This window comes from Falco biarmicus, chromosome 1, assembly GCF_023638135.1.
Source record: "Falco biarmicus isolate bFalBia1 chromosome 1, bFalBia1.pri, whole genome shotgun sequence".
Taxonomy (NCBI): Eukaryota; Metazoa; Chordata; class Aves; order Falconiformes; family Falconidae; genus Falco; species Falco biarmicus.
Window position 1 is genome coordinate 57,697,440 of NC_079288.1, and position 72,089 is coordinate 57,769,528.

At 43.5% G+C, this 72,089-nt stretch overlaps 1 long non-coding RNA gene across 1 annotated transcript; it reads right to left on the reverse strand.

Annotated features, from left to right (window-relative positions):
- Positions 1 to 11,407: 11,407 nt before the first annotated feature.
- LOC130144337 (uncharacterized) lies at positions 11,408 to 49,633 on the reverse strand. Its single transcript, XR_008820086.1, has 3 exons — positions 49,245 to 49,633; positions 39,402 to 39,475; positions 11,408 to 11,512 (listed from the first exon to the last, which is right to left on the reverse strand). It is a non-coding gene; the product is annotated as an uncharacterized LOC130144337 (long non-coding RNA).
- Between the last annotated feature and the right edge of the window lie 22,456 nt (positions 49,634 to 72,089).

Below are 72,089 nucleotides of genomic sequence, written 5' to 3' on the forward strand. Positions count from 1 at the left end.
TAAACAGCTGCAGAGAGTTATCAGTTTAATTCTGCCATGTAAGCAGAAGATCAAAATATGCAGAATAATTACCTACTGTCCAGAATTTCCTGGTTCATATTTGCCTATGTCCCAACGCTGCAACCAAAAGCATGAGCTCACTTCAGACCTGCAAGCAGCACCCTGTCCACTGCCTTCACGGCAAGCATTCATATTTAACTGTGCAAGTTTGCAAAATCAGGGCCTTAATTTGGGAGCTTTTGATAATTTTTCACAGACAGGCCTCAAATTTGCCCTTCCTATCCTATTGGCTTCAGTGTGAATTATATATGAATTTCCAGGGGCAAGATAAGGGCCACAGTCATTTCTCTCTCTTCTCGGTTTCCAGTCATTTCTTTTCATTTATTCCACACCAGCAGTTACAAAAAGTGGTCTGGGGATTGGAGTGCCATTCTGGCAGTGAGTAATAGGGAGCCTGGGTTTGTTAATATGGATAGTCTTCAAAATAAACAGGTAAACTGAAAGATACTGGAGGAAAATGATTATAAGGGGAAAAGAGGGATTTATGTCTAGCTCTGACAAACTGCTAATACCAGCTCTCTCAACCAACAACTAGTCCACAGCACTTTGTTCCAAGTTCGTTTTCCAGGGAGACATTTCAAGGCAAGCCTCCCTGAGAGACAATCACTCTCCCAGAATAAGAGACACGAAGGATATTAGAAAACACGAAGGCTGATTGAGAAGAAATTCCTTCCTATGGCAAACTGGGACATAGCTGTCATCTGAGGTTGTTTTTTTTACTCTATCGGGCTCGTAGTTTAATACCTTATTTTAAAATTTTTTTTTGGTCTAATCAGAGAGTATGAGGTAAAGACACATTCATGTCCTTCAAAAAAGGTAGCAACGCAAAGAGTTTCCAATTACCCTTTAATTAAAATATTAATTAATTAACAAAGTGTATTTATGGAATAATTATATAATTTCACACACCATCGATCGTATTTTAAACAAATTCATTTAATTAAGTTGACATGTACACGGCATGCTCTCCGTAGAGTTATTCTTAGAAACCAGTGCATGTCTGCCTTTAAGGAGATTCAAACTGCACAGGGGATGTTTACAATGGCCCACAGTGGCATTCAGAACAGAAATTAAGCCACTTCATACTTTTAAGTAAATTTAATACCAGTGACTGTATCCCCGAAGGCTGAAGTCCCCTATCTGCATAAAAGGCAGTGGGAAGGCAAGAGCAGCGCGGGCTTTCTCACAACCAATATCACTCATCCTGACCTGGAGGGGCTGACTTTAATAAACGGTTAATCATTATCCTCTTCGCCAAGCCTGTTAAGCAGCTTAAGAAGCTTGGCATTTCTGTGGTGGGACTCAGCTAAGGCTACCAAATCATTTCACGCAGCCTGCTGAAAGCCATCACATGCAGATAGTGCAGTGTGCCAGGGCAGCCTTTAAAGAGAGCTCTGGGTATATTTTGGCAGATTTCCCCTTGGAGTCATCAGCTTTGCTCTGCCTCCTGCACTCCCATGGGCTTGTGATGGATTGCAGCCCCGATTCAGGGGATTGTCACCTTGGTTTTCCTTCCAGCACCTGCAGCCTTGTCTGCCTCTGCGCTGTCGCCTCTTGCATCCTTACTGGTTTTTAAGGTTAAATCAGGATCTTCTAACATTCCTGTTCACAGTTTGGGTCTCTGATGTCCATTACCATCTATATCGGAATGAAGGTTTCCAAATTATCCGTGCAACTGCTAAGTCTTAAACCTTGTAAGTGTTTCAGGTGTCCCCCTTTCTTTTGGCCTCTCATAGGAAACTAACACATGGTTCCAGAGTTTCATCCTTTCCAATTACAATATTCCTCACCTTTCTGCAATGGTTTGGTAACATTTTTTTACTTTCTTCACTTAGCTTATTAAACAATGTTAGCTTGCTGAACAAGCCATATTAATAAAGCTGCTTGTCTGTTGCTCATATTCCCTTGTGGAAGCTCCATTCAACTTAATAGAAAGGTATTTGCTGAACTGGTTTTGGACATTCAGCGCTTTTCTAGAGTACCTGCTCCCTGGGAGTCCTTAGCTGCTGTTCTGTGATGGACGCCACTCACAACCTTCCTTCCCACTCCTCCCCACACCGGACACCTCACAGAGTCCTTTGCCGCTTGGTCAAGAACTACTCTGCACTTTGCAGCCTTCTACCTGTGCAGCCAACAGATAGTACTTGCCACCAGCTTCCGACATATGTCCATTTGGTGACAGCAGCCACATCTGGTTGCCTGTATAATGCAAACCTCACAGAATTCATCAAGCAAGTTCAAATCCCTGTAGAGCTGTTGACTCAAACGGATGTTAGTGGAGTAACGGGAATTATACTCTTAGGGATCTTGTCCCAGTAACATCACTGAAATGGGCTATTCATGAACGTGAACATCAGAAGCTGAATCTACCTGAGAAAAGACAATATAATGTACCTCTGGATGTTTACAGTCACACATTTCAATTCTTTGTGTTTCCTTATGTCTTTAAAGTAATTTTTTAGGTCATCAGAGTCTGAAAACACAGCTGTCACTCTTTTACTCTTTTGTTCTTATTGAGAATTTATCCATAATTTAATGAAAGTTGCCATGAATTGAATAAGGGAAGAAAAGCAGCCCTCAAACTGCCCTAACCAGCCCCATTCACTTATCCACTTCCAATTTCTCATGGCATGGAAGTCAGAAGGAGCTAAAATTTTCAAGAACCTCTTAATGCTGCCTAGATTCTTCAGTTTCTGTTCAGTCACAGACAAATGCAATAAAACCCTGCATTAAAACTGGTATTTAACACCACTGGCAGTATAGAATTTGTGTGAAGTTTTACACTATACGTGTTTGAGGAAAGCTAGCCAAATCCAGAAATAAATTACGAGACTAACAAGACAATACAGGTAAGAATATTAGCAGTATACAAGTGCTTCTCGCAAATGGGCAACAGTTTTCAAATCATTCATTAGAAACCAAGATGAAGCTGATTCGTAAGTAAAAACATCCAGGCAGATTCTGCACTAGCATGAGTTGCAAGAGCTCCACCAACTTCTCTTTCCACTATCTCAGATTCTCCTGTTTCTAAGAATGAAAAACTGATTTGGCAACAATCTATTTTAATAGCAGTAATCTGCCTTCTGCCATCCAGGTAACTCTTCCAATTTCCATATATTTATACCAGCAAAGAAGGTATAACAAGCCCCCTGATCCACTTCTTTTTCTTTCACATGTGTGAAGTTGCACCCATAAATCCACATTTAGATAGTCAGATAGGTGGCCTGAGATTCAACTGTGCTAAGCATCCAGCAGTTTTTAATGAAATCACTGCCTTTTTTGTTAAAAATTACCACTACGTGAAGCTCTTCACACTGTCTCTTTGCAAAAGGTCTTTTCCATCTCTCCCTGTAGATTTCCAAGCATTTTGCCCACAACCAAAGAGACCTTCCCAGTGGAATGATTCTCAATCCCTCACAAAGCACAGCACATTTTCTTGCTCTCACAGCCAACCTCTTTCTTCCACCTCTCTGTTTTTCTCACAGCCTCTGCCTGCTGATTCCCAGCCAACTCTTGGACTTGCCACACAGGTTGCTTGTGACTGGCCCAGCTTTCCATCTTAATATATTACCCCAGGACTGCAATTACCCTTTTTCCTTTGCTCTCTGTTTCAGCCCCTTTGTCTTCAGCCTGGCCCTTGAATGTTGTTGTTTCACATCTCCCCAGTCTGTCCGCTATTTTCTCTCTCCGTTTTCCCACTCTGCCTTCTCTGGAAGCCCTTAATCACACCTCTGCGTCCTCCCTGCTTCACCTCTTTCCCTCTCTCTCTTTCTCTCTCTGGTTACAGCTCTGCAGGCAGGGTTTACGAGCAGGGATCTCTAGTGATGTCCTACAGGAATACGCCTTGGCACACTGTCTGGACTGTTCAAGCCCTACTGCACCCCTGAGTGCCACAAAAAGCTCTACGCAGAGAGGCAAAACAGAAAAGAAATGCTTTACAGCCACTTTCTCTGTATGCTATTTTTTCCTCTCAGCATCTAAAGGAGATTTAGGAGGGGGGCGGGGAGAAAAGAGCTGAGATTTACAAACAACAATCAGGCAGGTAAATATTCTGCAGTTTAATTGCAGTCAAGGGAATACAGAAAGAGTATATTCAAGGCAGAATAAGCTAAAGTCCCCTATGCTCATAACTGAGCTACGATTTCAGATTCTTCTGGTGTGTCACCCAGTTACCTTAATACTAGTAATATCATTCCTGGAACCCACTTAGCCCTCTTTAGAATTAACTAGTATCAAACAGCCTGGTCTGGGCTGGTGAGCTGAGTGCCTGCTGGGGGGTGCTCAGAGTTAGGGCACTTGATAGCATCAGGTCCCATCACTAAGACCACAGACACAAGAGAATGTAAAAATGAATAGTCACGCTGTACTCTCTGCTACATTTTCTTTCCTGGTTTATTTTAGGGGAACACTGGTGTTACTGAGAGCAAAACTTGGAACAAATTTTTCATACTGATCATTCCTACGTAAGAGGTAGGCATGGCTACTTATCAGCTCCTGCAGTGCATATCCCTTGGTGTACCCAGTACTGAACTGGTGCAGGCAGAGATGGACTGCTTCACTGAGCTGCAGGGTCAAGCCTAGTCCACAAGGCCCAGAATCATGCCCAGGATTTTCCTTCACTCACAGTGCTGGGTTCCAACAAGGCATGAGCACATTTTTCCTGATGCATCAAGATACCTGTATGACTCCCCAAAAGGCCTCCTATCATCTATCATCATGGTGGCAGGTTTACCCCTTCACAACTCCTTCTTAACTTTAATCTAGCAGCAGTGTGCTCAGTTTGTACTTTGAAAGGAAGCGAGCATTTATTTCTAAAGATTGAGATGTATCACTTATGCAGCTTCACAAAGCGGACAACAGCAGTGTCCGGCATTCAAGTGAAGCAGAAAATGTTGCAGTAATTTAGAAGCCAAAGTCATATAGAAATCAGGAAAATTTTGGCTCTTAACTAAACACAGTTAGAAAACAGAAACTCTATTTACTGCCTCCCGGACGGAGATTTTTAAGTGTGTTCTACATAAAATTATTTTGCTGCAAAGTACTTTGCACTGAACTGCAGAGACAGCTGATACAGGACAGCCACCCATAACTGAGCTACAAAATGCCCTTAACGATTCACTGAAGCATCCAAGCCTTCCTCCCCTTCTTAATCACACTCTTTGGAATTGTTAAAGATTCATGCAGAGTGCAAAGAGGAGAGTTGCTTTGTGTTGAAAGTACAAAGTCTATTGTTGCAACAGCCTGAAAATTACACCCCTTAGTCACGTACACCCGTGTAGCAAAAATAACCTGTGTGTTCCCACACAAAACTTGAGAGCCAGCAAGTTCTGGCTGGCACCGAGGGTGGCAGTGCTCTTCACGAAGCAGCTCCCCTGCCTGCCTGCATCCACCGTAACTGAACACCTATCCTAACAATTGATCACTGAGATGAAGATACTGAATCTAGTACTTCTCTCATAATGAATTCAACATTTCTTAGGACAATGAGCATTTAAATTATTGATCACATAAACGGTCCAAAACAGTCCATAAAATTAACATATGAAAAGAACAAAAAATATACCCCTCTATGTTTTTGTTGTTGGTTTGTTTTGGGTTTTTTTTTCCTGGTGACATACAAGGCACTGGAACAAAGCTCAGAAGGAAAAAAAATTCTATCTGTACACTTAAAGGATTTTATGCGTGGCTTTTTTCCTTAATAAGTCATGGTTAGCAAGAAAAAGAATGTGCCAAAACCTGGTATTTTAATTAAACAGTGTACATTTCTCACTGGTTTTGTTTGCTTTTCTGCATATGGATTCCTCTAAGGTCCTTAAAGTTAGCAAACACAAATGCTTTTAAAGATGTTTCCGTGCAATATGTAATTGAAATTCCTTAAAATATTTAGAGACTTCTAGGAGGGAATGTTCTGCAACAATAAATTACTGTAGTGTCATGGTAGCAACATCAATGGCACGGCTGAGAGGGCACAGTAGTTTTTAAACTCCTATTCTTTGCTACTTATAATTTTGTCTATATGCTGAAATTTTTTAGCATTAACTCCAAACTGTATCTTTGGAATGCTTTTTTCTCCCCTCTCCATTTCCTAATTTAGTTCTGCATCATAAGCCAAAAGCAGTTTTCTCCTAAAACTCCAAAATTGTCATGCCTAGAACTGAATGAAAAGAGTTGGGTTTGTCTTTTAAAAGGAACAGAAGTTTGAAATATCTCTATCGGGTAAGAGTATTTCTGTATAGCTTGAATGCGTTTGCTCCAGCCTGTGAGCTTTTCCTGGCTGAACCAGGATGCGTCTTGATCTATCAAGGGATGCTCACATGCCCACCTAACCAAGCATGGAGACAGTCCCACAGAGCTCCACACGTGCTTAGCACCAAACGCTTTACAGGATACAACCTCCATTTACAAGATACTTAATTCATATGGTAAGACCTCTATTATTTCTTCTCATTCTGTGTTTCCTAGAATAAACCAGTACACAGCCACACAGAATTTACATCTTCACTATTATTTCCTAGGCTTATGATTGATGAGATAAATCTTAAATACATGGAGTGGAATGTAACTGCTCATCCTGTATTTTCCGTATCCTGAAAGAGAAGATCACTTCCCTTCTCAGACAGCTTAAAATCTTAGCTATTTGGGGCCAGATTTTCAGGTATTTAGGTGCTCAATTCCCATGCAGCTGCTTAACTAGGTATTCAAACACAAGAGGCCTTCACAGCACTTGAGAGACCATTTCTGTGCTTTCCCCATTTTAATTGTTTTTCAAGGTTTATCTTTCCTTTAGCTCATTCTAGACTTTTCTTGCTTTTGTTTGTAGATCTTTCTAGGGCTTCCCAGTATGTCCCAGGGTAATTTTCTCTCTTCCCTGCAATCTGCTTTTACACATTTTAAAGAATTATTGGGCAGATCACTGACCTTTATAGGGGGCAACACCAACAGCACTGACATTGCAGTAGGGTGTAGACGCAAAGCCATAGCCTCTAGACCTTGGGTGGACCATTATCTATATTGCAAAGAGATTCTCTGTGTATTCACAGCAGAGAATGCCATTGCACTATCCTTTACTTTTCAATTAGGAGTAAAAATACAGGCCAGCAGGCCAAATTAAGAAATTGGGTGGGTTGGATTAAACGATATTAAAAAAATCTGGAGAGTTAAATTGCTGAGCAGGTAACAAATATGTTATTTTCTGCCAAATTTTTAATGGTATCTTTTAAAACAAACATGCCATAAAGTTTATACGTAGCTATGGCTAAAAGTGCCTGCAGAGCCAGGAGCCATACTTTAGTATGGGCAATAGCAGTTGAAGCTATAGCTAGGTAAATGGAATATGGACAAACCTGTCCCACTTCTTTTTATAAAATAAAAAATTAATTTATTTTCTTTTTAAAAACCAGTCCTCTCTAATCTGCTAGACCCTCTGAGGCTGTCAGCAAGAGCAGGCAGCGAAAACCCAGCTGACACAGACTGCTCGGACTTTTCAAGGAGCGTTGGCCAGACCCCCTCCGGCCAGCCATGAGGCAAGCGGAGGCGCCCGGCCCCGCCGGCAGCGGGCATTCCGGCTCCGCAAGCGGCACAGCCGGCGGGAGCGGGGCCGCCGGGCCGCAAGGGCCAGCTCCCTGCCGCAGGCCGCCTCCCCCAGCAGGCGGGGGCTCACGCTCGGCCGCGATCCAGTACGCCCCGCTCGGGGATGCCCGGAGGGGCCGCGCAGCCCTACGGGAGCGAGCGGCGGCCGGTGCCAGGGCTGCCCCGGGCGGGCAGCACAGCGCCCCTGCCGCGCCGGCCCGCTCAGCGGCTGCCCGCAGCCCCGCCGGCACCAGGCCCGGCCGCCCGAGCCCGCCGGGAGGGTAGCGAAGGCCAGGCCCGGGCTCCCCCGGCCGCCGGGGCTGTCGTGCCCACTGAGGCCGCTCCCCCGGAGGAGCGCGCTGAAGCAGCGCTGCGTATTCCAGCCAGGATGCGTTATCGGAATAAAACCGCATACCTGTACTTCACCTGCCTGCTTTAATGCCCCCCCAGGTCAAAACAAGGTCAAAAGACTAAACATAAGTATTTCTTCTTTCTCGGTAACCCATGACACGTCTCAGTATACTTAACGGTATCCATAACAACAACTATTCCTTGAGGAAATTTTAATTACAGCATTCTTCAGAACTGTTGATTGTTTATTGTGACAAGACAAAGCACATGGGAAGAGAAGACTCATTGAGAAACATGCTTTAAACCAGGCTGAGGAAAAGGTTGCTTTACACTTTTATTTCTGATGCATAAAAAGCCACATTAAGCATAGGATGAAAAAGATTAAAAAAAAAAAAAAAAAAAAGGTGCCTGTACCTAGTATTGCTCTTGGAGGAGTGATCACGCTGAACAAATTTCAAGGGAGTTGAGAAAGCTGGAAGATGCACTGATTGCAAATTAAAAAGAAGAGCAGAAGATATGCAACAATGCTAGAATTTTCTTGGTAATATTGAACTAGATTCTGGCACCCTTAACCACTACAGGCATTTTTTTTTGGGGGTGCAAATTCTGGGACAAGGTATTCTTAATGCAAATAGAAGTCAAGACTACACCACAACTTAAGAGGAGCAAACAACAGCGCAGACTGGGATGTGTATTTAAGGGAAAAAGAAACCAAGGAGGAAGGAATGAGAAACTGCTAATAAAAACATCAAAGGATAAGGTAAATCAATTAGAAAAACAGGAAAGATCTCCTCAGTTGAGAAGGATGGGTGGATGATTCTTCCTCCCCACCCCCACCACATTACTGGCATCTGGTACAGAGAATAAATCCAGCAACTGCTTTTGCAGTGCAAAGGTCTTCCTTTCCATTTTGTGAACAAGGGGTGTAGGTGGAAAACCACATTGACTTTAACGTGTTAATTCCATGTGTACTAACCTGAGTATTCTTCGTGAACCCTGTAAGGAACAAACCCAGCAGACTGACAACAGCACAGAGAGACTAGAGAATAATTCAAAGTCATACATGAAAATGATGAATGCTACCGAATCTCTTTTGAGGATCATCTACATTTTAAATAAATTCAGATTTTAGGTGACAAGTCAAGTTTACACCGGTCATGGGGTCACTATTTCACATAGTGACAACCAGAAAATCCAGCCATGCTTTAGGAACTTCGGGATCGTGTCCTCTAGCCACTGAGCCATTAAGCACAATCTGAAATTTTCAGGCTGTGACTGCATTAGCAAACTCTGACACCCGTCACAGCAGAGTACAAGTAGACAGGACTCAGGCATTAAAAAAAATCACAACCGCAAAAGAACTTCAGTCCAATATTCCCTCATGCCTCACTTTGTCTGTGTTAAAATCTCTTTAGGAGTATAATATACCATAGGATGCTTCACAATCAAGAAAGATGCCAGCTGGGGCTTTGAAGTCAAGAATATCAACTCCCCATGCAAGAGTCCAGAGTAAGAAATTTCAGAGGAGGAAGAGGCATGCTGCAGAAATCTCAGGAAAAGGCCTTTCAAAGTGAGGCGAGATCACAGCTTCCCATTCTCCAAGTTAATTACTTAACCTCCTAGAAAAAGCAGCAGAAAAAAATTGCTTACACATGACCTACAAAGAGCAGGCAACATAGGAGTGGAAAAGCAAATCAGAACCAAGAGTGTGCTTTTGCTTAGAAGCTGGGCAATGGTGGTGGGGGACACAGAGTTACAGTATTGTGGTTAGCACAGTGGGACCCCGATTTCTCAACTGGGCCTCTGGACATCAATACAAGAAAGGTAAAGAACAGACAGGTGACGAGTTTCCATTTCAAAACAGTTCAGCCACTTTAATTTACCTGCACCACGTTGGAAATACGTAGTTTAGCTCCTCTCTGCATGCTCCTTTGCATTCAGTTTATTTCGTCTTTCACACTCCAAATTTTCAGTTACTTACTCAACTACCAAATCTTCTTTGCCTGCTTGTGAGCAGACACAGCACTATATTTAAATTTCTGTTCTCATTTGGTTTAGTATTTCAACAAAGTACACCTCTTGTTTCCAGGCTAACAAGTGCGCTGAGGAGTGGCCAGCACGGTGTTGGCCGTGAACTCAGTGATTTAAGGTAATCTGAAGAGAGAAAGCTATTTAAGGAGCAGGGAAGGGGGGTGGGAGGTGGTTAGAAAGACACTTTTCTTATGTTTCCCCTCTCTGTCAAGACTGGAAAACAAGTGTCAAAAGCCTTGCCTTGTGTTTTGTGTCAGCACTAATTACATCCCTGCTGCCGGCCAGTTCTGAGCGCTGCATCCCACCGAGGGGGAAGGCCTCCCACCCCAGCAGCCCGCAGACCCCTCTCCCCATGCCGGGAATGCCTCCAAGGGGGAGTGCGCTGCTGTTTTGACAATCCCTTTGTTTGCTGCCTGGCAGAGCTCCATCTCATTTCGTCAAAGGCAGTGTTTCCACGTCCTGCCCTATATTCTGCCCCAGCTTCGCAGCACCCCACATTCAGATACCCTTTCTCATTTTCAGTAATCTCTCATTTTCAGTCCATCTCACTGGAACAATGGAAATGTTAGACCCTAAAAACATTACCATGTTAGACCCTAAAAACATTACCAAGCATGGACACGGCATCTTTACTTCCTCGCATCTCACTGAAAACGAAGAGAAAATAAGTGGAATGAGGTTCTCCTCCACGTAAGTGAGAGTGGCAGATTCCGGCCCTTTGATAGCTGTCGATTTTGAGTAATCCTGGTGGGTACATTTAAATCCTTGTTAAGGGCTCCCACATTCATTAAAAATAAATCCAGTAGTTATTTGACTGTGTAATTATTAGGGATAATTTGCAATTAAGCAATTGGCCTCTGATGAAGGGACAGATAATTGATCAGCCTGGTTTGGCATTTTAGAATGGGGTGGGGGTAATTAAGTAAATCCAGTCAGCTAAATGTCTTCCTTCCCACTACATCTTTTCCCACCTTTAAATGCAAACCAGACCTCACGCAGCTGTGCAGGCCATGGGAGTCTAAGCCTATTAAAGAAATCTTTTAATGACTGTAAAACTACGACTAATTGAAATAAAAATATTTTCACACTATTTTCACATTGTGCAAATGGATCCAAAAATAATTCTTAATGCAATGCATGGTGCACAAACTCCTCTGCCTGACAAGTGCAGCATGTAATTTGCACTAATTAGTCCAAAGCGGGGGCAGTGTGAAATTAACATGATTCATTAATTCTGCGGCTTATGTTTTACATATTATGTGTTTACATCTCAAAACTATCAGGTTCTCTGCAACCCAACACACCACACTTCTGAAATTGTCACATTCAAGAAGTTATCCTCACATCTCTTTGGGTGCATTCAGATTTGATTTTTGAATTTGCAACTTGCCTATTTGTTTCAAAGCAACTGGTTGATTTTACGTTGCAAGGTTTCTTCCTTTGTCCAAATCTTGGCCTCAGCTCCTTTCTGACAAACTATTCTTTTGGGTGGCTCAGGTCACTGTGGGATAAGCATGAACAGAGCAGCAGGTGAAGAAGCAATTTTCAAGAAGCAATTTTCAAACTACTTTATGTTCTAAAAAAATTTAATAAATCCTTCGTATCGACTAAATCTGAAGTTTTCATGATGCTGTTCCAATATTTGCTCCTATAATGATATCAGGAGATGTTCATTAAAGATCTAATCCAGAGCCCCATGAAAGTCAACAGACAGACTTCCACTGGCTTCAGAAGGCATAAATATGCCAGCTTCTCTTTATGCTACAGAACACGGGCCTCCAGGAATTGTAGCATTAGCCAAGCTGTCTTATAAAATAAATTATCGAGTAAATGGTGCAGAAAAGCATTCTAAAATATATCAGACATAGCTAAATATTACATTTCTGCAAATTAAGGTGCAACAATTGTATTTACGTTGTTGGGACATACTCGCCATGTTGAACCTGATCCCCTGCTTCCCAATATACAGGCTACATTTCTACAGAGACTCAGTGCAATGTTACACCAAGAATTAGGTGTGATATTGAATATACCAACTTTGTTTACTTGTTATCGTACTGATTGGTAATGAAGTAATGATGATGTGTGTGCTTTTTATTCCATACAAGGCTTAAAGGCATGCCTGTCCCAGATAGCTCTCAAAACCTGGCTGACACTTTGTAAACATGTCTGCCTGTCACACAGAGGCAGAGGTTGGCCTACCCATACAAACATCTCTTCATTACTCTCAGAAATACAGCAAAAAGATCTGCTGAGATTCACCTGTCTCCCACAATCAAGAGAACTTGAGGCTGTTTTCTGTACCTGAAGGTACCTGGACAAGGTACCTTGAGGCATGAAAGAGCAGCTCCCGTAAGTGGTGGGAGAATGACAGGACAGTGTGGCAGAAACGATGCCTGGACTGGACTGTACAACACCCCAGTTGACAAGCAGGCATTCTGCACTAGACATCCAGTAAAGCCAAGAAGGCAGCACAGGCAGAAAACTGGCCACTCAAGGAGTTGGATGCACATCAGCAAAGGTAAGAGCTGAAGTGTCATGAACTGTGAGCTTGCTCAGCTGGGGCTCCAGGAGGAAATGGGTGGGAAGTGGTCATTTGAGACCCCTCCGAAAAAAAGGGGAAGTCAGGAGGAAGACTGTCCTTTGAGTGACATGCAAAGGACACACCGCAAATGAGAAAGGAGACTTTTTAACGATACAAGCCTGACAAAAACTAATGTCCTTCACACTATCTAAAGTAACCTGCTAATGTTTATAAGAACCACCTGAGGCAGAAAGCAGATAGGTTTTGGAAGGTTCATAGGTTCTGCAGTAAAAAAGAAGAAAATAACTCCATTAGAAACAGCCACTTTGAGGGCAGATTTCATCATCTGTTTAAGTCTTCTGGCTGTTGGTCTGGGGTTTTTCCCAGTATAAAAACATGTAGGTTTTTGGTTAGTAACCAAAGTCAAGAGCAGGAGTAACAGGCATATTTTCTTCCTCACAGAGACAAACTAACCTCAGGCTGGTCCCATCTTGCAGATCAGAATATGGCCACATCAGTTACCTTGTTGAGAACAACAGGGACAGACCAAATGTGTGTATGTAGCTTCACTGTTAGCAAATGCTTCGTTAAAACAAAGCCATTATTTAAAAAGATAGAAAACCGTTTATACACAAGTCCTCCATTTAGCAAGATTTCCTGATTGGCTGTGCATCATTAAATGACTTATTTGTGTCAGTCTGTTTCAGGATACAGCTGGAGCACGCAATGTCATCAAGAAGTGCTATTTGATTGCAGTGCAGTACTTTGGGTGGCTTTTAGAAAGCAATAGATTATAGCATTACCATGTACCACGCATAACATCTCTATGCCACTTAGCAAGTATGAGGCCAAAATGAACACTCTAACCTTGAAAATACATTACTAAAGTGCTGCCTCGTGGATTGATACACAAAATGGCTAAGTTTAGTGATCCTTCAAATCCTGGTTCCCTGGTGAGCACAAAGGGTTCTGATGTGCAAGGCTCTGTCAGCCATTGCATGGGGCGTAAAGAATGTGATACCTTCAGGAGTACTTGGGCTACCTGGAGTAGGAAAGGCACTTAGAAGAAAAATTGTATCCTTTGGTAAGGAGCAGACAACATTCCAGCATAAATTTAGACCTGTTCTTAAAACATGTAGTCAGGCAAATGTCCCTACAGGTAAACAGCATGGTACTGAAATATCCCAAATCAAAGCTGGGCAAATATGAAAACAAGTGCTATTGGTTTAGAAGTTAGGCAACTTCACTGCTATGATCAACTACATTAATTTCTGCTCTCTTCAGAAAAGAAAGCTGGCTCATTTAAAACAGAGTTTCTGTGCACCTTGAAATAAATAACATGAAGATTTTTCTAGCACTATTAGGAGATTGAGCTGACAATACCTTAATAAGTAAAGGAAGTACAAACTCTAAGCATTGTGTCATGTAAGAAAGCTACAACGCCAGCTGTTTAAACACCGAAAATGGAAGCAGCATTTTTTCTGATATACTTTTACTAAGACTTTTGCCAGAATAAGAAGCTGACTCATATTGTCTGTGTCCTAAAGTCCCTTTTAGTTTGAGTGACACAACAGTCACTGACTCCAATGTGCTGTTTCTATGGGTATCACAAACATGAATAGCCTGCAGCCAAAGAGTTTTGATAGATAACTAAATGAGCTACATGACCAAATGATATCTGGTTTATTTTCATGCAGGTAAACTCACATTTCTGCACTATTCTGATTCTATGTAAGTCTGTGAAGAACGGAAATCTCTCCTTGGTTTTTAAATACATGATATCTTGGTACTTGAGGTGCCCCTTTACCTTTTCAAGTGCATTTTTTAATCCAAAAAAAGCACCCGTTTAGAAATGGATCTTCTTTATCTGCATACGCAAGTGCACAATTTTAGGGGCAGTAGGCTATTATTGTTATATCTGCACATCGATTTATATTTGTGCCTATTTGACTACTACCAATGTAGAGGTGGTCTTGTGTCAGGACGTGCTTGAGATTCAAACGTGAGAAAAGGTGTATATTCAAATCTGGTGTTTGCAGGGGGTGGGGGGGAGGGTCAGGTCAGGGGGTGTTTGTAATTCCACACTATCTCTTCCTAATGGGAAACTTGTAAAATCTCACTTGCTGTCCTGGAAAGGATTTGCACAGCTCTAATAGAAATGCTCGACTAAGATGGATGGGTCTGGGAGTGTCACATGGCCTTCCTGAGCATAAGTTATGTTACTAAATCAGCATATTGATCTGGGAACACAGCGTCCTGGAATCCTGAAAATGTCAGGCACAGACTCAGTGCTTCACTTCTTTAAAATCAAATTAATTTAGCCAGCTTACTCTGGAGAAGAAATTACGATGTCAGATACAGGCAAACAGCAGGGCATCAAGCATTCCAAGTACCACTGCCTTTGACCGTTTTGAAAGGAGACACCAAAAGGAGATAGCTGGGTTGCCACCTAGTTCTCCCTTGGTGGAAAGAACAACCACCACAGGTAATATGTGTCTTTGCTTATGTGAACTCTGGCATCTCTGGGCCTCGCAACTCTCTGGATCTTTGGTGATTCCCAAAACAGAGGCAATCAAAGGGGTTGAGAAGTAAAATTATATGATTACATGTGATGATACTAGTTCATCTACCTTACCCATGGGCTACATTTGAGATTAAAGGCTCAGATATTCCATGCCCTTGTACTGCGATCCCCAGTTCTGCACACATGTTTAATCAAGTGTGCTAATCCACAAATGGGTGGTCAGGGTTGAAGCATCTGGTGTGAACAGAACACTTTCAGCAAGCAGGGCCCATCAGCATGAATAAGTTTGTAGGCGTTAGCCATGTATATTTAGTTGGTAGAGTAGTTAGATATTGGCACAAATTGCTTCTGGGGAAAAAGGGAAAGCCTGCCAAAACCTATTACAAAGTGGACATTCTCTTCTTACCTGACTCGACAAAACATATAAGGCAAGTGTACACTGCATGTAAGGAAAAGGAGTAACAGGAAAGTTTCAAAGAACAAAGCTGATTTATGTTCTCGACTAGACATACCAATGCATCCTGTTGTGACACCGCAAGACAGCATACCTAGCTTCAATTCCTACACCACAAGGACCAGGTGCAGCATGGGAGCCCCCAAGAAACACAAACTCTAACTCTGCCATACACAAAGAGTGGGGCTGGAGAAGCTCTGCTGGTGATTAACCCTGGCAGCTCCAAGAGTTCAACTCCCTGGCAAAGGAGGGATGACTATGGCAAAGGCCAGATGCAGAGCAACCACCCCAATCTCCCACAGCTTCTCATGAAGGCTCCCACCTCCTCCCAACCTGCAGGCTTGTCTGGTCAATGCTATTACAGACATCTCCTTTTGGGCTTTACTATCCTCAAGCTGAACACACCTTTTCTGTGTTGAAAAGCTCACTAAAGCTAAAAGGTAGGCCTCCAACTAGTTCACTACATGCTGGTACAGAATATTTTAACTAGTCATTTTTTACTAGAAATCCTAGAGGCAATACAGGCATCACTACAGTGATCTGAGGGTCACGAAGACAGAGGCAGATGTATCAGGAAGCTGCAGCCAGAGAAAGAGACAACAGGACTTTGTCTGACCTGTACCCTTTGGGGATGAGATGGTCAGGCTGTTGTTATCCACTGCAAGCGAAAAATGCTCAGCCACAACTTGCTGATACTGCGGAGCTAGCAAAAGAGGGGGAAAAACAGCCTGAATATGTTATCAAGACGACTACAGTTTCTTCACTAGATTTCAGCAGAGAAAAGCTGTACAGAGACAGCCTGGCAGCCGCCCTGCCCTTCTTCTCTAAGGCAATGATGAAATATAACCAACCAAATTTTCTTGCTAGCATAAACTGGAGGATTCATATTGTTCATATTTGAAATAGGATTATGCAAAAGAGAGCTGGATTGTAGGCTGTTTGATAGGGAAGGGGGGAAAACAGTTCTAGGTCCCAGCAGGCCAAAACCTCCTTCAAAATAATATAACAAAAGGTGATGATGTTTTCTCTGGAAAACATTATACATGGCAAAATTCTATTTAGCATTTACAGAAACTGAGCAAAAGGGAATACAGATCCTAGGAACTTATTAGGTTCAGTGAAGAGAGTGGGAAGCAGGCAATAAAGAGCTGCATAACATGCAGCACAAATACCTGTGCTCATCGCAGCTAACATGAACAGCTCCCTCATACACCAGACATTGCTTTTGATTTGTCCCTCTTGCCCCTCAGAACCTCCCCTTGGCTTTGCTAAATATAGACAAGCCCTGATGTGCATCAATAGCTAGCCTTAGTTTCAGCTCACCGCTTCCCATTTCTCACAGAAGTGGGAGCGGTACAGGACATCATCCAAGACCCTGATATTTATTTCCCCTGTTGTCCTGCATGAGGAATGACCCACAGCCCCACTGCCTCTGCTGTACTTTGTGAGGTTTCTCCACATCTCCCCTCAGTTAAGGGGAAAGCAATTCCCCAGGAGAGGCTTCGTCTCCACTGTCAGGAATGTTCTCAGTTCTGGCTGCTGAGGCACACAAAGATGTTCAAGAATATCATTAAATCAAAGCTAATCAGATGGCTCCCTGTTTGTCTCAAGACACTGTTCAGACTTCTTCATTTAAAACCATGCATAGATTTGGCTTAATCTGCTTCACAATTCTTTCCTTTCCAATTCCCCCACTTATCTAATACTGCTTTTTCTTTGTCATTTTCCATGCCCTTCCGACACAGCCTTCCTGTAAGTTTTCACCTCATTTCACCATTGATTTTCAAGCCCTGTCTGAGGATGCATTCCTTTTCTCCTCTGTGTCTTAATTTCTCTCCTTGAAAAGCAAGATCTATTTCAGCTGTGCTGCCTCTATGAAGACAGGGAACAACGCAAGCATGCTACAGTCACACTTGTGTCCTAGCCAACGAGGGCATTGCTTACAGGATAAATTGAGATGCCACAACACAGTCTTTCTCCTCTGAAGCTTTATATGCTCCTCGGGTGGTCTTGTGCTGGACCCTCTGCACAGGCCAGGATTTCGCAAATTGCAAGTAGGTTGCTTTTGATGCTACATTGCTTAGATCTCACGTTGAATATGATAAATCATTCCCACTCTTTACTCCTGATTATTTTCCTTCCTATGTTGCATAAAATAAGCTGGTATTACCATAAAATATGAAATCCCCAGGACTGTATTAAGTATTGCTTATTTTTCATGCCCTTCCCCCCCACACACTCGCACACTGAGCCTCCTTTGTAGGCAGTCATGGATTTCTATCATCTGAGGATCAGAGCACTATGCATCCATCAAGAAGTGTAAAATATTCACAGGAAGAGACTGCAAGATGAGGAAGAGGTCCAGAATGCATAATATGTGTCAGAGGAACAGATGTACACAGAAAATAAAAGTTCTGCAGACCGCAATAAAAATTTACTCCATGACAAGAACTGTGCATTTTTCCATGGCTGTCATAGATTTCATGGAACCAGTGAAATCCAGACATTTTCAGAAATCCCATGAAATTTACCTTTTCACCTGAATCCACATGAAATCAGAATTTTTCCATAAGAGCCCCCATAAAATTGTCATATTTCTTTAGAAGACCCCATGAAATTATATAGAATATTGCAGTTTCTTTTAGCCTAGTCTTTCATTGCACATCTTAAAATGACAACCTTGTCTATTCAGTTTTTGCATTTCTTCCTTTCAGAAAAAAAGATTACGCAAAAACATAATAGGAATGAAAATACTCTTCTGTAGGAGAGAAACTAAAAGCCATCATATATGTATTATAGTTAGCACAGAAAGTTTTGGTTTATATACAGTAAATTATTAATTCAAGAGTAATCTCAATCGAGCTTCTTTTTTTGACTATGGAAAAGCTGACATCACAGAAACTCTCATGAACTTTTGTTCATGTACACATTTCTAACGATGCTCCCTACTTCACTTCTTTTAGGGAAACACATAAAGGGTGAAGATACCATTCTAGTACCTGACTGACAGCAAAGAACTGCAAATGAGAAAGCGCCACCACAAACAAAAACTTCAGGAGGTAAACACAATGTGGTCAATTCATTCTCTAAACATACTATTTGTTAAAATAAATCCTCAGCTCTAACATAGAGGAGCAGACACTGTAGCACAAGTGTTCATTAAGCTCCCTGAGTGACAGTTGAGCTATTTGTTCAGCTGAAAATGAATCAATACACCAGCTCAAACCCTGCCTTCCGCAAGTTAGTCAGCAGGCATCCCAAATTGCAGCCTACCACAGGTGTCATTATTGCAGTTCTTAGTTTCATTCAGGGGTCCTGCACTTGAGTAAGACTACTGTCCCAGTAAGAACCAGAAATGCAAGTTCCTTCCATAGTCTCCAATTAAGCCTTGATCCAGAAGCAACACAATGATGATAGCAGGATTAAACTCTAGCAGTTGACCTAAACTCAAGAGGTCTCATGGAAGGCAAAAATAAAAAGTTTAGAAGAATTGGTTGTGCTGCTGAGAAACTTCTAAAGGACACAGAAGATGTAGCAGCAGGAAGACAATGGCCTAAAAAGAGCTGATTAAAATGCCCTTAAATAAATCAGAGGTCTTCAAACTGACTGGGCACTATGAATTTCAACTCGTGATTCTTAAGTAGCCATTTCTGCAATCTGAATCATTGGACAGTCACCTCTGAGAATGCAAGAGTAGAATATGAGGTGCCAAAACGCTGGGAAAGAGCAAACAATATCTAGCTCTACAAAGCAGGAAAAGCACAGCTAAGGAGTTACCAGCCAGTCAGTTTATCTTCAGTCCTCAGAAAAACACCAGAAGAAGTTAATCAAACTATTTGTAAGTGCCTAGAAGATACCATGGAAATGAATAGCAGCTAGTATGGATTTGTAGAGAATAAATCCTGTCAAATCAATTTAATTTTCTTCTGCCATATGGGAACAGGCCTCATGGCAAAAGCAAAGCAGGAGATGTCACATTTTGTGATTCAGTAAAGCCTTTGGTGCTGTCTCAAATGTCACTCTCACATGCACACTAACAAAACATGGTCTTAATGAAATGGTTGTGAGACAGGTACAAAAGTGGCTGGGCATGGTAAGTGGAGAAAGTTACCATTTGCCTAGTCAAAGCAAGCCATCTAGGGGGACAGCAGGATTGCAAAACTCTGCTGTGGGTATGATTCTGTTTAGTGCTTTTGTGAATCTGGCCATGAAACAGCACACTTACTTGCTTGCAGACTATACAAACGGTCTGCAAAGGACAACTGCAAGTATAGAGGCTCAGAGTTTGAAGAGATGTTGACAAATTACAGCAGTGTCAAGAAAAGGGCTGAATTTCAAAGGGTATGGAGAGGAGAAGAGTACAAGGCAGAGATGGACTAATTGGAGAGGCCCTGAAGAAACACAACGGAAATGACCAGAGGTCCAGAAAATGTGTCCAGGAGAAAATATTTGAAAACTTTGGGGTCTTCAGAGAAAAGAATTCTTGGGAAGGCAATTTTAAGACTTGGAATGTGTAAAAGCTTGTCACACACAGGGGTCTTGCATGTTAGAAAGTTCAAACAATAACAGGCTTAACTTGCAGCAAGATGGATGCAGGTCAGCCATTAGAGAAAAACATTTATGGTAATTAAGATAGTGAAGCACTGGGGTGGAGCCTGGGAAAGCTATGGAATCTGGAATCTCCATCACCAGATGTTTTTAAGAACAGCCTAGAAAACAAAATTCTGCCAGGAATGACATAAATATAACCAATTCTGCAGAAGAGGGACTTCTTCAGACTCCTTCCAGCCCTGTTTTTCTAAATGCCAAATGTCCTCCTATGTTTTAAGGCCTCAAACCAGCAGAGTATATAAACATATAAGTAATCCCATTGACTTCAAAGCAAGTACACATGGGATTTAAGCATATATTTAAGCAATTTGCCAGATCAGCGTAGCCAAAGGAAGTATCTTGCAGAAGTGACTGCATTTGTTTAAAGTGCCTTAGATATATACCAGCGTTATATTTAAAATGTGGTTTCCTGGATTTCAGTGGCTGTCTATAGAAGGAGAATATTATGGATTTGTGCTACAGCCTTCTAAATGATTGCTCATTAGCATGAGCCCTATAATACAGTGTCTGTATTCACTGAAGCTGGCTGGGGAAGGCAGGGTGGGAAAAGAAAGAAAAACAACAGGGAAGAAATGTCCAAGTGGGGAAATAACATGTTAAGAATGGCAGTATTTTCTACTCATATCAGCGCTTCTCCTTTTTTTTTTTTTTTTTGTAAGCCAGGTTGCGTACTTGCATACAGACAGTTTCAGTATGTAGTATCTATAATGTTGAGGACACTAGATTATAAACACGTACAGAAAAGTGGAAAAGCTTCTACTGTCTTCCACATCTCCTTCCATATGTTATCACCAAATGTTTTGTTGTATGCCAATTTTCAGCAGATATCATTGGAACCAACATGTATTTAGCATATAATTCAGTAAGATTTGCTACAGATTAATAACCAACCTCTTCCTGTCTCTACCATATTTCTGCCTTTTTTTTTTTGGGGGGGGGGGGGGGGGGGTGAGGGGAGGGGATGGTGGTGGTGGTTGGGGAAGTCTCACACATCAGGTCCAAAAAACATCAAGTACCATTTCACTGTGAAGGATAAATGTGGTTTTATGCTACTTCGTTTGACCATTGCATTGGCGTTGAGACTGACACATACATTACAGAAGACTGAAGGATGCTTTGGTATGCCAGTAGCCTTAAGAACTAGTTAGGCAGGAAAAACGCATTAGAGAGTGAGCCTTTCCCTTGCCCTGGCTGCATAGGAGCCATTACCGTTTATTTTGTCATCGATTTACACTATAAATCCTCCTATAAAGATAAGGTGTACATATTATAAGCACCTAAAATTATATATACCTGCCTTTTTCTCAGAGCTGAAGAGAAATCACATCCCCTAGCAACAACACGTCCTTTCCTAAGCAAACACCTGATTAAAGACAAGGCACTTTGCTGATCTCAGGAGCCCTGTGCAAACCAGCTCTCTTGGATGGGGAGAGAGATGGATTTCAGAGTATGGGATCCCATAAATACACATGCACAAGGAATACCTCCAACGCTGTCTCCCTCAGCAGGCTGAACCCCTGAGTACTGTTGGCACCAGGAACACCAATGTGCTGCTCCAGATTTGTAAGGATATCACACAGCCAAAAGCCACATCACCTAAGACTGCGAAAGGGAAACATAACATCTGGAAACAGGCAGGCAGCCACCAGGGTTGCTGAAATACTGTTCTCCTGCATAGAGAAAGCCCTGTAAAAACAGAAAAATCAATATGTTTCTGAAGTTTTCTTCAGGCACAGGTCAACACAAGTTTCCCAGGAAACCATGAATTCCCACAAAGGTGGGAAGAAGCTTGACTGCAAAGAACAACAAGCTGATCCAAGCACAAATGGAGAGCAAACGGAACAGGATGCACGGGGAAAACCTCTGCCTGCATCCAGCTCTGCCAGGTCCCATACTCTCCACCAGTTCCTTCTACCTGGTCTACCAGTAGCTTTGACTTGGCTTCTCAATCCCCAGCAAGGGAAAAAAAACCAAAACAAACAAAACCCACCCCAAAACCAGCCTTCAACGGGTTTTTGTCAGGTTTAACTGAAAATACTGCCTGTGAAACACACAGCCCCAAGTAGAATGCCTTCTGCCACTCAAGTCCTCCCTTTAAGAGAGCAAGCAAATGCTTGAAGACGATACCCTGCCTTGTGCTCGTGCCCTGACATAAGAATTTTTTGTTTGCTTCTAGAAATGACTAATTTCAAGGCATTTAAGGGTTTGCTATCCATTTTGGAGCAGTGTACTTTTAACATATTTTATTATTATGACTTACAGTCAAGATGCAGAAACAGAACAGCCCACAGAGCCATCATTTAAATCCACTGATACTTCACATTTCACACAGCTAACACAATCTTTTGACCCACCAATCCAAATAATGTTTAAAAGCTTGAATGGCAAGAGGCTGTCTGCTCAGGGCTGCTGATATAGAAAGTTCCTGTATAAATCACAATATCACAGAAGTCACAAAAACTGTGAATTTTGGTGTCAGCTGTGAAAATATTCCATCTGGTTTCTGTCTTGTAGAAAAATGTTTAAAATCTGTCTAAGTACAGGAAGTTTATTTTTGCTTCATCAATGCAGCAGAAGTAAGCAGTGTAAGACTGCTGAATCGTGCCTCAGAGCCCTGCTATTGCTCCAGGTGCTTGTGAGGTTTCCAAAACAACATTTCAGGTTTCATTCAGACATCCAACCACACTACTATTTAATTTCATGCCGTTATTACAGGCTGAGCAATGCACCAAGTGGATTTGTAATAGTTACTCTTGAAAATATAACAAAAGCAATAAGGGGCCCCATAACATCAGTTGGTTGAAGCTGACTTTGACAGTATATTTGCCGGGGGATGGAATACATCTACATCAATGTGCATTTGCTTCCCTCACGTGTTAGGTCCCTACTGCTAGTAAGCCACTAGTAAAGCCATTCAATCCATCTGAATACCTACTTGCAGATTTAGGAGTTTAGAAAGCCAATTTCAGCAGGCTGGGGCCCTGACTCTTTATGTAGCTCTTGACAGGGACTGATTTTATACTTTCACTTTATTTCTCTTTTTCATTTAGGTCATTTATCTACTTAATGGAAACTGTATAGAAAAATTATGATAAAAAATTACACAAGAGATATATTACTTTTTAAATCCCCATCATTATCATTACCCCATCCCAGCCAATGTGACATTCAGGAAAGAGCCCAATATTCATTTTATTTATACTATGTCACCTCCCTGAGATTCCTGACATCTGGAATCTCTACACTGTATCAGTTAGATCTAGTATAAAAAGGGAACAAGAAGCCAACATGTAAAGGAAAACACCAGTGCTGCCAGCAAAATCCAAGATTTCTAAGGCCTAAGCTTTTCAAAGGTGCTTATAATAGACTCAAAGCTATTTTCAAAGGAGAAAAAAAAAGACCAGTGCCCCACAGGATTTGGCTTGCTTACCCCCTTTCATTTCCCCTCCACCAACAGCCTACCTTCCTCTGACAACACCTTTAAGCATGTGGTGAAGTGGAGGGGCATTTCATAGCTCACGGGGGTAGCAGTTTGGATGGAAGAGGTTGATAGCCCCTTCTACACCAAACACCTGGGAAGGGACTGTTTGGGATGAACCGGAACTTTTGAATGATTTGATAATTTAATGAAAAATTGAATGACCTAGGTAAGCCTTACCAGTCCTGCGTTCCTGTATCATAGCAAGACCTTTAAAACAAAGTATAAACTCCCTCCTCTTCAATGGGAAAGGCCTCCCACAGGAAAAGCTCATTGTCACACGTATTTTAATACATGGGTAGAGGTGTTGCTATTGCAGCTGGCTACAACAGATAACTCTCCTGTTTCTGGTCCTCCATTACCTGGTTGGCTTTTTTGACACCTCCACCCACTCTAGCAGGTGCTTTGCTCTCCAGGGGATTGTTTCTGCAGAGGGCAAAGAGTGGATGGAGTAGGCAGGAGGCACCTATCACATTTGCTTTTCTTTCCTAGCTGGTTCCCAGGGTTTTTTCCTTTCCCTACTACACTTCATGTGCAGAGGGAACAAGGGTAAAGAGACCTTTAAAAGATAGCAGGGAACTGCCATGGTGATTTCAAGATGGAGCATGCAATTGCTATTTTTGATTGTGTTAACCCAGGCGTAATTATGTAATTATCCACAAAAATTTTGTCAGAGTTTTGCATATCTAAATCATTAACTTTAACAATTGACAGGCTGCTTTGATTAGTATTTTCACAGACTAGCATAGCATACATTTGTCAGCTTTCCTATGATTAGTTGTAATTTGGAATTTGTTTATGCAAAATGTTTTTATTGCTTGTTTGGGAGGAGGGAAAAAAAGGAGGGCAGAGAAGACATGTTTATCCTGTCAGGAGATCCCACAGAACTTGCTAGGGTTGCTGCAAATGTATTTTTGCTGTGCTTTAATGTCATTAATTTGGTGAACTGATACATCAAATGTTGGTTTGTGTTTGCTAATGGGGACAAGAACTCTGGGTGAGCACCTTTTGCCATACAGTGTCTTTGACTTTTACATCAAAATATAAGCAAATTAATTCAGAAGCACCTAGCACTTCATGTAACACCGTATTTAAAGTCTATTGCTTTCCAAAAACAATACTGATGCATCACACAATCAGTGTAAACATTTTAAAATGCTGCTTGTGTCCAATACCATAATGCCAGCTCAGCCTTTTCATTCAACATTGTAATTGATATCATAATTTAAGATGCAGTTTATTAAGCTAAGCAATAATAAATGATTCCATCCTGTACCTGCTAGTGGATCAGTTTCTGAGTTAAGCTCTCTGAGAGAGAAATTTGAAAGCTACACAGATAGTCGTTCACAAAGCAAACCCTAATGTAGCAGAATTGTGTAGACATGAGGTACCGTAATGCCTTTGAAGTACTGTGGCATGGAGTCTGGTCATTACCAAGTTACCTGATGGAGGTGAAGTGCCTGAAATCTTCACTTTCTTACTCTGCTTCCCAAGTAAAGGCCAGATGTGACGATATGCATCTTAAAACAACGCATACACTACCTCTAGACATTTTGCTTGGATTAGTGTCACCATTTTTCAGTGGCTGATGGGTACAGCTTTTTCTCTGGTTGGCAGGGAGTTCAGGTAAGATCACAGTTCTTGCCTTGCCCCACCATTACAACTTCCATGTCTTGAAGCACTAATAGTCTGTGTTATCTTCTTTTGTACAAATAATTTTTAAAATCGGGCAAACTCACTGCTTTTTGTGAAAATTCTCCCATCCAGCAACCTCCACCTGACTAGCTCATCAACAGTCACACAACTTCTGAAAGGAGCATGGGAAGCATGCTCTGCCTTCATAACCAATGACAGATTATGATTTACGACATTATCACCAATGACAGATCGTGATTTACAACTTCATCTACCCCATGGTAGTTGCAGTTTGGTAATTGCAGTTAAAACTTGCCCACTTCCTACATGATCCTCAGGGACCACTGTGATGGGCACAGAATAAATCCCAGCTTTGCAGATCCCATGTATGTCTAATAACCTCACCTAGTTAAGCATCAGTTTTCTCCATCAGAAGGGTAGGCCTGCTTCAGAGACTCATTAACAATTAATGTGAAAGACATATTAGATTTTTTTTAAATAATAATCCTAAATAATTTCATATATATATAAATAAACGTTATGCTCTCATTAGTAATTATCTGAGCCCCATAATTCAACACTCTTTGCTCAGGCACCTGATGCTTGGTTTTAGAATCTCGCTTCCTAGGTATAGCTGACTACTAGCATATTCACTGCATCAGCTCTCAAAAGGCTGGCTCGCTGCTTGGAATTCATGGGGAGCAGCCCCGTCTGTCTTTGTAGGAATTTTGGCTGCACGACTGAGTACATGAAAATCAGGGAAGCCAGAAGAAAAGAATGATCTGTTACCTGAGTTTCTTTCACCATTTGAAATTCACTGAAAGAGAGGCATCTTTGTAGCACAAGCTGTTGGCAACTCCTCTCTCTAGAGCATATCATCAGTCTCAAGCTTACAGTCTTTTATTCTTTTAATTTTAATTGGTAGCTCCTGCCTAGAAACCAGTTGGGAATTGAATTGCCTGTGTGTCCCCATGCTCCAGAGCAATTGCCTGTATATTCCGCATGCCTCCAAGCAGTTGCCAGCCTGCTCCTCCTGCTTCCTAGTAAATGCCAGTAATCTGTGCACTGGTGTGTAAAACTTACAGTACTTGATTACGTCAGGAAAGAGAACAGCAAAAAATGCAGTGTATGCTGCTGTTTTCACCTCAGAATATGCAAAGCGTCCCAGCCTTCAGCCTCAGTGCTGTCAGAGCAGCTCAGCTGAAGGTGAGGGACAGGAGGCCTCCTGGAATGTCCTGGAATTCTTGAACAACCCATCCCTACACCATACCTGCCCATCCGGCTAATGCTGACGTTAAGACAGCTTTGCACTGCTACCATCCTTACAACAGGATTAACAGCTCACACAGGGTTCACTGCTGCAGGTTCACTACGTCCCCAAGAAGCTGCACAAGTCTCAGGTTCTGCCTGTAGGGGAAGAGTACAGCACTGCTACCCTATCATCGCTCTTCCTTGAGCCAGTTAAAGGCAGATGTAGGCTAGGCTAGGTGGCAGGAATGAACAGACGCCACTATGTAAATACCTCATCTGTCCCTTTTAGAGCCACTCATTCATTGACTCCATTTCAAGTCCAGTTGTTTCTTCCTGTATAGGGTTAATTTTCTTCTTAGCAGCTGGTGCAGTGCTGTGTTTTGGATTTGGTGTGAGAACAATGCTGATAGGATACCAATGTTTTTAGTTGTTGCTAAGTAATATTTATACTTAGTCAAAGACTTTTCAGTTTCTCAGACCCTGCCAGCCAGAGGGCTGGAGGGGCACGGGGAATTGGGAAGGGACACAGCCAGGACAGCTGACCAGAACTAGCTGAAGGGATGTTCCATACTGTAGAATGTCATGCTTAGCATATAAATCAGGGGAAGAGAAGGAAGGGGGAGACGTTTGGAATTATGTCATTTGTATTCCCAAGTAACCGTTATGTGTGATGGAGCCCTGCTGTCCTGGGGATGGCTGAACACCTGCCTGCTGATGGAAAGTAGTCAATGAATTCCTTTTTTTGCTTTGCTTGTGTGTGCAGCTTTTGCTTTACCTGTTAAACTGTCTTCATCTCAGCCCACCAGTTTTCTCACTTTTACCCTTCTGATCCTCTCCCCTATCCCACTGTAAGGGGAGTGAGTGAGTGGCTGCGTGGTGCTTAGTCACTGCCTGGGGTTAAACCACAACACATCCATATTAAGTGGGATGAGTTAGCACAAGAGAGGAAACAGGTATAGAAAGGAAGAATGGGAAACTTGACTCTTCTATAATGTGTTCTCCCTACCAGCACAACCTCCAAGCAAATGAAAGAAAGATAGCACTGACTCAACTTCCTCCAAGATTAGGCCAAGAGGGAAGAAAACGTTACTCTCCAAATCACCAATCTGTACAGAGCTCCTGTCACAGCAAAGCTCCCATTACACATCACTCTGGACTGAGCCTACAGGCCAGGCAAGCCATGCAGAATCAAAAGGATATTTCTAACATTTATCAGGAGCTGCAGTTGTTCACAGAAACCAAAGTAAAACAGACTACATAAGTACTTGTTCAGAAACTGACCACCAGACCAGAAGTCTCTGTGGGTCAGGCACTTTTCCATCCCAAATCAGAAAAGTTGCCTGCAACTCTTCAGTCTTTTATCGGGGTCATGGGGCTACTTTTGTCTTCTCACTCCTTTGCATCCTTCTGTACATGCTACATTTTCCTGTGACCACTCCAACAGCTTATCCCTTCAGTGGACAAAGGAAAAGCTATGGATACTATCTATCTGGACCTGTGTAAGGCCTCTGACATGGTCCCCCACAACATCATTCTCTCTAAATTGGAGATATATGGATTTGATGGATGGACTATCTGGTGGATAAGGAATTGGCTGGATGGTCGTATCCGGAGAGTAGTGGTCAATAGCTCAACGTCTGGATGGAGGTCGGTGACAAATGGTATCCCTCAAGGGTCTGTATTGGAACCAGTACTATTTAATATCTTCATCAATGACATTGACAGTGGGATTGAGTGCATCCTCAGCAAGTTTGCAGACAACCCCAAGCTGAGTGGTGTGGTTGACATGCCTGAGGGACGGGATACCATCCAGAGGGATGTGGACAAGCTCAGGAAGTGGGCCCATGTGAACCTCATGAGGTTCAACAAGGCCAAGTGCAAGATCCTGCACCTGGGTCAGGGCACCCCCTGGTATCAATACAGGCTGGGGGATGAAGGGATTGAGAGCAGCCCTGTGGAGAAGGACTTAGGGGATAATGGTGGATGAAAAGCTGGACATGAGCCAGCAATGTACCTTCACAGCCCAGAAGGCCAGCCATATCCTGGGCCACATCAAAAGAAGCATGGCCAGAAGATCAAGAGAGGTGATTCTGCCCCTCTATTCTACTCTGATGAGATCCCACCTGGAGTGCTGTGTCCAGCTCTAGAGCCATCAGCACAGGAAAGACATGGACCTGTTGGAGTGGATCCAGAGAAGGGCCACAAAAATGATCAGAGGGGTGGAACCCAGCCCTGAGAGCCTTGGGGTTGTTTAGTCTGGAGAAGAGAAGGTTCCAGGGAGACCTTATTGAAACCTATCCTTATATAGAGGAGGCTTATAAGAAAGATGAGGACAGACTTTTTAACAGGGCAGTGACAGGACAAGGGGTAACGGCTTTAAACTAAGAGGGTACATTCAGACTAGATACAAGGAAGAAATGTTTTACAAAGAGGGTGGCAAAACACTGGAACAGGTTGTCCAGAGAGGTTGTAGATGCCCCATCCCTGGAAACATTCAAGGTCAGGTTGGACAAGGCTCTAAGCAACCTGATCTAGTTGGCGATATTCCTACTCACTGCAGGGGAGGTAAGCTAGATAACCTTTAAAGGTCCCTTCCAACCCAGACTGTTCCATGATTCACTTTGCTCACCTCCAGTTCAGTTGCTTCCTTACCTATCCTAGGTTCCCATGCCATTAGTGTGCCCACAATGCAACCATTCTTTGACCTGATGGTCAGCCCCACACTGCCTGGTCTCATTCAGTTTAGGAGCTGCCTGTTTCAAACCCTCTTCCACCCTTCTAAAGCCAAGAGCTTCACTGCTTTAGTGTGCTCAGAAGGCCTCAGGAGCAAGAGTCCTTGTCCCTCAGGGGCTAACGCCATGACATCAATGTTTCATATTTTCCTTTATCAAGCAGCTCCAATGGGCTATCTATATTTTAAACAAAGGTATTGTCATAAAGACATAACCTGGACAGACAGTAAAACTTAGCTCCTAAAGTAATGTGAACCTTGTACAGCCATTAGTTAATTGTAATTTCCAGTGCAAGTCCAAATGATCTCCTTTGAAACAGTTTGGCCCCAGTGGGCTTGGTTTAAGTTCAATAGTGTATAAAGATGGTAATTCTTCACTCTGTATTGAATTACACAGTAGTGCCTTGAATAGGCTGGCATGGGTTGCGTGAATTACAGCTACTTCACCTCCCAGCCTCCTTCCTTTTACAGAGTGGGAAGCTATTTCACCCTGCTTTGCAGAACTCGATACCTCCCTGCATTTGTCAGGATGAGGCTTCTTTCATTTCCTGCCACTTCATCCCGCTTTGCTCACAGGAGAAGAGCATCTGGCATTTCTCTAGGTATGCTGCTGTAATGTTCCTGCTTCTCCTCCCTGTGCCATGAGTACAAGGCCTGCTGAGAAGGGATGGTACAAAACCAGACTTACTTTCCTTCATCCATCTGCTTACCCAAGTAAAGACTAAGACTGGCTGTCCTGTTAGGCTTAATTTTAGCATGACTAGGACATCCCCTGTATGAATGAAGCTTCCTCTTCATTTTTGTGTATTTGCACACTAAAATATTTCAGATTTAGTTTCCTTTTTTTAGCCATCCTTTTTAAAGGAAAACGTTTTTCAGCTTCTTACTGCCATTTCTCCTGCCTGACCCCCAAATTCCTGTTCAGCTACACTGCAGCAGAGTTGAAAATGCAAAGCAAGGCACCTTCACAAGAGGTCCTGAGATGGACTGGTACAGTACAAAACATCATTCTAGCAGTAACGTTGTTCAGTAGCCACCCAACTAGTTTTCATCAGTGGGAGTTCTTAGAAGAGATGTATCTGACCGAGAATCTGACCTCTAAAAAGAGGCATATGTCTGTTTCTGTATGAAACATACACTGCATCCTATGAGTACAAAAGGTAGACTGAACTGTGAACCACTGGCATATCATACCTGGAGGTCCCTAACAGTGAGGGGGTTAACTTGGCATTGGCAACCAAGCTGCCCCCAAGTGAAGTAACACTGGGCTTTGAACCCTTCCTCCCAAGGACCATGGCTGAAACTCTCCCAGTTTCTAATGCACTGACAGAACTCTCTCTTCTTTTCTCTTCCAGACACTTTAAAGGAATTGTGTTTTCTCGTCCATGAAATTCAGGAAAGCAGGGATATGTCTTTTCTTGCCAGCAGAAAAAGCGAGGGCTGTCAAGACACCTAAAACTGATCATCTTCACTACACTAGCAGGGCAGGGTTTTGTTGGGTGGCTGCAGCAACACTGTATAAAAACGACGTCAAAAGGAGCCATTTAAACCCATGTAAATCATGTTCACTGACGTATAACCGCATCCATCACTCCTAAATGATATGCCAATCCAAAAAGTGGGGCACCAGATCTTTCCATTGTGCTCAAAATGAATACTAACTTACCCTCTTGGCATCTTCAGGGAGCTACACGCCTCTCAGTTTAACACAGGTCACACAACATGACTTTAGTATTAAGCAGAAGCCACCGCAGGACTGTGGTGGCAGTGTTTGCAATGTTGTTCAAATGTTCCTCACTTGACAATGCCCTTCATTTATAGTTAACGATAATGTGACAGCCTATTCTCCTGGCGTACCATCTAACCACATGCAAAATTCTGCATGTGCCTCAGACTGGAATCCTATTTTTATCAGAATAGACATGTGCACTGAGGCTTTAACCAACAGCTGAGACAGGGTTTTAGCGTGAGATTTTCAAACCTGTCTCAGGTATTTAGAAGCACAAATTGCAGTGAAAGACTAATTGAACTGTGCTTCTAAATCCCCCAGGTGCTACTGAAAATCTCTTCCTTAATAACTTGGAATCTCCTAAAGAATAAACCTCATCGAACTTAGATGGGTATGCAGATCCTAGGGTTAAGATTTTGAAAAACGCTCTGTACTGGCTTAACTCCCATTGACTTCAGTGGGAACAGAATTAAGTTGACATTGAGCCTTTTTGAAAATTCTCCTCCAGGTGTGTTTTTTCCACTTGAATTTGAATAATCTGTTAACTGCTGAGATTGCTTTTTGATTTATCAGTATGAAGAATTTTACAGGAGTTTTTCCCCTTAATTTTTGATGAAATGAGACTCAAAAAACTGAAATGTACCATCACCCAAAACTCTATCTGCTAAATCTACAGAAGGAACTATGTTTATTTTCTGTATGCATTTACTATTATTATTTGTACTTCAGCAGCAACACAGGAACTGAAACCACAGGCATTATTGTGGGTGGTGCCGTGCACAGTCTGTTAAAATATTTGTATGATAACAGGCAAGCTGTCTAACTTAATACTAATAGTCAGACTCCAGAGTAACCCAAGAATCATAATGAATATCCCCAGTAGGTGTAATTATACAGCAGCTTTTCAGTTACTACTTCACCTCCTTGCAAGCGTTTTCAGGAGACAGAGATTTCCTTCAACTCCCCTGAATGTTTTAGTTTACCTTTTAAATTAGCCCTACTTACAAGAATAAGGAAAGATATTTTTTTAATGTTGGTGTGTCCCTCACTACAGTTTTGCAGGCTGCGCTCTACTCTCCAAGATGCACGAAACAAACTTTTAGGGGTGCAAACTATATTCACTTTCAATTTGAAAAACACATTAGGGCCCAAACTTTGCTTCTGGGATGCAGGTGTTAATAATACAAATAAAAGGAAACACACAGTAAGGAGCCCTCTATTTTGCAACAGCATCACTGAGGACAGACTCTCCATGCCCCAGATTCCTTGTGAGAAAAAATAACTGCACTAATTCTGCTCACAAACAGCACAATAACCACTTCTTTGTTCCCACCAAAGATACAACAGCAGAATCCTGTAAGAGAAGTCATCTGATATGTCAGCTCATTAAATTAGTCAGAATGGCTGAATGGGGAAGAGGAATATACCATTGTAAATGTATGTTAATTAACAAATGCTATAAGAGAGGCATTTAAATGTATGAAAATGAATATTAATGAGATTAAAACACCTAATTATTGTGCATCTAATGGTATTATCCAGAGCATCCAACGAAAATGCCTAATTGTTATGCATCTAAGGCAACTGTGGAAACCTTCAGACACAAAGATTCAGTGTACATATTACAGATCATATTATGACTTTAACTAGAGATATTGCAAAACATATGCAGTGAAACCTAAATTTGGAAAGATTTTTAAATTTTTGATTTACCAAAAAATGTTAGATTTCACTAATTCCTTATATCATTGTTGCACTTCAAAACTTCCTATCTCTTCTCACTGCTTCTGAAACATTACACTGAAGTGCTTCTATGTTTCTGCACGGACATCTCCATTTTGCAAGAATATCATTAGAAATGGTGGGCTGCAAACTGGCCTTAAAGGATGTTCTGAGGAATTTTTAATGAAATCGCATGAAGCAATGCTCAGCCTGTATGAAATTCCTTTCTGTTCAGAGGGCTACCAAAGGAGAATCCTGAGTTAAAAATAGTATGGATTCCTGGAATTAAAAACTGCCTCATAATACATATGCATTAGGAAGATGAAATAAAATTATACAGGCCACTTGAATTCTATTATTTCCTAATTACTCAGTGGTTGGCTTTACAACCTCAATGTTCTTTTAATGTAAGGTTTTTTAGTTGGGGTTTTTTTGGTGTGGTTTGTTGGGGGTTTTTTTAATGTAATTGCAGATAGAGAGCCAATCTCTTGACCCCAGCCAGAAGGACAGAGGGAGTTTTGCTTTATAGAGAAAATTCCAAAGTGGTCCAGCCATGCACATATTCCCTCTCTGAGGCTCTAGAGCGTATGCCAGAGGCATGTCCAGAGAAGGATATATTTTAATGACTACTCTCTGCATGGTATTTGCAATCCCAACAAGACTTAATATCATTCACACATACGATCAATGAAGTCTTAATCCTACCATCAAAGCAATTAATGAAAATAGAGCACATTAACTTAGTATTGGAGCCAGAATTGATTCCTGAAAGACAGCTCTCTCCTCTCACAAAACTGAGTTATTAATATATAAGCACCAATGCGACAAGCACTTGAGATATACCTTGACATATACATTTACTGTCACTCAAAATTGATTACAATCCATCATATTTTCTAAAAATTATACCTTATCCACACTTCTCATTTTCTTATGAGACTGCTGCATGGAACTGTTAAGAAAACAGTTCATGAAACAGAGAAACATTATTCTGGTGGATTTACCTTATCCATTAAGCTTTTTATCCCATCAGAGAAAGAAATTAAGTTAGTTTGTATTATTTACTTTTAATAAATCCATGCTGCCATCTATTTACCACCTGTATTGCTGTAGTTGCTTCTGAACTGATTACTAATAACTCCAGCAATGTGCTTGGTACTGAGTTCAAGTTAAATGCACTGCTTTGAAATCACTGCATTTTCTGCTGTTCCCATTTGCAGGTTGCTACTGCTCACCTCAAGAAATTTAACAATTCAAGTAACAGCAGCAGTGCATTTTACATTACTGCACATGTGAAGGTTCTTAGAGGGATTTCCCAACCCCATAGACACAAACCATCAAAGCACTTTTGCCACCACACAATTAACGAAGAGCAGAACCAATCTGTCAGCAGTATTTTGCACTGCCTGGAATACAATTGGAATTTCTAACAGAAAAAGAAGAGTTTTCCAGGTATTAACTCAAGTTGTTGCCTATACTCTCCCATCCATGCAGACAACTCCAGCAAAAGGCACCAGTATGCTTCAGTTAAGCCAGCCCAAGTTCAAAATAAGAATAGTAGTGTATTTGCCTGCCAATAGCCACACTTCTCGATATTTTTCTCTTATGTCTGTTTGAATCCATAGCAATAAATTGTATCAATATGGGTTGGTGCATTTCTTACATGTGACTTTTTTGGAGGCAACCAGAGTAACCCTACAGTGAGGGCAAGTTGTTTAAAAAAACAAGATCAAATCCTTGCATTTACTAGACTGCAAAATCTGTACACCATATGGGACAGAGACAGCTGCCCTCAAAAGCATAAGCAACAACACTGACTCTGCCAAAACTAAAATTTTCAGTCCAGGGAAATGATCTGTTTCATACACAGCAGTCATTCCTGCATGGTGGTTAGCACCTTGACTTGAATAGAAGCTAGTCATAAGCTGTGGTAGCCCAGATTTTACAGAAGACATTTGGTCCCTCATTCCCCAAAACAAAGCAAAGCACTATAAAAAACACATCCTCTATAGCAAAACATCATGTATATTCAATCTGACAAAAATAGAAATATATTTGTAAATGCACAATTCACACAAAAAAGTTAACCCCTTTTCAGAAGGTTTATGTAGTCAATATTAAACTACTATGCAGAAGAGCTGAAGATATTGATAGCCAGTAATGCAAATGAGATTGCAGTTAATTGTTAACATCTCCTGGGCTACGCTTCCTACGTCCCTGCACAGATGATGAATAAAATTATTTACCTATTCAAGTAATGAGAGCTATGCATTTTGATATCCACATACACTGTAACTCAGACCTCCTCTGAGACCCCTACCTGTAATTAGGAACAGATGTAGGATCTTGTTCCTGAATTGATAAAAACAAATTTCAGCCCTCCTATGATATATGGCTTAGTGGCACAGCTAATGGGAGGAATACCTCTGCAGAAGGATCCTCCTCCAGGCACTGGACCTAATCAGCTCCCCTCTGCACAAGAACCCAACTACTCTAGGTATTTCTCAGTGCTTTTCCATCACTGATTCGGGACACTCACCAAAACATTCACAGGTGACAGCAAGAAAGTGACAAGCAGCATTTATATGGCTTCACCTCTGATAAAGAAAACCATAGATCTGTACCATTCAAAACCATAGTAATTCTCTAACACATACAGACTTCTCCATGGTGGAGTCCTTTAAAATTAAGGATACACAACATTATGTGCTTTCAGCAACAATTCTCACAGCTCAGCACATGTAGCTGGGGAACACTCTCCAAATTATTTCATGGAGGAAACTCAAGATGACATTCAGTATAACATTTTATTCTCCAAACATCATACTACTGCAGCAAAACATGCCCACCACAAATGTTTCATGACCTGAGAGTAGCCACATTTCTTCCTTTTTATCAGCTGGCTGAAATAACCCAAGGGGAATAGATACCTGCCCAGTCTCTTGCTCTCACACATAGGTACCAATACCAGAGCTCAGCAGAGAGGAATTTGCCATGTGAAGATGCTGTAGGCTGAACCTTCCCCACTCAGATTCATCACTTGGACCACCCCATGTGTGCTAGCCCCATTGGATACTCTGACAGCAACAAGACAACACTAAGGATATATGGCAGGTCCAACCCGGTCATAGCACTAGGCCTGCAGAGGTTGAAAAGATCTGCTGTGATCATTTTCACTGAGTGAGACAAATAACGATGCCTTTCATGTTCCTTCTTTGACCACTAAATGCCCCTTTCTTGATTTACCCTGATCCAGCAGAGCCTGTAATTCCCACTGACTCCTAGCATAGGTGACTAAAATTATGCCTTGTGAAAAGCCAGAAGAGCTGCAACACCTCAGGCCTGTAGAAGAGAAACAGGAATTTGTATTTACTGAAGTCCTCTTAGTACAAGAAAATTTCACCGGTTTCATTTAAATCTGACTGAAACAATTCAAGTTAAACTGATGTGAATGCCTTCATACATCTTTATTTAAAGATGTTAAATGGGGGTTTACTTGATTTCAAACCTAATCCAAATCTAAAAGAAGCAACGAGATGAAATAGGACTGTCCATGTCACATTTTGCATTGGTTTAACTAAGCAGGTTTACCAGTAATCTTAGTGCAACTCCCTCATGTATACAAGGTCTGAAAATACATTCACTCTCCAGAATTACCCTGCTTCATGCCAGCAGAATTTGCAGCTGGAATGGGCTCAGGGGAACCTCAATGCCTAGAAATAAAAGAACTGGGGGGGTTGGGGGTGTGGAAATCATAGCTACTGTGCTCACAGGCCCTCCATGGACATTGCCTAAATTAGGGTAATTAATATAGGGGAATGTGTCTGTGCTTCTCAGTAGTTTATAAATGCTACAAAAAAAGGAATGTTTTATATGTCCCCTGACAGGTTTTAAATGTTAATAAATGATGTGCAAGGAGGTATTTTACATCTCTCCATTTAACAGTGAGCTGACAGCTGCAATTATAGGCCAGTCTCTGACCCCAGCAATCCTTCCAGGAACCTGAGGAGTAAATGGAGTAACTTTCTTCCAGAATAACAAAGTGCATTGAGATGCTGGCTCAGCATTTCAACATCCAGACACAGAACTAAGGTGAGACATTTCTGACACCCTGGGATTCCCCTTTCACTGCAGTATGCACTTGCCAGTCCCTGGTACCTGCTTACCTTGTCACCAGAGACCCACTGCTACCCCTCCTGTGGTAGCAACAGCTCTTCATCTTAGGTATGGGAGTGAATGGAGCAACCAGCTAGACAATTACTTGCTGTGTTTCTCCTCCACTGTGGCCTAGAAAAAGAACTAGACTATACCTGGCACATCCAGGGCAGCAGAGGTAGACAGGGGATATCTCATGTGTCACTGCATGCTCTTTCACTCTGGTTTTGGCCAAAAATTTATTGCCTATGAATCACTGTGGCATCCTCTCTAGTGCCAGGTTTCTGTGTCTGCACACCTATCTTCACCAGCATGGACAGACCAGGAGAGGCACGTCTATTCTTTCAAAAGATAGCAAAGTGACTGCTCAATAATATGTGCCCCAGCAGAAAGTCTCACTAGTTTTTAGCAAGCCCAAGCTACCACCCTTCCCTTCTGCTCTGCCCAAGCTTCATCAGTAGAACAGAGCCTCTGTGAAGTTTAAGGAAGCTTGAAGCAGTATTTTACGTAGGTATGTTTCAGGTTGCAACCTTTCTTGCAAAGTAACAGCAAAGTGACGATTTTTGCTTGATGCCAAGGCCCTAAATCTTCTCACAATACTCTGTTTCTGCATGCCTGTATATTTTCACCTTCTCTTTTCTCTTATCTGAAAATAACCTTTGGTCTTGATCCTTAAATTGTGTTCGCTGTTGTTAGCGTGCACATTCATTAGTCCTATTAACCACTGAGGTACTGCCTAAGGCAGCACACAGCTGTTCTGAAGCACTTTAGTCCATGCTGTATGCGTTGTTTCACTCCATAGGAATTGCACCCCACTGATGACACAAAGCAACTCAGATCCTGAATGAAATCAAGCAGAACTGTGATTAACACCTTGCATTTTCACTACATCATCCTGAAGTCAGGGGAATGGGTTTTACAATTCCATTAAAATCCCACAAGGTAGTATCTTTGCCACCAAAAATCTCTTACTTCCTTTTATTTTAGAAGGGCAGAAGCCTTCAGCTTAATATATCTGATTTATTACAAAACCTACATTTTTTTATTATTTCCCACCCCATTTATTTTTTTTTTTTACACAAACGGCTGTAAAGTAACTTATTTCTTTCCTCCTCTACTTTCTAGTGTTGGACAACACTGGTGACAAAAGGGAATGTTCAACTATTAGAATTATAGTTTTCTTTCAATTAGTCATTCCACAACTGCACCTCAGCAAAGCTTAGAAGAAATCTTAGGTAGCAAGAGCAAAGTTTTGTTTCAGATTTAGGACAGATTTAGGTTAACATTTTCACAGCATTCATGCTGTATCCAATTACAGCCAAACACCATTTGACATCTTTCACTTATATATTCCTCCTGTTTCACACAAAGATTTCTCAACGGCATCTCAGGAATGGGTCTTGTTTACTCCTGTTAAAATTTAGGCCTCTAGTACAGAATTTCTGGGACTATGTTATATCTCTTCTTCAACTCCAGTCTGTGTTTGGTTATGTGTTTCTTCTGGTTTGCATTAACTCGTATATAAATGGTTGTGACCATCCTTTCATTCTTCAGAACTTTACTGTTACTGATTACAGCCGTGTTTCCAGAGCTTTTGAACAACAGGGACCACATGTGAATACACAGTTTGTCTGAGGCATCATGTTCATCTCATTCTTGATGGCGTATGTCAAACACATTCATATTAAGTCAAATAATATTGCTGTGGCTACTACAGCCATTATTTACAATGAAGCATGACAGTAGATTATTATATTTGTCTGTCTGGTTATTATAATGGCCTGTTAATTAGATTTAGCTAATAAAATGGGGGTAGAAACAGCACTACCATATGGCTAGTCACATCTCCATGGAACAATGGCTGCAGGTACTGAAACTTAGCTTGAGAGCTGACAGCCACAAGTGTGTGGTAAAGGGCTTCTGACGGGCCAGGTACTGGAAGCTGTGCACCAGGAGGGATGCTTCCCTAACCCTGGCACCCTCCAAAGCCAAATTTCACAGGTGCTGGAGGTTACCCCCTCGCAGGACCCCATGCTCAGCTCAACCTCTGAGAAGCAGCACTTACAGCCCCTGCTACTTTCATACCTCTAATTCAAAGTGGGGGAAAACAATATTGTGCATACCTCCTTGAAAGATTGCCAGTCCCTGCAGCTAGGAGATGAGGTAATATGATAAGGAAGGCCAACAGCAGTTCAACAGAGCACTAGATCGTCTTAACCCTCGTTATTGTGCAGACCCATCCAACCAGCTGCTGTTCTACTGTCAGCCACTGCCAATATTCAACAGAGATTACACATTCCTTCTCAGTTGCAATCTATTTTTTGTGTTAGAGCACCTCAGTGACATTCACAGGATATGTCCTGAAAGTGTCTCACTCCTGTGTAATCAAATTAAAGTAATTCAGCAATGGCTCATTTGCTGAAACATATAAACATTGTATCTGCCCTGTATCTTGAAAGAGTGGCATTTTTCTACAGGGAAAAGTTACTTGCCACAGACTTGACTGAATTGGCAATTTCTGTTTATCAACATCCCACAATTCTTTCACATTTACAAAATACAGTAATAATACTTACCACCTTATGGGCTGCTGTGAGGCATAATTCATTAATCCTTCTGAAGCGCTCAGAGATCCTCCAAAGAATGCAATCTGGAAATAAAATTATCATTTGTACATGTGGGGGATTTACTATATTCATATCCATTACACAGATGACTGGTTGTGGGGTATGGAGTTTGCTCTTGTATGTATGAGAGTGAAAACTCACCACATTTTGGTATACCTCAGTGGTACCAGGAATCACGTGACTCTTAACAGTATTTCTGCTTTTTTATTCTTTTCTCTAAACCAGTATCTAAGAATTTCATTTAAAAATAGAAGGCTCACTAGACAAAGTAAGTTTGTGGACTTGTTAAACCCACAAAAATTATATGATCCCATGATACGAAAGACATAACAAGTGAATTTACACATTCATGAAGCAGTATCAGGCAGTGCTAGACACCTGCTGAAGGTGACCTGAACTGTTGCTTGGACACAACTACTTCTTTCCATTTGCTACCAAGAGAACCAACAGCAACTAAGATCACTAAGCAAATCATTTAGATGCCCAACATTAGAAAGTATGTATAGTCCCCAGATGCAACAGAAATTACAGATTCAAACCTAATTCAAACCACACAGAGTGCCTTCAGACAAGCTGAATGTCTCTATGGAAATGTATTGCCAAACTCTGCTCACCCTTGAAGGTGTGCACATTTCAATTCAGGAGCGCTGATTTGGATTGCCACATCTACCACGAGACTCCAGTATGACACTGAGCCAACACCAGGTAAGGGATTTTCTGGCATCCAAAGTGCAGGTGGGGAGCCTGCATCACCTGGAAGCCACCACTCTTATCTGCAGCTTTGAAAAAAATCCTTTTAATCCCTCTCTGCCCCTGTAAAATGGGGGTAACAGTTTTCCTTCCTTCCCTGTTTGCTGTCTGCTTAGTCTGGGGATTTTTGTGGATTGTGTCTGTCTCTCCTATTGTGTGTAAACGGGATGCTTAATATAGTGGGCCACTGATCTTAGCTCCTTTACGCACTATGGGAAAACAAGCACACTGATGACACCTCAACTGTGGCGATTGTGTATCTACATGCTGCTCACACAGACAGAGAAAAGCAGTCCACTTTCATCCCCCAAATATATAATTCAAAGTGCCAGTCTTTGTTGAACAGGCTTGCAAGCTTAAAAACTGCCCTTCTGGGCCTCCATGTTTGTTGTCCCTCAGTAATTTCAATACATATATTCACCACAAGGAAATCAGGAGTGGAAGGAGGGGGGGTTAATTAAGCCCTACTGCTCCACAATTTTTGCCAGAAACTTGACTCAAAACAGGTTAGACCAAGAATTGTGCTCTAATTTTTTACTGCATGCTTTATGCATTTCTAGACCTCAGCTAGATTAGAAGTGGATGGGCCAACGCAAACACACATGTGCGTGCACACACACAGAGTGATAGGTGTGTTTTTCTGTGAGAGTTTGCTTTCCCAGTCTTTCTGCATCTGTAAGCAGGAAGGCTTAAAAACCTTGCAAAGAAAGTCTGTTCCCATGAGAATTTCTGACTCGCTCTCTGCAGATTCAAGAAGCGATCTCTGGCTACTGTGCATGGGAACCCCAGTATTTTGGCAGGGTTTTAACATCAGCATCATTAGAAACATTGATTTATTTTAATTGTCACCTTGTACCCTACACTGCCAAATGCAGTCAGAATGTCAATTCTTTATCAATGTGAGCTGTTGACATGGAAACAGATCTGCTGAAATGGAAGCAATAAGAAAAAATGTGTTACTCCTCCAAGTTATACTTAGAAGTGGTAAATCTGTGTGTGCTACAACAGATTTAAATACTCAATAAACCTCACAGAAGAAATAAACAACTATTTGGGGTAACAGTCATTTTAGCTGTTTACATCATAGACTGCATTTGGAAAATCTCCAGTGTTACTATGGTAACCACTTTTGCTTAAATGTAGTTGTGGACGCACTTTAGGTATGATCTAAATTGACTGAAGATGGAGGAACAAAACTGGGAGCAACAGCTGAAAGGGTGACTGGCTGCTTCCAATTAGCCCATCCTGCCTGCTGCATGCACTGGCAGGGGTACAGCCAGAGTGCTACATAGCTTAGCCACCTTGGCTCGCCCCCATCTGCGCTCTCAGAGAACCTAAAGCAGCTGACAGACTGCACCAGGTAGGTTTTAAAGATAACAGAGACACAAAGACCTGCTTATCATCCCCAGGCAGCTCACAGTGCACCTAGAGCCGCTCATTCGCTCCCTCTGGTCACCAGATAGGTGGTGGGAAAAGGAGTCAGGTGAGAGAAGGAGCCTCCAAGAGGGGCCAGAGGCCCACTCTGCACCTCTGCCAGAGTTTGTGGCTTTTCTCTCTGGGATCTCTCCCAAGGAAGAGAGCAGAGCTGCAGAAAGGCAATCTGTAGCACAAGCCTTCTTCCAAAATCTGCAACTTGGAACGGACACTGCCTCACGATTAACTTCACACAGCTAAGAAACTGTCCTAAAAGATGCAGTGTAGACCTTTGACCGGCGCTACATTTCCACTAGAAAGATTAAATCTCTGTGCTGCTAAAGCTAGTTTCATAGTCATAGGGAACAAGGCCAGAGGGGCCACTGTGATCTGCTGTTCTTAATAGAGATTAAAGGAACCTATGGTCTCCTGCACACCTGCCTCCAACCTGAAAGCAAACGATGGCAAGTTGGGAGATCACTGAGCAGAAAATGGAGGGAGAGGCTCCTCTGCCCTCTTGCCAGATGCCAGGGCAAGGGGCAGCAGAAGGAACAGACATGTTTAAAACAACTTCTCTAAACAGGATCATGGAGGCATTTGGAGCCAGAGACTGTTCAAAACTCGTGGATCCTGGCGATACTGCGAGGCAGTCCAGTTCCAAACTTGCTAGGGCAGCCTGCTCTCTCCCTCCTGCTTCAAATGTGGTAAGACATCTAAACACGTGGATTTTTTCTTTTCTTCCCTTTTCTGCATGATTACATTAGATAATGATGCATACCTCCCAAAAGCTTGTGCATCAATTAACAAGGGAAGGAAGGACACACATCATTAATTACACACCAGCCTGTGAAACACAGACATGGGATATAGCATAATGTTCTAAAAATAGCAGGAAGGCCTGCCTTGTTTAGGTCAAGTTTTATTTGAATTTCCATAATAAAGCATCTGATATTAAACAATGAAGCAGAAGATGCACCACTGTTTAGCCTCAATGGGTGTTCTAGACAGATCTGCTATAACTTAATCCACACACCAAAGTGCAAAGCCAAGGAATGTAAGTTACGTGAGCATGAGACAAAACAGCGCTTTAAACTTACACAGCATTTACCAACCCAAAGGATCCCAAACTACTCTACAAACCATATATTAACTTCAATGCTTCCATCTGTATTGTCATCTTACATATCTTACTCCATCTGTATTATCATCTTAGCATTTGTATTTTGGTGAGATTTAGGAGGTGTTGGGTTAGATGCTGGGCCAAATTGCTGACACAGCAACATGCAGTCAGAGATGAGCCAGGCTGCTGGCTGTCATAAGTTGTTCACAGACATGGCTATATCAAGGAAATCCTGCTTTTCCCAAATAGGGATGAGGGAACAGAACTGGATGAGAAAAGGACCTGCAGTGCATGTGTCTACAACCGCTCCACATCAGCCTTGGCTAGTGAGTGGGATAGCATAGTATTTCTAGACCATTAAGGCATGGATATTAGAGGTGTACATACTACTGGAATGACAGACAGCTTCTGGCTGAATCTGCTTGTAGGCTAAGAGGAACAGACTGATGAAGGAGGTAGAAAACCATCTTGCTTATACCCAGTTTTCAAATAGGGAATAGTAATCTGCAGATCACAGACGAATGCTGCAGAACTGAAGAAAAAAACCCAAACCAGCTGCCCCCAGCATAAATCAAAAGCTTTTTTCACACACACACAAAACTCCCAACCTTCTCCTTCCTCCTCTGGAGTGGATTACGGCTGCCAGAAAAATATATTGCAAAGGAACAAAGAAAAAAAATAGTGGAATTACTAGTGCAAATTCATACTCTTGAAACACACCCCCCCCATGGGCAGTTCGGTTTCCAGTTAGAACATGCAAGATTGACATTTTCAAAGCCTCATCTGAAAACATAAATTATGATCTTCTTCTATAAAGATGGCTATAAATGCAGCAATCTTCTATCTGTGCCTCCATCTCCAATGTTAAAAACCAAAGGTACTGTTTTCTAATGTCCCTAATACATCTGAGGAGCAGATGATCCCCTGAACGCCAGAGTCTTTTGATCCTATATAAATTGGATGGTTTTGAGAATGTCACCTAGAATTCTCATGTCAGTCCTAGGAAAACATAATCTAAAACAGAGGATAATTTTGATTTTCCCCCTGACTCAGCAGATGAGGAGATAATTAGATATGGAAAATGAGTGTTCTTGAGGGTAAATATACCTGCTGTAATCCTACTGCCAACTGAATTAAGGTTTGCCTGCCGCAGTAAGGTGTATGTTAACTCAGCTGGAAGAAAGCTAAGACCTGTCAGATTTCAGAAGTCATGGTGGTCCTTCCTATGTTATAATTTAGTGTTTTAGAGCATAGAAACCAAGGGATAGAGGAAAGAGAACCAGAAGACAGGAAAGAAGTAGAAGTATTTCTTGTCTCTGCCTGTGCTTGTATGTAACAGCAATAAAAGGATCCAGCAACACCACAAGAAACTGAAGCAGGTGGATTGCCTATTCTTTTCTCCACATCATATCCAAATGATTCCTTTTACTGACCAGCAGCATGAAGCGGCTTATTTTTTCAAGTGCTCTTCAGCCTAACCATGACTTCCACCTCTGGAACTGGAAGAATCCCATATGTCAAGTAAGCAAAGAGAGGTTATCCTTTTGCAGTGATAGCTCAGCGCTGATTGAAAGTCTCATTTTTCAGGGGAAAGAATTGTTGGTTTTCTTTTTAGATTAACCCAGAAGAAGAAAAATATATTTGTCCAGATCCAGGTGCTTTTTTCTTCCTCCAGCAGCTGCTAGTTTGAGAGAATTTTAAATGGCTGGCCTTTATGAAATGAATTGGTAATCACAGCCCTGTGCCTCACACACTGTAGACTGAATGATCCAGGGGACTGGTAATAGGATAAAGCCTTTCACCTCACAGGCTGCAGTTCAAATTCAGAATAATTCTTAGCTTCATAAACACCATCACTACATGATGGGCATTTGATTGTTATCATACAGGTGTTTTTCCTAGTGGAAAAGTATTCAAGCTACAGACAATATACTAATTATTGTCAGTAATTAGCAGCACTCTTGGCAGTGGCAGTAGAGGGACTTGTAGAAAATTACCCATATGTTCATCCCTTGGAGGTTGTCATTTCAAGGCAAGGGGTCAAGCCCTTCAGAGAGTTGTTGCCGTGATTCTTGTAGCTCTTTCCCACCCTGGGTATGTTTTGCGGATAAGCTGAGTTCAGATTCCAGAGCTGTCAATCTACCACTTTTATTACCACTAAATTACTTTTGTTTGAAATGCTGGAGGCAACTTTGAATGCCGGCTCTAATTAGATTGTAATTGTTGGAAGATCTGAACAACTGTGGCAGACTTGGGTGGAGACTTTGGTGGCTGATAATATTTGTGCAAATAGGTTTCATAAGCACAAACCTACAGCTGCTTATAACAGTGGGCATTTTCTTAGAAATTCTATACTACTAATCATCGAAGCCAGACTGGAAAAACTGTATTTCCACATGCAAACTGAGTGATCTGCAGAAATTGTCTGTCCAAGCAGACAGTTTCATTGGTCAGACAGTTTTCATGAGCCTAAGATGTTTTGGTACAAACAGAAGAAGGTGAGTTTAACTGGTAACAAATATTTTTGTATAAACAGACCAAGGTACATTGGCATAAGCAAGAACCAATAGCAAGAAAGAGGTATATATGTCACCATGCTTTCAGAACAATAAGAAACCACAAACTAAAAATAAAATAAAGTTCAAATACATATATGAGTAAATCCTACCATTTAGCACTAGAAGCCTTATCCTTCCCTAGGGAAAAAGTATTCTTGAACAGTCCAGAAACTCCATGCCCTGATGATGAATATCATTTTTCCTCTGCCTTCCTTTGGGGATGTAGACCCCTCAACACTTCAACCCCCTCTAATATAACACAGTCCATAGATCTGCAGGGAAATCCTGAAGATCTAAGAGTGAACATTTAAAGGCCAGGGAGCTTCTGCTAGGAGACCCCGTGTTTCCACATAATCTCCTGAGGTCTACCTGTCATAATGACAGCATTACCTCTTTGTGCAGCTCCAGGGAAAGCTGTGCAAATATTGGATTATCTGGTTCAACGGCCAAACAAAAAACAATCATGGGCAGAAAAAATTTCAGTTGATTCTACTTGAAATAAAAGCTAAGGGGGATGGTTTGGCTAAGAAAAAAAAAAAAAGAAAACAACAAGGAAATGTTTGCCTTTGAAGTAGTAAATCCTCTGTTCTCTATTTTTGACCTGAAAAGGAAAAAAATGCCCACAAAATTGAATCATTTTTTTAAACCTTTCCTTTTCTCCCTTTCTTTGATTTGGGGGTGGGGGGCTGAGCTATAATAAACCTTCACCAAATTTCATGTCACACCGAAGCAGATTTGGTCTCCCTGGAGTATTTGTTTTCTTCAGCAAACATACCACTTAAAAACACAAACAGAACTGTACAGTCTGAACTACAGAGATCCAGCAATCAGATTTTTGTTTAAGAAAGAACCGACTTCTGAAGTAAGAAGACTGATCTACTCTATCACTATGGATCTAAAATATGATGGCTGAATTTTTTCCCATGAAGAGAGAAGAGTACCAAGTACCATCTTTTGAAGGGCGGACTAGCAGCCTCACCTACTCACTATAAATACTAACCCCTTTGTTTTCCTCTCCTTTTTTGTTCTCCTTTAAGTAAAACCACAGCCACAGTTCTTCACTTAGAGGTTGAATTTTTTTCTTTCTTTCTTTTTTTTTTCCTCCTGCTGCAGTAGCTATGTAAAGTGATAGGTACAGATGGATTCCACTGGTGGCAGCAAAGTCCATGAGATACCACCAGTGCATACCCACAAGCTTGTGTAGCCTGTTCCTTACATGCATGGCTGGAAGTGAGCACACCTGGAAACCACTCTGGTTATCGGTTATCCTACAGCTCTATGACTGGTTGGGTTGGTAGTTGGCTCCTTCCATAGGACAAACTAAATTTGATTCAGGAACTTCTGCAGCTGAACTGACATCAGTAAATATGAAGAGATACCCTCTTCTAAATATATACACCAAAATTAGAATTAAATTTGCTCAGAAGAACCAAAAGGAAAAAAATCAGAAATCTGCAGAACTGCTGCTGGTAAATACAAGCAATACCATTTACCAAAGGAAACATGCATAAGTGTATACAAAACTGGAACAAAATTTGCTCAGAATGACAAAAGTGGGAGAGATTCAGAAGTCTCCAGGTCTATCCCAAATCATAAACTCCAGCCCTCCAGACTTTATGTAAATCACTGTTGAAGATAGCAAGAGGCAGGTAAATGCTCGTTTAAATCTCTTTCCTCCAGACCTATGTTACATGCAGAACAAGGCACTGGATAGTATCTATGCTATGTTCTACCAACTAGTATCCACAAGAGAGTTCACTGTCTTGGATCATGAGACCACAATGCAAATCATAATTTTTTAACCGATCTTCACAGACCTTCTCTAAACAGCCAAGGCTTTAAGGGGCAAATTATTAAAGCTACAGAAAGACACAATTACTGAATACAGAAACCAGTGCAGCACTTGCATATGTGTTAGAGGAGTATGGGCCCATACAGCTCAGCAGCATCATTACAGAAGATGTATAATTTCCAGAATGACACTCAGCTTGTTCAGCATTTGCAAGTGCAAACATTCAAAAGAAAAGAAAAAAAACTTTCACTTGCAGTGACCAACAACAGGTAATAGTCAGCTCCAAACTGAAAAGGCTATAGGGCACGAGCAAACTAAACACCCTAGAAGTGCAAGTTGAGAAATAGCAAGGTCTTTCACAGTTTACCAGCAGCTTTGCACAGGAGTGGAATGGCTAAGAAGTGAAGCTGTGAAGAGCAACCTGACAGCCAACATGAAGAAGCTAGAAGACACAATGACAAAGCAGAATCAGGACTTCAAACAGCCACAGAATGAAAAAGAAGAAATTCAAAAAGAACTCCACAAGTTAAAGGCGGGGGCTTGGGGGTGTGGGGTGGAGGGAACAAAAACTTGACAGTTTGGAAAAGAGAATAGCTGAAAAGGTATTAAAATGTGCAAGGGCTGGGAGCACAAGTGAAGATCCAATAGTAAACACACAAAACAGAAAAATAAAATTCTTGTTGGGGAATGCAGTATGTTCTTTGACAATGTAACAGCAAAGATAAATAAATACATCCTTACTTTCCATTCTAGGTGACTGTGAGATACCAGAGAAGAAAGCATGCAGGTGTTATACGGGGAAGAAAGTCAATGCAAAGAAACAGAAAGCAATTTAAATACAGAAAATTGTTACAAACTCCTGTAAAGCAAACCTCTTTAAAGCATAAGATAAGCGGTCTTTTCTAGGTGGTCACAAGAAAAACAGAAGCATTTGAGAATGGAGTATTTTTAGAGGCCATGTTTACCCAAGTCCAAATGCAGAAACAACAGAGGAACAGACTAGGTGGAGAGTTTTTCCTCCTGCTTATTCCAGGCTCACGTAAAGGTCAGAGAAGCATTGTCCCAGTTCACTACACAGCTATTTTCTGGGATCAAGGAGCATGTTAAAATGAAAGGACAGGAGAAACCTTCATCAATCCCGCTAATACGCAATACCCTGGGCAGTAGAGCTGCCTGTTGAAAATGGCACTACTACCTGGTTTAAAGGACTGCAAGAGCCCTTAACATGTTACACTGGCACTAGCAGTCAGCAGAAGGTATAATGTATGGCACCAGTGCTTACAGGAGCCACCTAGGCATATAAATCTGCCCCAAGAGAACAAAGCTGCAGAAGAATACATCCGTTAATCTTGCTTTAATAGTTTATGGCACACACAAGGAGACATGCAAAGGCAGATCCCTATAAAGCCAACCCATGTCAGCAACACGTCTGGCAGTGTATCTAATACTGTAATTCTAAGGATCATATTGCGGGGACTCTGCCTCTAAGACATCATTAAAGCCTGTATATACATTCATGCCTCACACAGGCTTCAGGGACCTCACTGCCTTCTCAGCCATGTTCAGCTAGAGACCAGCGCTTGCAAGAGGGAGAACATCTGCTTCTCAGAAACTCTGCTTATTACGGCTGAAAGTAAGGTGCCCAGCTTATTCACCACTACTTCATTATTTTTATTTCTCCGACAGTCAGCTGTATCTGTTCACAGACATGCACACTGGTTTTGTGCTGCATAACTCTTCCTTCAGCAGAGTTAACTCTAGATTTACATCTGTTTAAAATGAGGGTGGAAACAACCTTAAGAGTTTTACAATTCCTGAGCTTTAACAATTCATATTTCCACTTCTGGCAAACCTGCAGAAGCATGCAGTCCCTAGCAAGACTAATTTGTGTGCTCACATGGAGAGGAAAAACGAGTGCCCATGTGAACATACAGATAGCGCTCATCTGATAATAACAGCCTGGAACAGCAGGACTGGGAGCCAGTAGCCGCTGGTATCTCTCCGTCCCATCCCCCAAACATGCACACATTGCATTGGCCCTGGCACACGAGCTGTGCAAGGTCCAGGGGCCCCACAAAGCCTAGAGCAAAATCAATGTATACCTTTTGTTTAGGGAGCACATAGAGGAAAAAAAAAAAAAACAAACCAAAAAAATCTACCTCTCAGGCAGGCCCTTGGCCAGATGCAAGGGGAAAAGAAGGCACTTGGCTGCTTCTACTGACCAGCAGCCATGCCGAACTCCACAACCCCTTGCCTGGGCCAAAGGAAGAGCTCCCATGCAACCCGGAAAGTCACTTGCATTACTACTGGAAGTACTGGTACCTGTGCAAACACAGGTTTAGGGCCTAACCCAGCTGCACAGTACTTTTCCCTCAAATACCGCCGGGCCCCCGAACAGTCTGTCCAGCAAAATACTGACTTCAAAACACTGTAGGCGCGCAACTGGCCTGTGAGGTACCGCACCGGCTGTGACCGCCTAAAGCTTATTTAAGGCTTCTGCAGCGCCCCAAGTTACGCCACCGGCCACCCCGGGTGCTCAGGCCGCTCGCCGGGGCCGAGGCCCGGCATCTTGGCAGGGCGGAGGCGCTGCCCACCCTCCCGTGCGGCGGGGCCGGGGGGCCGAGCGCGGAGGGCCGGGAGCTCCCGGCCCGGCAGCTCCGCCAGCTCTCGCCTGTGCGGGAACGGCACCCGCGCTCGAACGCGCGGCACTCGGGCAGCGTGCGCCAATTAAGAACACAAAGGCACTTTTAGCGCTTAATCATTAACCCCGAGGGGCGGCGGGTGTCTCTTCCCCACCTTTCTGCTTCGTCACGCCGCCGGGGAGCGCGGCTGTGGCAGCCGGCGGCCGCAGCGTTACCGCCGCGCCAAGGGACAACATGGCCGCTGGGCCCCCCGCGGTGGGGAGGCGGCGCCGCACGGCGCGGCACAGCGCGGCGCGACCCGCCCGGCGGCAACACCTGCCCGGCTGCTGCGGCGGCGGCGGCTCCCCCGCGGAGCCGGCGGCAGCGCCCGCCCAGGAATTACGAGCCGGCGGGGGGATGTCGGAGGATTATGGAGGAGCCGCGCGTCGGCTCCAATTAGGATCAACGCTCCCGCCGCCCCCGCGCCGCCGCCGCCGCAATGGCGGGGCCGCAGCGCCCCCTGCCGCCGCCCCGCCGCGCCGCCGCCCCGCCCGCAGCACCCTGGCGGCGCCGCTGCCGGCCCGGACCGCGCAGGGCGGCGGCCGAGCCCGGGCAGGGGCAACGCTGCCTCCGGCCTGGGGGGCGGCGGCGGGGCGGCGGGAGCGGGTTGCCCGCGGCGCAGCCGCTGCGGCCGCTTGCTGGGAAGCCGGTGATGGTGGGGGGGTGCTTGCCTTGTTTTTTAAGGATTTGTGAATTGAAACCGGAGGGTGCCCCAGGCCGCCCTCACAGAAGGGTTGGGGTTGGGAGAGACCCTTGGAGGCCATGCAGTCCCAACCCCAATGCCCTGGGCAGGGACACCTTCCACTAGACCAGGTTGCTCAGAGCCCCATCCAGCCTGGCCCTGAGCACGGCCAGGGATGGGGCATCCACAGCCTCTCTAGGCCACCTGGCCAGTGTCCCACCACCCTCATTGTACAGCAGTTCTTCCTCATGTCCAGCCGAAACGTACCCTCTCTGTTTAAAACTGTTGCCTCTTGCCCTGTCACTACAGGTCTTAGTAAAAAGTCTTTCTTCATCTTTCTTTTAAGCCCCTTCTGTGTATTGAAAGGGGTCGGAAGGGTTTCCCTGGGCCTTGTTGAAGTTCATGAGGTTCACATGGGGGCACTCCTCCAGCCTGTCACGGTCCCTCTGGCTGTTGTCGCTCCCTTCAGCGGATCCACCACACCACTGGGCTGGTTCTGTGTATTGAAAGGGGTCGGAAGGGTTTCCCTGGGCCTTGTTGAAGTTCATGAGGTTCACATGGGGGCACTCCTCCAGCCTGTCACGGTCCCTCTGGCTGTTGTCGCTCCCTTCAGCGGATCCACCACACCACTGGGCTGGCTGTCGGCTGCGGGCTCACTGCGGGAGCACCCAGCACTGCCGTCTGTGGCATCGAAACACATACAGAGCGGTACCAGTCCCAGTACGGACACCTGAGGGACACCCCATGTTACCCATCTGCTTTGGACATTGAGCCATTGCCCATCCACCAAACCCGTATCTCTCCAAGTCAGCAACAAGAACATTGGCAGGGTCCTGGCCTGCCTGGCTGTTGCTGATGGAGGAAGGCAGTGCCTGTGCACAGAAACTACAGGCTTTGGAAAACAGGAGGTTGTTACCCCAAAAGAATCAGGCAGAGCGCTTGACACGCTGGCTGGGGCCACCACCAGCCGGGGCACAGCTGGCTGCATGGGTGCAGGGTGGCCGGCCCCCACCAGCATCCATGCTCACTCATCCCTGACTGCCCACGGTAGAAACACGTTCTCCCCAAATTACTCGGCAAGTAACGAGCGGCAGCAGCAGCTGCTACAGCAATATAAATCCATGGAAAAGGATTTTTTTCCCTGCCTTTCCCAAGATAAAAATCTCAGAACAGCAAAGGCTACACCGTTGACTAGGCTATTAAAGTGGTATTTATGGGGTAATCACTTATTTTAACTGCCAGCCACATAAAATTTATCATGGAAAAAAAAGACTCGTGGAATTTTATAATTATCATTTACATTTTTTTAAACCTATTTAACAAATCAAATTTGCAGTCCCTCCACCCAAAAATACATCAGAAGGAACGGGAAGAGAGAGAGGCAGCAAATGGGCAGTTGACTCATCTCCTGTGCATGGCTGCAGGGGCACTTCTCTGTGTGGCCGAACCCTCCTCTGCACAAGAAAGGCTCTTAAATGGGGCTAGGGAGCAGAGGGTGCCTTGCATAGGTTTGCACCCCTGATGCACCATGAGCAGGACTTTATGGTGCCCCCAGCCCTCAGACACCCAAAGGAGGTGGCTGTGATATGGGGAAGAAAGCTGCAGGCACGCAAGCAGTCAACAACAGAGTTGTTTTGCAGTGAACTATGTATGCCAGTTTGTTGCCGTCTAAACATCTTTGTTTCTGCAGGAGGTTTGTTAGTGAGGTGAGAGCGGCGTCCTGGCACCCAGCCCAGGCCAGCTCATGGAGAATGGGCCAGGCGTGAGAAAGCTTCGCTCAGGATCATTCTGGAAGAGATTCAAGATGGGACTTTCCTAGATCACTTCAGGTCTAGTGAAAAAGAGATGTGCATGAGGAGGTTCTGCAGGCCAGACTGTGAGGAAAGGCATGCTCAACATGACACACGGGCTCTGCCAGCAAGGTGACAGGCATCAATAAACCACCTCCACTCCACCACCCCTGAACATCAGTATGCAATATTTGGCAAGTGTACATATTGCTTGATAGCAGCACACTCATGCAACACCTGACCACCTCACACCATGCTTGTGGGATGGATATTACACCTTTGTGCTTACAGACAGGGAAAAGGGGGTGGAAAGCCCTTGAGGGACACAGCTGCAGCCCCACAGGGGGTCACCAGCCAAGCAAGATTTACAGCCAAGATTTTGGCCAAGGGTTTTTTCCACACCAGATCCCTGTCTATGTGCATCTTGTGCCTGGCAACTGGCAGGCTGAGGTTTGGGGCCCTCAATCTAGAGAAAGCAAAGGGAAGGCATAGCAACAGAGATGTGAACAGGGCTTGAAGGCCAGCTATCCATCCATCCAATCCATCCATCCATCCATCCATCCATCCATCCATCCATCCATCCATCAAGCAGCCCCAGGGACCACATGTTTTGTCTGGTTTTTGCTTATCCCTCCTTTATCCATGAATGCTCTCACTGCCACTCCCCAGGCCACCTGATCTCTCATACTTTGCAAGGGTGAGTGTCAAAATAACTGATTAAAATGGAGGAAGAAAAGCCAAATGCATCACGTCTTGCCTCACTGAGGATCTGTTGTACTTTAGGATCTTTCCCCCTGCAACTCATCTGTACAAAGCAGGCATACTGGATTGCACATTGGCTGTTAGTAAGAAATTTGTATTAGTTAAGCAGGTCTGCAGAGCCAGAAGTTTGCTATGCCACATGCTTGATCATACTTTCAAATTAAAATGAAGGAAAACAACTACCTCCCAACAATGCAAATCAGCTGTTTAGTGCCAGGCTGCTCATGGTACTTCTTCAGTTTTCTGGGTGTCAGAGCAAAGGGTGCGTGTGTACTTTGGCCTTTTTGGAAAACATTACAATTAATTCTTGCACTTTTTAATATATTTTATTATCAATTTTTTAGGAGAGCTTCCTAAGCATGCTGTGTAGATAGCAGCATGCTGGAGAGCAAGAAATTTTGATTTCAGCATTACTAAATCAGTTTGACAATTGTGGAGAAAACATGCAACTTTGTGTGTATCTATTTACATGTAAACATCCAAATATTTCATGCAGTGTAGATGCCTGTGCAGCAGCAGGGCTCTTTGAACTGAATGTGCCCTGCAGGGACAGTCCATGGAAATCACGGCTTCAGCATGTGGTGGATTGTGCCATCAGTACAAAGTGGCGGTGGGGTTTTGTCATTAATAAAACCACATCATTTACAGTAGGTGAGTCTACTCCAGGTACCAAATGTCCAGAAAGAACCTTATTCCGTCCATTCCTTCTGCTGAAGTGCACATTTGTCATCAAATAAACTTTGCTGTTTTAAAGGCATACTAAATCCTTGCAAAGAGGGATTTCATTCTGGAGAGAGGAAAATTGGGCAATACAGCTGTACGAGTCATAGAGCAGAGTGTATAATGACTCATTATTTATCAACAAAGACACAGCCATGAGCAGGATGTGATGGTCTGGGATGGGCTGATGTCACAGCAAGGAGTGGGAAAACGGCAAAGACAATGAGAGTATTATGACTATCTTTAACCACATAATACAATCAGACACTTTATTACTATTATTAGTCACTGCAGTTCCGTAATTCTACAAACCCACTCCATCCGTGTACAAAGTTGTGAAAAATTTATGTAGCAGATCATTATTTTTTCTTAAAAATTCCTTCTCATTTAGTTTTTCTGAGAGATGTCTAAACTTAGCGAAGTGGTTTTGAAAGAAAAGCTCTGAAGTTATCCCTTGGGGAACAAAAAAATAAGGTATTGCCAGCACAATCCATTCAAAAGAATGAATCAGTCTCCTGGAGAATGGAGGAGTAGTTCAAAACATAGGACTAAATGAAAAAAAAAAAAACCCTCATATTCTTTATGTTTGCTTCTCTTCCTTTGCATACTTCAGGCTTATACTTTCAACCTTTTCTTTGCAATCACAGCAGCTGGAAACTTACTTTTTCAATGGAAAACAAGAATCTGGCTTTAATCATATGAATCCCAGAGCTACAGCTTCAAGGAAAGCTCTTTCCCCTTCAGCTTGTGATTTGGCAGTGCTAAAGGTACAGACAGCTCTGAGATTTACAGGGACAGTCCATAAGAGATAAACATTTAATAAGTAATCTTTGGCAATACTAATAGCCTCCAAAGGAGCAAATTCTCATCCCTTTAGGAAGAGCGAGCTAAGAATTACAATCTGACATTTTTTTTTCTTTTTGAATCACGTAGGAGAAAAATGTGGCAGACTATAAAAGCAGGCAGCTGGAGCATAAATGTCTTGCAAGGCTTAGTCCTTAAAGAAAGAGGCAAAGAGCTGTCCACAGCTGCCCTTCTGCCTTTGGGGAAGGGCTGCCGCAGCCCTCTGCTCATGCACCAAACCCAGAGCACAGAGGACCTAACACAAATCCTCTCCTGCCTTTGCCTGAGGGTCAACAAACCAACAAAGTCAGTATCTGACCAGGTTCCCCCTGGGCCATCAGCTGAGTAGCATCCCTTTACCTGGACCAAACCATGGCTCATGCCCCAGCAAGTGGTCACAGCATGGGAAAGGGTGGGGGCTTATGGCCCATTGGGGACTTGCCTCTTAAAGGCGTGTGGGTGTTTGTCTTCCCAGTGAGCAACGTATCATCTCTCTGACAAAGAACATTATCAGTTTTAAGTCATTTGTTCTGCCCATTGCAAAAATCTGAAGGAGATTACTACAATTACCTTTTAAGTTAATTTCTATCTAGTTTTTTTATATCACTGCAGTTATCTTCCATATAAATTTCTATGCTCTGTTTCCAAACAGTTAGGTAGCTGATATATATGAAGAAGTTAAAAACCACTAACTCTTGTGAGGAAGTGGCTGCAGAAGGACCATCAGGCCCCACTGTGCCATAATCATGATGGAAATGAGGAACAAAATCTTAGATGCTTTTTACCCAGTGAACTGGAAATCAGCAGCACCAAAAGCTTTAACACGCAGCTTGTCAATACAGCATGCTTCTCCCTTGTGCATTACCTGAATGACATCCCCAATAGAAAAATAAATCAGTAGCCTAACCCTGAGGGAGCTCTCTGAATTCACAGTGGTCAGTGCTGGGCATCAAGGAGGGAATCCAACATCTGAATTTAATCTTATTCTTCCTTCCTTCTGGGACCCAGCACATCTTTTCATCCTCTTCTTTCCTTCACTATCATTTTCTGACACAACAAAAATCTGTAAAGATAAAGCCATTTTTATTAACTTCTGGAGCCACATATTACATCTGCTCTAAGCTTTTCCCTAGACAATTAATCAGTGCATCCCTTCAACCTCTACTTAATAAGTCACTGGCACCAAAATCTGTTTTACCATGCCTTTTCCCAAATTTCTCTGTCCCATCCAGTTGCATACTGGTACCTTCAGCCCCAAGCAGAAACTTAAGGCATTACATGGGGAAGCAGAAAACCATAAGGGGGATTTTCTATTGCCAGATGTTTTGCATCTGCTTGATTTCAGCATGGGGAATGTGTTACGTTAGGGATGCCTGGGAATAGTTTTTCTGCGCACCGAGGGAAGCTGTAGCAGCACACCAAAGCGAGTCTCTCCTACCATCTCCCTTCTGAAGCCTGTAGCTGGTCCTGTTGGCAGGGTGGGCAGCCCAGGACTGTGGGCACCGTGGGGGCTGGCTGGGTCTGTTTTCAGCAAATTTTGCTTCATGAGGCACTTGGGCTGTTTTACAGCACAGGTTCCTGTCCTGCACATCCCGTCCTGGCACCAGCAATATGCACCAGCAGTAGGCACACAAAATTACTTTTTACCTCCTTTTCAATTCAATAGTTTCTTAGTGTTACTTGGGTAATTACACTGGTGTGTCTCCTTGTAAGCGTTTTTTTATCGTCCCTAGTATTCCCCCTGGCAAAGAGCTGAGGGGACCACAAATTTTCGAAAAGCACTCTGACTTAAGCTGGCTTCTGGTGATGTAATGAAGCCATCCCTAAAGTCCAGAGTGTAAAACTATAACCAAAATGTAGTTATTTCTTGTTTCCAGAACAATTTCTTCAGCACTATTAAGAAAAGGTCTGTAGAATAGAAAATATACACTGAACTGCTTTCCCCACCCCCTACGAGTACAAGAAAGCATTTTTGAGGGTCTATTCTAAAAAATATTTTGGTAAAATGCTTATCTAACAAAACTCAGCATCTGCTATCTGGCTTCTGCCAGCAGAGAAATGCATATTCTCAGCCTCCATGCTTCTAGCAGTAGTTTTGGATTGGCAATGAGGACAATATTTTCATCCCAACAGGTCATTTTAGCATTTATCCGCAAATGATGGACAAAAGGTTTTTGCAGTGAAAGGTGGGAAGCAGAGCAGTATTATTTAAGAGGAATGCTGGCTGGTTTTGAAAATGTTCAGTAAAATAACTATATGGGGTTTTTTTTACTCATCTCTTAATAGATACTTGAAAATACAGGAACCAGCCCTCCCAGTGGAGGTACTAACATTAATGCTAAAGAATAAAATGCGTCAAAGGGTTCACTCAAGCTATTTGATTGTCAAAATACCTAATTTCACTCTTCTAAATGAAGCTTTTTTTAGAAAAAAAACCAAGCCAGACATCATGCTGATCAAAGCTAATATATTTGGAGCACACTTCTAAACTACAACAGCATAACATGACCAGAGGCAGTATTCTGTGGTACTGGTATGTTCTTAGTAATTTTTGTTTTCCCTTTTAGTAAGCAGATTGCTTCTGCACCTATACAGTGCTCCAGATAAGTCTGGTGAAGTGAAACATGCTTACTTCTGTTAGTAGTAAAGCCATATATTTGCAATCTCTTTAGTGTCTCCTTCAGCTTTTAGAAGTGTTCCTCTGAGCTCATCCCGTTCATTAATACATTATCCAAAAAACCAACTAACTCTTACCCCCCTCATCCTGTGGCATATGGATTGGCCACTGGGGGTTAATACCATGTTTGTAAATAGCCCCCTGGGTACGTTCACTATCAGATCCTTTTGGAAGACCAGGGAGCAAGCTGGAGATATGAATTCCCCACTTCTTGAAACTTCTGTGTATGAATCTTATGGTGTAGGAATTGGGTATTGATCCATTTGCAGCTGGAGATTTACAGTAACTTTATAGTTCCCACAAATCCTTACCTCACTGTGGGTCTTGGGAGCACGTATGGCTGGTACAGCCCTGGCTCTGGCACTGCAGGTGAAATTATACCTTGCCTCTGCAATCCATCCCACTGCTCCTCCAATCCGTCCGGCCACATCTCTGCAGCCACCCTCCCGTACACAAATGGCACTACCCTCGCTCACACAAACTGAGAAACGGCATTGCCTGCTCCTTCCAGCCTTCCTGTTGTGCCGGCTTATAAAACAAATCTCTGCCCTAAATATGACTCAGTGTTTTACCTGTGAGCTCCCTCTCCCTGGCAGGTCTCTAGCATGCTGCTTTTCAGTCTGGTTTACACTTATATATTGCCACTTTCTGCCTGTCAGCAGGAGATGGTCTCCTTCAGACACAATTAACTCTAATGGCAAACAGGTATATTGAAAAGTTACCGCGATAAGCACACAGCCTAAAACTCCTTATCTCTCCTTTCTGGGACACCATAGCAGCAAGTTCATTTCCTTCAGACTTATTCTAGAAATTTTTCTTCGATAGACTCCCTGGGATAGCCTGCACGGGCCCCCAGGCTTAACGCTGCATCATTTATATTCACATTAACAGACTATATAGGAAGTCAGCCCATCCCACCCAGGCTAGTAAAGGGGGTTGCATCCTTCAACTCTTTCTCTAAGGAGCATCCCGGTTCTGAGCCACGCTCATCCATACCCCGATGTGTCCCAATTACCCTATCCCAAAGGCGTTTCTAGATTATCGGCTCCCTCTGATGGTGGTACCATTTTATTCATCACATGCAATGAGTTTTTCAGTTGGCGTGGCACAATGTCATTCAGCACAGAGGTACCTGGGTGAGGCTGGGTCCTCTCAGTAGCAGAGATGAATTAGCACTGCACACCAGTGCCATGCTGCTATACTTTGCCTTTCCCCTCAGATTATATAAAGCTCCACACTATCAAAGCTATACTGCACCTAAAGTACCTCTGGTGGCTGCCCTCAGGGCTGAATCATGCTGTACAGACATACACCATCTTTCTGGTGTTTTACCTTACAAACAAATCGCTCCTGACTTGCACTTCAGAAAAAAAACCAAAACCAAACAAACAAGGAATAATCACTATTTCATCTTATTAAAGGCTCAGTAGTATTTCTTCCTCTTAGCTGAATATAGAGGTGAAACTTGGATTAAAAAAACCAACAACTTACCCCCCCCCCAAAAAAAAATAAAACCAACAAAAAACCCACTGTGGTAGGCATAATATTTTTAGATGTTCTGTTATCTCTTTACATTCTTTCTCACCAAGTTCTCATGGAAAATGTAAGTCTTTAGGTGCTCAAAACGCTTTCCAACCAACATTAGGAAAACAGCCTTTGCTGAGCTGCATTTTCTATAGCATTTGCATAAAAATACAGTTCAGTTCTCAGTATACGCTGCAAAAAATCAGACTCTTTTATTTCCATTAAGTTGGAAACTGTCCATATTGCCATATGCAGCCATTTTATCTTTCCTTTCTTATAAAGCACAATCCTTGATGCCAGCTTGCTTTATGCTTTTGCCATTCACCGGGAAGTAAAAAATAGCAGCACCATTCCTGAAGAGAGGAACAGCAGCAGACAATAACTTTGCTTAAAATCCAGAACAGCAGAAATTCACCAAAACTAACCATTTAAACCACCCCATTGCAAAGTCAAGGTTGAGACTCTGTGTTTTCCTAGAGACTGCTGGTCTGCAAGCGAGCTCCTAAAATGTATGTGATAGCAGTTTCCCAATGCCTCACAAAGCCGAGTGTACATAATAAACACTTGATATGCAGTCATTTAACAAAGCAGAGCTTCCTATTTCTGGTTTTATGTGATACATGGTACTTAAATTTTGCACGAAAGCAATGCGCTTCTGTAGCAAAGCAGAGTATTTGCAAACAATTGCAATAATCTGGTATAAAGTTGGCTCCCTTGCTGTTCAGGCTGATTTCATTCGTACAGACACAGACCATAGCATCAGCTTTATCGAAGTTACAGGAAGAATAAATTCAGCCCTTTTAGTTTCTGTTTACAGAGCCATACATCTTTTACAGTTCTGTGGGCAGAGAGGTTTCTGTTTAAAGAAGCATTTTTCTGGAGAAGGCTACAGCACCATCATATGATTTCAAGGTGCTTAGATATAAATGAAATAGCCAGGTAATTCAAAAGGTGGCCCCTTGTGTTCTTCATTATGAGTGGGAGGTGATGATGTAGGAAGTTTTTGCAAAAGGGCTGATCCTGTGAGAAGAGTTGGTTTTACTAATCACGATGATTTCATGTCCAGCTTTACCATGAACAGACCATTACCGGCTCCTCAAAGAGTCCCAGTTTCCCTGGTTTTGCACATCTAATGGCACCTGCTACTAACTCAGGCAGTATTAGGTCTGGACCCATGTCAGCCTTTATGCCTTGTTTGTGCTAAAAATTACTTATTTAAGCCTCAAAAACATCTGACCTTTTGTTTCTTCGCTTTGACCACACTGTGACATTAGAGAGCAAAGCTCAGATCAAAGCGCTTTCATTTGACTCATTTTGTTAAAACACCCTTTCTCCACCTCGCAGGAGCTTTTTGGTTTGTTTTTGGTTGGTTGTTGGTTTTTTTTAATTGTTCTTGGGTTTTTTTTTTTAGGGAGGCAGAGTGGTGCCTCCTGAACACAACGGAGTGAGACTGGAAAAACCAGGGGCTCGGCACAGCGCCAGGCACATGCCCAGGTGTGGGAGCTGGAGTCAACATCACACTGAGAAGTCTGCTTGGGTTTGGGCAAGCATCCAAAATGCTTTGCATGTCTGCAGGGGAACCCTCAGCTCCTTGCTGCTGCCCGGGGCAAGCCACCAGCAGGCACAGGCAGGGAGGTGAGCTCAGGCTGCCACCGTTCCCCTGTTCCCATGTGCTGGGCTGGGGAAGGGCCGAGCAGATGGAGAGGGCACCACCACTTTGGAAGACAGGAATGGTTGGAGGGGGACGGAGGGAAAACAGTATTTCCTGAACAAGTCACCTCGAGTTAAAGCCTCTGGGTTATATACAGTAGCTGAGGCTGATGCTGTCACCCCGTGAGCAACAAAGGAGATGCCAGCCCCCGTCTGAGCTCACTTCCTATTGTTGTGTTCAGGGAGCAGCTCTTTGCAGCTCTTCCCTGTCGCACAGGCCAGGTGAGGGCTGTCTGTCACAGAGACACCCTCCTAGCAAACAGGGAGGCAAAGACAAGCCCAGAGGAGAAGGGTTTGGCCACAGTGTTTGTTCTGGGATCTCCCCTCTCAAGCTCCTGTGCAGGTCTCTCCCCACCCTGCAAACCCTCCAGCCTCCTCCCAGACCTTCACCCAGGGACAGCCTTACACATGGGAGGCAGCAGGGAAAGTTAATCTTTACTTGTGCCAACTCTAAGTTCTCATTTGCCAGAGAAAGCAGCTATTAGCCCTCTCAGGTAATAAACAGCTTTTTTTGCTGCTCATCAGCAGCTACCTACCTTCTCTGTAGGCAAGAGCCAGCCCCGCTTTTTAACATTTCTCCCTGTGTCATACAAGAATCAGCAATCCCACCCAGGGCTCACCCAGCGTCTGCAAACGCTGCTCAGATCTGGCAGCCAGCACAGACAGGGAGCTGCAACCGGCACCGTTTGGCTCCACTCATTTTGGCATACTGGGGTCCTGTGGGCAAGGTACCCACCACTAGTAAATATTCTTATTTAAAAAATTAAAAATAAATGAAAAGGCATCCAAACTGCAAAGCTTGCCACGGAGGCACTGCCAGTGTTCCTCATGGCCAAACTGGGCAGGGCGGCAGGGACCTCCCTGCAGCAGCAAAGGCACCAAGACAGCCAGGGGCTGGGTGAGGTGGATTTCCCTGAACAATAACACATGGAAATGGAGACCTGTAGAAAGGAAAAAAAAACAATCAACCAACCAGAAATAAGACCAAGAATAAACTATAGGAGGGAAGTTATATGGCTATAAGGAGAATTAAAATGAAATCTTGTCTCATTAATGACATCATCCCAGTTATCCTTTCTGCCTCCTCCAACACCTATCAGTTATTACATCCTCTTGCTGATTTCAGATCTTCAGCTGCATCATCTTCCAGCACACTTTTGCACAATTAATTACTAGGAGCCATCCCCATCCCGTGAATGGAGCTATTAATCTTACTAAGAGTTATCACCTAAACGACTACTTCGAGATTAGGGCCCTGGCATGTGAAGCTTTCCAGGCAGCAGCTGCCATAAAACCATTCAGCATCTAAAAAGAGGCCTATGCAAGTCATCTAAGTAATGTTAAAACCAACAAACGATAACCCATTGGATTTGTGCCTGGTTGCATGATGCCAGGGCTGGAGCCAGCCCTTACTCCTGTATAGCCTCCAGCCTCATGGCAGCTCCTGGTCTTGCGGAGCCCCAACCCTGCCCAGGGATTAGTTTATGGAGCTTTGAACATTGCCTTTATCACCAAATACCTCGGCTGGGCTTTTTATTTAAACATGTTAATTACTTGTGTGTTGAAATTGCAGCACAGCCACAAGCACATCTTGGATTGATTTCTGCCACGGTGATGCTCACAGCCCTCATTTAGCAGAGCTACCTGCACCCTGCCCCTGTCCTGCAAATTGTGTGAGTGAAGCTCAGCAAAAAGGAGTTGGAAGGGGGTTTCCAGTTATTTAGAAAGTACTCATAAAGCATTTTAAGAGTGTTTTCAATCTGTATTTTAAAGAGAATGATCAAGACCCACAGCTGTACTACATCAGCGGAATGACAGTGATATTAATGAAAAGAAGTCAAATTATGCCAGCTGAAACACTGACCCTGGACTCTTTAGGTAAATGCAAAATATGCAAGCACAGAGATCATTGACAGAGTGGGTAAATGAGTGCGAAATTTCAGTGCACCTTGGGTGCTCACATGTGTTTGTGCCCAACGGAGGATAAGTCTGCATGTACTTTGTCGAGGATGCTGTGTCTCACACACTGAGAAACAGTCTATGATTTTCATAATGGTAAAAGGATAAAGGCCTCCCTGCATGAAGGCTGAAGCAATTGTGCAGCCTGAGAGACAACAAACAGGTAAAACAGATTTTGCCACAGGGCTAAATAATGAAGATCAATGTTTATCAATTAACTTAGGCGACTGCATCATCCATGTGTCTTTTTCATATGACAAAACTCGACCAGGAAGAGTGAAGAAATGTAAACCAAGTATCTCTCCTATACCAGCTGTAGTTTGCTGACTTTGTCAGCTGTGATCTAGGTCCCCAAAAACCTCCACGCAAGGTGCATCACACTTGTTCCAGTGCACTGTTACCCCCTGATGGCCAAAAGCACGAGCATGCAGGGGATGCCATCAGCAAGGGAGGGTGAAGGAAGCAAGTGGGGGACATTGCTCTCAGCTGGCAGGATGAGCCTGCACCATCTTGTGCCACTGCCCCAGCTCCAGCTCCACACCGTCCCAACCTGCCAGGCTTATATGTCTTGTCTCCAGCATTTAAGGGTGAGAGAAGCTCCTTCCTTCACTGCCTGGTGAGCTCTGGCCTCCTTCCCTTGGTGTCACGCTCCCACCACCCAAGTGCTGTCTGGGTGACTGCCTGGCAGATTGGGGAAGCACAGGTTTGCTATTAAGGGCACTGGAGTGACAGGCTGTTTCTTCTGGTTTCCTTCTCCTTTCTTCTGATCAGGCTGTTTTTAAAGTTTGGGAAAAGACTCAAGTCAAATGAGAAAAAAACTCAACCACCTCTAGGCATATTTATACAGTAAGTAGTCTTTTTTCTTTCTGGCCTACTGGTTTATTTTTGCATGTGCTGTGCTTTTATTGTGGGATTTTTTTTGCTTGTTTTTGAGGATTTGTTTTGTTGTCTTTTTTTTGTCCGAAGGAAACCAATGAAAAAAAAAATCAGCACATAGTGGCCAGTAATTGTCAGGTTAGATATAAGGTAAAACTAGAAGCAATGATACAACTTTTTGGAACAGGTACAGAAACTGAAATGCCGTTCGTTTTAGCTGCTGCATGGTTGCACATTTGTGGCACACTGTGGTCTTGCAGATTGCACACAGACCTAACAGCCCATATTTTTGGTACGTAACTGTAGGTGATACTCTTAATGCTCTGCCTTCCTCTCCAGAGCTGCTAAATGGACCCAACAGCATTCCTTTGCCACAGGCTGGATTCATTAGTAAATAGGCAAGGTGCACTTATGGCAAGGACTGGAATTCTTACTACAGTTTTTTGTGTCAGTCCCTCCAAGAGCATTGAATGCACAAACTTGCTTGCCTGGGAGTCTTGCTGATGAGCAGGTTTTCTGCTCTGGCTGTAGAGGCCACCTGACAGGTAGCACCTATACCCCTGCCGCTCCTGCGGGAGGCCAGAGGATGGCCCAATTGTCCTTATCTAGATTTATTTCAACAGATTGGTCAGCCATCCCTTTTTCTGAATTTGCCCCCACCTGCATCAGCTGCACAGGACACTTAGCCCGTCGCCTGGGGGGTGCCACCAGCCACCGTGGCATGCCCGGCTCCTGCCACCCTAATGCACCACAAGGCACAGGACAACCTTTGGCTGTCTTTCACAAACATTACACACATTTGCAGGCAACGAATACCTGCTGGGACAAAAAATACAAAACGAGGGAAATAAAATTGCATAGGCTGTTGTTTCAGCTTGGGATAATGACTCCACCAGCATCTGCGAGCTGACACGCTGCTTAGATTAATGTTGCTTTCAAGAACGTGGCTTGATTTTTCCTTTAAACATTTGTCTTTACCAACAAGCTCCTCACCTTAGCACCGAATAATTGACTCTGCCTCGGAGATACTAGAGCTTGTCACAACGCTTTAAATATTGGACTGGCTGCAGCTTTCACGTAGCCAAGGGAAGCAGCTGAGGAGTCGGCAGCGCTTCACCTCCTGTGCTGTGGTGGGGCTGGGTGTGCTGAACCACCAGATGCCCCGCTGGCATGGCAAGCGGCGCCTCACCACTGCTGCCAGACCTGGTTGCGCAGGCTTCCCAAAACACGTCAAAGCTCAAGGGTTTCCCCTAGACCTGCCTGAAGAAAGCAGAGACGGGAAGCACTGCTTGCCGTCCACCCCTCCTGCAATGCCAAGGCAGACAGCTCTACATTGCTTTCTTCCTCTCTAAAACTTTTTAGTATTTTAATCAATAGTTTAAATACACTTTAAGTTCACTGGTACAAGTGGTCAAGTGCAATCACTGTGTAACAGAGCCATATAGTCACTTTCAACCACACACCAACCATCTTCCCGCGCAGGAGAAAACCCACACCAACAAAATCAGGTTGGCTACAAACCACCTTATCACTTTCTCAAAAGATATATTTTCCAGCATTATTTAGAGCACAGAAAGGAAAACAAAGAGAGGAAACTGTTTAAAGTCAGCAACACAAAAGTAAGATCTGTTCAGATAAACATAAATGTGGCGGCACAATTTTCTTTGGTCTTCTTTCTATCAAATCTAAAAAATTATTTTTAATTGATTCTTGAAGCACTTTTTGAAGTTCAATAAATGCTTCAGAAATCAGTTGGGAGTCCGCAAATGTTAATAGTATTTAGCTCATTTCAATAAAAATGTCCTCATTAACATGCCAGCTGCTGAAATGTGTGATACCAACTGTGTCCTTCTGCCAGCCTGCAGGGAAGCATTCCTACTTACTACTCAGTTTTGCTTTAAAAGAGACATTTAGAAAACATACCCATTTTACTGTATGCTTGCATTCAGATAATAATTACTTTACTACTGCCCTACCCTCCAAAACAGCTTTAAAAGTCGCTGGCAGCCCCTCCGAGGTGAGCTCAGGCTGGCTTTCTTTGTGGATTCTTTTTCCACAGGCAAGTAAAACCTCATTTGCTTTCCTGTCCATCAGCACAGAAGGAGCCAGGTGAGGACTGTGCCTGTCTGAGGCAAGAAGTTTTTCATTATGGCTCTGCTACATGGAAATAAATAATCTTTGCTCAGCTCTGCCACTGTCAAGCCACAACTGGTGGCTGCATGTAAGTACCCAGCCTCCAGCTCCAAAATTTTAGAACTGTATGAGAATGAGTGCCTGCTGCCTTCATCCATCTACATAAACTAAGGATGCCCTACATTTTGGCTTTATAAACAGCTTTTTAACTCATGTTTGTGCATTGTGATTACCTTTCTGAGACCTATGAATGAAGGCCATTAGAAGTATTCAGGGCTGGGGTGATACCTGTCTTTGAATGGGTACAACATCCAACCCAGGGTCAGGGCAGGAATAATATTTGGAAGGTCATTTTGAAACTTAATTTGCTACTTTAAGCTCCTTAAGCTAGCTGCTGCTGCCACCCTCCTGGACAGCTCTTGCACAGGGAGGACTCCAGGCAATGCTGCAGTGCTTTAGAGGCACAGTAACAGTAGCAATAATAATGAAGTGCCAAATTAAACAATGTCATTAGGTCACATGTAGGTAGTGCTACATAAGTATTTCCAGAGAAAACATGTCTCTGGACATGTTCGATAAAGTACTGATCAAGTCAATGAGATTGGCAAGCTCCAACTCGTAAAGGGTACCGACAGGTGGTAACACCGAACATTTCCACGCCTAACACATATCTCCGGCATAAGGCTGTGATAATAATCCGAGAACCCAACGTATATCTCAGCTTAAGAAAAACAACTAACTGGCCTTTAAGAGTCACGTTTTGTTTCTCAGATTATGCGAATGCCTCTTCCTTGTGCTTACATTTGTAACCATGCGTCCAGCTGGCGCTGTACCTGCTGAGCAAGCTGTTCACACAGTTAAACGGAGCTGGATGTGCCAAGCAACAGTCATTTTACCCAAAGCAGCCTGTATAGCAATACACATGCCAGCCTGCCTGCAAAGCCTGGTCCCCTCTCCACCACAGGCTGAAGTAGCATGGGACTGGCTGTACCACAAGTGTCCCCCAGTACATGCAAGCCCAGAGGAGATGCCAGCAGCCACCCCAAGGAACCCATTTCCTCACTGGTTTAGAGCATCCCAATACCTATCCTGTAAGAGCCAGCATAGAGGTTGTGAAGCCCTCATTGTGTGCAGGCACGCTTTTGGTGGGGAATCACAGAGGGAACTCAGCCCCACGTGGCTGAAGAACAGCCATGCAGGATGCAACCCTAAAAAGCCGACCAGAACCTGTGAAAAGCAGAGCAACGATAAGCAAAATTAACCAACTATCAGCAGCCAGTGCAGCAGCAGGCCCTGCACAGGGGTGCCCAGAAGCCGGACCCACAACCCCATGTTGTCCTGCAGCTCCCCGCGGGATGCCAGCGCAGCAGGGTGCAGCTCCAGCACTTCAATGAAGGAGCCCGCCTTACTGATGAGGTGGATTTCAACTAAGCTGTGAGTCACCACATGGGCTGATTTGGCTCTACCGCTCGCGCTGCAGTGGGAGAGAGGCAAAACGGAGATCAGGACTTCGTGAATGTTTGAACCAGTGCAGCCTGTTTGACTGTTTCCTGAGCTCCTTGTGCAAGTGGAAATGGTGTTTTATGCCTGCCTTCATCCCCTTTTCCACCTACTCCTTTCTAGGTCCCCGCTAGGACCATTAAGAGGGTGATAGTCTGGCATGGCTTTTCCACTGCTTGCATTAGCACCCTGCTGGGTTAGAGGTGCAAGAAGAACCTCCCACCCATGCACCCTCAGACCCACCACAGTTCAAGGTGCTGGCAAGCACCAGAGAGACATCATACCTCTTACCACAGATGTGCCCCAGCCTCTGTGAAACCTTGCCAGGGAACAGACAAAAGTCAGTGCTTTGGCTTGGTGCATTGCCAAAATTTCAGGCAAAGATACAGCACGGGGGGGGGCTGGAAAGGGTAACGTACGGGTCCTGCAACTGCAGTGAACACAAGGCCAGCAAATCCCATCTGCAGCTCCGTGATTTTGGCCAGAGGTCCCCAGCTGCTTTTTCCTCCCGTGCTGAAGCAAACCTCGCAGTCCTGTGGCAGGCAGGGACACACCAGGTGACTCGTGCCACCCTGCCGGCTGTCACCACCCTGGGCAGCCTGTGCAGGGAAGATGGAGGCATCAGCCCCTTCCACAGTGCTCAGTGCTTCCGAAATGACCCCACCGCCTTTTGGTAATCAGAAAGCCTCAGGGCACCTCACGTTCATATATAAAACATAATTAAATAAAAAGTGGCCCAGACCACAAGCGGAAAAGGCTACAGCATGGCTGAACAGGTTAGAAATAATCCGGTTGCTCTGAATTCACTGTGAGACACCGAGCCCAAAGCCTGGCCCAGGACCCTCCAATGCCACCCATGAAGTCACAGTAAAACTGTGGGGACTAATTGCACAGGGTTACTGCAAAGGTTAGAGTGAAAACAATGTCAGGGAGCACTCAGACAAGTTCTTGGAAGGCCATCCTGCCTGATACCACGAGGCATAATTACCTCTATGATGTCCTTGAAGACATCTTTGATGGCCAGACCGCAGCTACACATCCACGTGCTGGCTGGCAAAGACTGGCACCTCTACCGAAACTCTTGACAGCAGCTGTGCATCAGACCAGGGGAGGGGACACCAGAGAGGTCCCCCTGCCCCAGCTGCCCCGAGCAGAGGAGAGAGGTGCTGGCTGGGCGGCCGTGGCAGTGCGTGCAGTGCATTGGTGCTGGCTGCTATGCGGTTCAACCCAGGATTTTAGCCCCCAAGGACAACTTTGCAGAGCCACAAACATTTTGCTCAACAACTAAATACGTTTTTGTTAGGTCTTTGCTAACCAGGCTCTGGGCAAAGGCATCTCAGTAGCTGGAGTATTTTCAGATTTCTCCACTGAAGTTTTTTTTTAAAGTGCAATTACGTTTCTTTGCCATTAAAGACTGGCCAGAAGGTGCACGCAGCAGGTTAGTGTTCTCCAGATCGACACATCGGCAGCCTTTGCCCCGTAAAGCATCGCTCCCACCTCTGCCCCTGGGGCTGCCCAGTCACCTCCGAGCTCCAGCGGGCCAAGGCACCCCAGCCCCCTCCTTCCCCCCTCTCCTCCCGGTTTTATTTCGGGTCACCCGTATTTCGCTGGAGAGGTCAGAGTGTGGCAGCACAGCCGCGGCTGAGGCCCTTCCCGCAGGGAGGAAGGCAGCACGCCGGGCTTTTGAAGCAACGAGAAGAGAGAACGCCGCAATTAGGGGTTTGCAGATTCTCTAGTGCATTTGCATTTTAAATTACTTTTTGGTATAATTGTGTTTCATCTTTCTTTTCACTCTGACTTTTGTAACTTTTGTTACTTCCTAAGGATGGTTTGAAATGCTGCGTAAGACTACAATTAAAAAAGAAAAAACCCTAGGTTTTGGTATCAATATGATTCTTCACTTGAAATATTCCTTTGAGATTAACCATTAGGGAAAACAAAAAGAAGTCATCTGAGATGAGGGGGAGCGAAAGAAGGTGATCCAAAAGGAATTTCATCCCAAAGAGGGAGATGCAGGTTCTGGCTGGTTACCCCAAGCTCTGTGGTAGCGAGGACCCCTCCCCAGCCACCTCCTGGCCAGGCAGACACCCCCACCCCTCCACGGAGGCAAATCCCAAGATCCAGCCCTTTCACCCCAGGAGTTCACAGCTTGGCCCCAGCCACTAAATCCAATTATCTCCAGGTTCCATTAAGCAAAGATACCTTGACAGCTCCACTGTCAGGATAGATTAACCCGTGGCCAAATCGACCCCTGGATCCTCTCCTCCCTCCCCTCCACACTGCTGCTGGCTGCATGAAATGTCAAATAGCACCGCCGTGGCGGATCTGTTGCACCTTCATTTCCCATCCCCTTTAAACAGCCTCTTGCCACTCACCAAGTGCTCAACGCTGCCCTCAAAACGGGAGCAGGGGTCTCGGCCCCTGACGGGGCTACAGAGACACAGAGCTCCCACAGCTGGCTGCAGGGCACAGCCTGCACCGTGGGAAAGTCAAAAGAGAGAAGAAAATACCCCTAGCTGTCTCGATACACCAAAAAAAGCATGTCTAGATCTCTCCAGTGTGCTCTGAAGGGAAAAGAAAAGCCAGTCAAAGGAAAAGGCACTTCAATCTATAATAAAACAACACTGCTGTTGTCAGGCACCTGTACAGAGACATGAAGGTTAGATGAGCCTATGTTATATTTAATGCTGTCAAACACTGTTTGAACACAAAGCGTGGCTTGCATTATTGCCATGCTCACTCCCTGCAAGGCTGCCCTGCAGTTTGAAAGGACCCCCAGCACATAATGGGCTTATTTTTTTGTAATTGCAGAGTTGGAGTCAGGGAAGTGATGGGTGCTTTGTATTTGAACATCACCTCTGATAAGTCATGCTAATTTTCCTCTTTCAATACCCTCATCTGGATGCTAATGCATGATTATGTTGGTATATGAAATGAATGCAAGCAGGTCTAAGTGAAAGGGCAGCAATTCAGACCCCATCAGGACAGTGGTCCATGAGTTTATTGACATACCGGTCCTGATTTTGATCAGTGAAGCCAATATAAATTAAAAGTAGCTCCCTAAAAATAAAGAGATAAATACATAAAATTGGTGGCTGGGGTTGGGGAAGGTTCATGGCTGGTATTAACCTGTAGATATCTTCCAAAAGCAGTGCTTCTGTAGGGACTGACCCTGATGGGACGTGTCCATCCCACCCAGGCCCACCCAGGTTCCATAGGACATCCGGGAGGCTGCTGTCGAGGTAGTGCTGCATGCTGCTTTCAGCCTAGTTTGCGGGCTTTTTTTGTAAACTAGCTTAGCTCTTTTATAGACATCTGCTCCTGGCAGAGGGGCAAGCAAGATGGGATTTTCCAGCACTCTTCCCCCACTGTCCAGCACATGCAGCAGTTTCACTATGCCTAGATTTTGCCACTACAACAAACCTTCTGGTATTTGTTGGTTTTTTCGTTGGTGGTTTTTTGTTTGGTTTTTTTTTGGAGTGGGTGGGTGTGAGGGTGGTGTGTTTTTTGGGTGGTTTGGTTGGGTTTTTGTGTATGGGGGTTTTTTTAGCACAAGTTTTTTTAAAGTCTTTTAAGGCAGGAAAAAGAAACTTGATAAATCAGTGCTTTGTTTCACTGCACTGGCTTAAGACAATATCCTTAGGATATTATTAATTAACAATCCACAGCTTCTCCACAGTAGGATAAAAGCTAGCAGAACAGAGAAGCTCCAGATGGAGGAAATCTTCTGCAACAGATAAGGCTTTATGAGTGACAAGTCGCTGCCACTCACATTTAAGGCCATAGACATAAGCTGCTTGTTATGTTACAAATAAGCTAAAAATACCCTAAATGCAAACCTTTCTTCTTAAAACCACCTGTTGCATCAGAGGCACTTCGAGTCTAACACTCTGATTTGGGTGTAGAAAGCACTTTTTTTTTTTTTTTTAATTGAAAGAAAACACAGTGGTGAAGAATAAGAGAGGAAAGGATGAACTGCAGCCACAGCCCAGCTTCAAACACATCTTGTTAAAAGTTCATGGAATAAAAAGTTACAGTGCTAGCTAGCAGAGCATCTCCAAGCTAGGACTAGGCAAAGTTTTAAACGGATTAACTTGTGCTTTTTTTCCCCTGCAAAAACTGTAATTTGTTCTCTATTCTAAGCCATTTTGAGAAAGCAGCTCATGCAGGTTTAATGCCAAGTGCACAGTAATAATACTAATCCAGAAGTTACAGGCAAAACTGCAGAGCTCTTTACAAGGGCCCCAGCTCAGGGACAGGAGACCTCTAACCCAGCACCTGAAAGGCCTCTTGATCCAGGAAAATTAGTTGCAAAACCTTTACAAAAAGAACTATTTTTTGCAAATTAAAATGAAGGTAATATGAGAGAAATGCAGAGGATGTGTGGCAGCCCGTCACCACGTGAGCCATAACTGGCCAAGCAGCCTCCTTGCACCGCTTTGGCATCACAGGGATGTGCGCAGTTTGTCCTGTTCTTTTCAGGTTATTGAAGCACTTTGGGCTGTCCCCATGTAAGAGGGCCCCATGTGGGCCAGGATCTCAACTTACATATTCAGGTCTAGATTTCACCTGCACTGACCCCCTAACATTAAGATAAACCCAAACCCTCTGCTCACATCTCCTGTTCCCATTGCCCACCATCCCAGTTTAGTCAGGTTGCAGTAACCACTTAAACCCTGTCCTCAAAGTTACATAATCTTCTGTGTTATTGGAATGGCCTTTTTTTAACTGATGAAGATTAAGTATTTCATTTTGCCTTTTAAAGCCTGTGCTCTGTGTCATCTCACAGTTTTAAAACGCCTGGTAGGATTAAACTTAAGACTTTTCTCCACTGGGTCCACTAAAGCTTCCGCAGTTTGAATATGGGTTTTTTTTGATAAGACAAGAGGATACCACATAAATCACTGGAGTTTGTTATATTTAAACAGTTCCCCCCATCTTCACAAAGGAAAGGATAATTTGAATTTTAGATTTTAAACACTGATCTCACTTGAGTCTCCTTCTATTCTAGATAGTGATGTTACACTTGCTGTCTAATTAAGGAAGAGATGGATTAAGCGATAGATTTATCACCTACCTTGGAAATTACCATAACCATTATTATAATAGTAATGTCTATATCCTGCAGGATCCAAAAGTGCTCAACC